Source organism: Papio anubis, chromosome 5 (genome assembly GCF_008728515.1).
Source record: "Papio anubis isolate 15944 chromosome 5, Panubis1.0, whole genome shotgun sequence".
NCBI classification, from domain to species: domain Eukaryota; kingdom Metazoa; phylum Chordata; class Mammalia; order Primates; family Cercopithecidae; genus Papio; species Papio anubis.
The window spans coordinates 2,192,246-2,264,334 of NC_044980.1; positions in this window are offsets into that span (position 1 = coordinate 2,192,246).

Sequence of the window (72,089 nt, forward strand, 5' to 3'; positions counted from 1 at the left end):
TTACGATGATAGCTCCCATTTATCCAATGCCTCCTCTGTGGCCGGAACATTAGACACCTGATAGCATCTCCTTCCCCACAGTTCTCTGTGATAGGTGCTTGCATCTCAGTTTTAGACATGGCAGAATGGAGACTATGAGAGGTAAAATCTGAGAAGTGATATGCCCAGAATATGTAACTGGGTACCTACTGTGTGCCAGGCACTGTGATAGACAACAGTATGGAGAATGGCATTGACAGAGGCACTGATGCCACAAATCTGACTTTCTAACATCAAAGTCTCCCTCTGATATGGATCTGTGTCCCCACCAAATCTCATGTTGAATTGTAATTCCCCATGCTTTAGGTGGGGCCTGGTGGGAGGTGATTGGATTATGGGAGCAGTTTCTCATGAATGGTTTAACACCATCCCCCTTGGTACGGTCATTGCAATGGTGAGTGAGCTCACACGAGCTGTGGTAATTTAAGGTGTGCAGCACCTCCTCTTGCTCTCTCTTGCTCCTGCTTCGGCCATATATCACATGCCTGCTTCCCCATCATTTTCCACCATGATTGTAAGTTTCCTGAGACCTCCCCAAAAAACTGAGCAGATGCCAGCACTGTGCTTCCTGTGGACTGCAGAACCGTGAGCCAGTTAAGCCTCTTTTCTTTATAAATTACTCAGTCTCAGGTATTCTTTTTTAGCAATGCAAGAATGAACTAATACACCCTCCCTCCACTCCACTGCGGCTCCCAGATCTTGTGGTCTGGAGTCAAATAGCAGGGGCCTCCCCAGTGGACAGTTGCCTGGGAGGAATGTGGGGCACAAGCTGGTGGCATTGAGGAGAGAGAAGAAAGTGAAATCTGGAAGTGTTTCAAGGTAGAACTGAAGGCAGATAAGACATGGCTTCTCCTTGAATGTAGATGTGAGAGACAGAAATCAAAGATGAGCATCCTTTTTGAACTTGAGAGAGAAGGCAAGTTGTCAAATTGGTTGACAAAAATATGGATATCAGGATAAGGTCCATTCATAGAAGATGTAGATAGTGTTGGTTTTGGAAAGTTGAGTATGTGGCTAAAGAATCCAGATTCTAAGATTCAGGAAGCAGAATGCAGGACCTCCAGAATGAATGCAGAGGAGACTGTCTAGGAATGCCCATGGGATGTGGCACGCACCTGCCCAGAAGAAGGATTTAAACCCTGTGAAGCGCAAGGTCGTCTGAAGGGAGTACAAAGTAGGAAAAGAGGGAGGCTGGGGCAGGCTTCTGGGAGAGACTCCAGGCGGGAAGAGACAGCTGAGGCAAGGAAGCGGCACGCAGAGGTGAGTGAGGGCTAGGGGAGCCAGGGAGCCGAGCGTGTCTCTGAAGTGGGAGGAGGAACGGACCCCCATGGCAAATCCCATCAACAGGAAGAGAGTGGAGGGAGCCAGGCCACCGGGTCTGATGAGCACAAGGCCACCAGCAATCTTTAAAGGGCAGTTTCAAGAGACTTGTGACCCTGACTTCAAGGAGTTCAAGACATCAGGGTTGGTGAGGACTTGCAAGGAGGGGGCAGGCCACCCTCCAGGAACCAGGGGAGGGAGTGGGATGCAGCCTGTGGGTCTCCCAGAAACTGTTAGGGTGACAGAGGCCTCTTTCAGGATGGGGACTGCTGGCTGAGATGAAGGCCTCAGTGGAGAGAAGGAGTAGGATGCAAGAAATCTACGGGAAAATGAACTAAGAAGGTTTTGATGGTAGAGAACAGGGTGGGCTTAGAGAGAAAGGAAAGAATGGGGTGTGAGGAGGTGGTAGGAAAAGAGAATCAGACTCACCAACGCAGAATAATAAGAATGTACATAAGGGGAATGAGAAGGAGGCTAGGATGAACATTCTGGACCTCAGCAGAGGTAAAGGGTGAAAGTTACAGTTACGCAGGATGAATGAACCTGGAGTCTAATGACGGATACACAGGGCGATCTGCTGTGTGCCACGAGGGATCCATCCACAGGCGACTCCACCATGTGCCAGGAGGGATCTGCAGGGGACTCCACCACGTGCCACGAGGGATCCATCCACAGGGGACTCCACCATGTGCCACGAGGGATCCATCCACAGGGGACTCCACCATGTGCCAGGAGGGATCTGCAGGGGACTCCACCGCCTGGAGGGATCCACAGGGGCATCTACTACGTGCCAGGAGGGACCCACGGGGTGATCTACCATGCGTCAGGAAGGACCTCTAGGAGGATCTACCACATGCCATGTGGTAGATCTAGATTTCATGTTACAGCATGAAAACTAGAGAAAATAATATTGCATTGTATACTGAACATTTGCCAAGAGAATCAATTTTAGCTTCTACAAACACACAAATAAAAACAGGGAACTATGGAAGGTGATGGATGGGTTAAGTTCTCAACTTCGTCATCATTTCACTGTGTACATACGTATATCAAAGCATCATGTTATACAACCTTAAATACATGAAATTAAAAATAAATCTCAGAAAAAACTCTGATGCCATTCTTATTCCTAAAACATGACATTTTGATGAGAAATGTTGAAGGAGAAACACAAATTCAACACGACTCTGAGTACAAAACCCCTCGGGCTGTCATGTTTTCAGGGGACCGCTGTCTGGAAGCCTCATCCAGGAGGTGAGGTTCGAGGTGGGCCAGGTTTCCTCCTCCTGTCCTGTTAGCCCTCCCTCCCCAGCCCACTCTGCCTGCAGCCTCCTGGGTCTTGCTCCAATAAGACCGTCAGCAGAAGAGGAGGCCGGCAAGGATAGGGAGGATGGGGAATTTGAAGAAAAGCCCCTGCATTGAGAGCCCATTGAGCTAGGAAAGAGGGAGATCCATGTGAACAAGTGCATGTGCTGGCAGCCGTGAGGCGCCCGCGCCATAGAACCTGCCAGGGGAATGGCCCCATCCATGTCACATGCATGTCCGAGAGACCATTGGAGGCACAGCCTGTGCTAGAAGCTGCACAAGGTCAGAGGCTGCACCCCAGCTAGGAAATCCTCAGGGCCATGTGTTTATTCCACATTTCCCCAATCAGAGTTAGAGACCATATTATTGGGGCCTTGCTGGCTACAGATGAGGACAGGCTTGAGGACATAGTCATGGGAGCATGTGGCTGCCATGAGAAAGAATTTTAAAAATATAATTTTCCCTTCTTCACAGAATATGCTAAAACTGCATCCACAGGCCCCCAAGGATAACTGTGGGATCACGTCTGTCTGTGTTTCAACGGTAGAGGTTTCCTTAGGCCAGGAATGCTAGAAGATAGGTGCTGAGCCTGCATTGACAGGTTGGCAACTTCAAGGAGTGTGAGGCAGGGCAAGGGCAGGTGGGAAACAAGCAGTGAGGAAGGGGAGGCACAGGTTCAAGGTGGAGCACTTCTGATCTGGCCCCGTCTCACCAGGGAAGTCAGGGCCTCAGCTCTGGGCAGGGCGTGTGAAACCACCAGCTGAGAACAGCCCCACGTTGTTGCAGAGGTGAGAAGGGAGGGGAATGGATCTGCTGGCTTCCCAGACTTGGCCCAGATGGCCCATCATTTGCCCCAGGGGCCCTCCTTCCAGCACCTCCAGCACCTGTGACACTTACCCCTGGTTGTCTGGTCCCAGGTCCATGGAGCCCTGGAGAGGCAGAGTGCCAGGGCCTATGTGGGTCCAGGTGCCTCCAGGGAGATCAGGGCTGGTGGCTGGAGTCCACGCTGAGTCCGGCCATCAGATCCCCAGAGAGCAGGCAGCAGGAGCGCTGCATGGGGATGTCTGTACTGGGGCCTGGGAGGAACTGGAGGCTGCCAGAACCTGGACTTGGAAACTGGGCCTAATAGAGAGGGGAAGTAAAACTCTGTCTTTCCTTCTACTTTCATTTATACCAGGTCACACATCCTCCAGTTTCAAGCTGACCTGAGTGCGTTTTCTGTCCCTGACAACGTGTGTGATCCTGTTGGGTGCTGAGTTGGAAGAAAAGACATATGACTGTGAATATTCCTCAGTGTGGCCCCCAGGAGCCTGGAGGCTGCAGGCGCAGTGGCCTTGCCACGGACCAGTCCTGTCGTGCAGTGCTGGTGCTTCTCAGCCCTGCTGGCACACTGAGGGCGAGGGTGTGGGCACTGTCCAGGCCCACTGTCCTGCAACAGGTGCTTGGGGACAAGACTCCATGGCACGGCTGAGACCAGTGCTGAGAGGAGGGTTTGGACTGCTGGAGGGGGAAGCAGGGGCAAGATCATGGTGGAGGCAGTGCTATGAGAGGGATTGAGAGAGGTCCCCCCAAAAATGCACCTGCTTGCGTGGAGGCTCTGCTGTCGGGGCAGTTAGATGGGTCAGATGGAGCCAGGCAGGGGAGAGCCATGTTAGGACATGTTAGCCCTGGGTCTCCAGAGAGCCAGAACCTACAGGGTGAGTGTGTGTGTGTGTGTGTGTGTGTGTCTGTGTGTGTGCACAAGTGTATAATTTATTTTTCTTTATTTTATTTTATTTTAGCTGTATTTTAAGGGATTGGCTCATACTGTTGTTGGGACTGGCAAGACTGAAGTCTGCAAGGCAGGTCAGCAGACAGGAAATTCAGGTAAGGGTTGATGCTGCGGTCCTGAGTCCACCGGCTGAAAACCCAGGCAGAATTCCTGTTTTGTCATCTGAAGGCCAAATTCCTTCCCTTTAGGGACCGTCAGGCTTTGCCCTCATGGCTTTCCACTGATTGGAAGAGACTCACCTGCATTATCATGAGTCTTATTTAGGACAGCTTCGGTGGCTCACGCCTGTCATCCCAGCACCTTGGGTGGGCGAGGCGGGAGGATCGCTTGAGCCCAGGAGTTCAGACCAGCCTGGGCAACACAGAGATGAGACACCAGCTCTAAAAAAGATCCAAGAAACAAAAAACAAAATACTATAATTTAAATGTTAATCATATTTAAAAAGTAACATCTAGACTAAGTGTTTGACCAACAACTGGGCCCCATAGCCAAGCCAAGTTGACAATTAAAATTCACTATCTCAGAGGATGTTTGACTTTAATATTCATGCTGAATGTGGGCTGCAAAGAGGTAGAAAGGGCAAGACGGGGGAAGAGGAGGAAGGAAGAGCAGATGGAACCAGCAGCTGCTGTGTTCTTCATCCACAGCTACACCACTGCCCATCCTCATCTGTCTAATACCTACCCACCCGTGCTGTTCAGACAAGAAAACTGCTACCTGGGTTGAGTAACTTAGCAAGATCCATTGCACAGAGAGAAGCACGGGGCTCAATGTAGGCAGATCTGTTTCCAGGCCCCATTCATGATATTCCACCTGCAGGGAGAGCAAGGATGGAGCTTGCTTAAATTTGTCATGAAATGGACAGTTTAAGGGAAACCGTTTGACTATTTTTGCTGCATAAGCCTTAGTGTTTCTCTTCAGTCTGCAAGATGGGCACCATTGGGGGAAAAAAACCACTTCCGGACATCAGCTACCCAGGTGAAGAACAAGGGCTCCTTTCTCTGCCTGGGTTTGGCAGGTGTCTGATTTTTATCACATGACATTAATGTATGACTGCACTCTGAGCCACCGTTATGAATTATCCTTTCCCATGTCTCCAGCACCTGGAAAGATGGTTTACTACATGGAATGAAATAATAATTCAGGTATGTATTGACAAGCAAAGCAGTATATACTTACTTCATGTGAAGGAAGATGAATATCGCTCAGCATTATTTAAATAATAGGTATCTCAATAGACATACAAATCTAAGTGGACTTAATCCATGTCTATTTGACTGACAAGCACGTAATCCATGCTGTGTGGCCTCAAATTGACCATAGAACAATTGATTTGGTGGTTTTGAATTGCTGATCAATGGCACAGCCATTGATGGAATCCACTGTGCCATGACTGTTGCGAGACTGGAACCTGGAGCCAGAGTACTTCCGTTTAAAGAAACCATAAGTTAGCAATTCGGCTTTCTAAAATATTTTTTTAAACTGTATCACAACCCTTAAAACTCTGTCTGTCCTCAGTCATAGAAATAAACATATCTTTCTTTGGTTTCTTTCTGTTTTAGAGATGACACAAAAACGGTGTAATTTTATCAAAAATGAGTCAATCGTATTTGAAATTCTGGACTTTTTTGGAAAAGAATGACATAGGATGAGAGTTTGGAAATAGAATTTTGAGGTATACGTGAGAGGGGGCAATAGAAGCCATCACTGTTCATTCTTTTGGGATTTTAAATTTCACCCCCTGAAATACTGTGCAGGAACTTTGTGGTAAATTTTTCACAACATTCCCTGCCTTAAAAACCACCTGGCAAGGCCTTTACTGCCAGGTCCTGCCCGGCTCTGAGACAGCGTATCACAGGGGAAGGTTATACACTGGCCTTGCTCACCAGCTGGCCAATCAGTGATGCCCTTTTGTTGAATATCTCACCAGCACACATCCTCCAGCTTCACAGATAGTCAAAAGAAGCCACAGGTAAGGTCAGGAAAGTGGGGTATCTGCAGAAGACAGGCCTGCAAGTTTAATAAACTTTCTTGCTATCATGACCAGAGTTAAGACTGTGTTTTCAAAAGGGATACAGTCGCACAGACTCAAGTTAAATATTCATTTTTTAAGAAACTTTAATATACAATCATATAAAATTGCAAAAAATACACAAATGGGATAGTAACATAATGCCAAGTTATCATGCAGTTTTTCTTTCTTTTTGCGTTCATCACTGCCACACACCCTGTTCCTTCCTCACCTACCTCCCAATCAGCCCCATGTCTTCCACCCCAGAGAATCAACTGTCATCCCCAGGTTTTAATGAGTTCAGATTTCCTATTGTTCATATAGTCTATATAAACATACATTTACACACATAGTAAGGGCCCTTTGCTTGCCTTATAGAAGTGAGACCACATACTACAGACCCTGGTCTGCCTTTTGCTTCGTATTTAGTGATATCTAGCAGATGTTGTCACCTGGCATAACTCTAATTTAGTTTCTTGCAAGCAACCTGCAATGTTTTTGATACGGAGGCGTTGTAACGTACTCATTTTGTTGCCAATGTTGGACACTCTGCAACACTGTAATCATCATTTTTGTACTAAAATATTTACATAACTATGCTTTTTATTTCTACCATAGCTTTTCAGGGGTGGGCTTGCTAACTTGAAGCACATGTTTGTGAAGTTGATGAATGTGGCCAGAGCTTCCCAAAGGCTGTAACAATGAACATTCCTCACCCCACATCCTGTGGGCACTAGGTATCTTCTGGTTTACGGCCTCCATTTGCCAAGCAAATAAGCATACAATGATATTTCACTGTTACTTTTATTCATGGGGATTTGAGCATCTTTTCACAGATGTGCTAGGTACATGAGTTGCTTGTTTGTGAATCACATTGTTTGGGGTTTTTTTTTTTTTTTTTTTTGGCCAGTTTTTCTATTTGATGTTTATCTTGTTTGGATTTCCAAGTTTTTTTCTTTCTTTAAAATTATGAATAACACTCTTTCTGCCCTCTCCTTTGTAGACGTTTTCCCATGACTGTTAGCTGACTTTTGTCAAAGTCTTTACGCTGTCTATATTCTTAGCTCCCCACTCTGGGCACGCAGTCAGTTTGTGCCCTCTCCATCTTGAAGGTGGCCACGTCTTTGTGACTGACTTTGACCAATGGAAAGTGATTAGAAGTGAAGAGTTTTACTTCCAGTCTGAGGCTTGAAGAATAAGGATGCTATTTGCCATGGTTGCTTCCCTGTACCAGGTCAGTAACTTTCTTTTCTTTTTTTTTTGAAACGGAGTCTCTCTCTGCCGCCCAGGCTGGAGTGCAGTGGCGCGATCTTGGCTCACCGAAAGCTCTGCCTCCTGAGTTCATGCCATTCTCCTGCCTCAGTCTCCCGAGTAGCTGGGACTACAGGCACCCGCCGCCAAGTGCAGCTAATTTTTTGTATTTTTAGTAGAGATGGGGTTTCACCGTGTTATCCAGGATAGTCTCAATCTCCTGACCTAGCGATTCGCCCACCTTGGCCTCCCAAAGTGCTGGGATTACAGGTGTGAGCCACCGCGCCCGGCCGGAGGTCAGTAACTTTCAACATGGTAATGCCACTGAAAGCCTCCATCCCTGGATGACAAGCTTATGAATGTGGGAGTCACCCACACCCAACACTAACCACAAAAAGATAAATACTGTATTATTCCACATATGTGAGGGACCTAGAACAGTCAAATTCACAGAGACAGAAAGTAGAACAGTGGTTATTAGGGGCTGAGGGAAGAGGGTACAGAATGGGGAGTTCTGATTTACTGGGTATAGAGTTTCAGTTTTGCTGAAGAAGTTCTGGAAATTGGTTGTATAACAATGTGAATGCTTTTAACACTATTGAACTACACACCTAAAAATGGTTTAAGATGAAGTCTCACTCCGGGCAGCTATAACGCAGTACTGCAGACTGGTTGGCTTATAAACAGAAATTTGTTGTTCATAGTTAGGAAATAAGTAAATTTCCTAACAGCATGGTTGGGTTCTGGCTTTCAAATTGCTGACTGGCTTTCATATTGCTGGCTTATTGTATCTTCACGTGCCAGAAAAAAGCAAGAGCTGTCTCTGGGATCCCTTTTACAAGGACACGAATCCACTTCATAACCTAATTACTTCAAAAGGCCCCACCTCCTAATGCCATCACACTGGGGGTTTGGATTTCAACATATGAATTTCAGGAGCAGGGCATAAACATTCAGACCATAATAAGATGATTAAAAATTGAATATATGCTGGGCATGGTGGCTCATGTCAGTAATCCCATCACTTTGGGAGGCCAAGACAGGTGTATCACCTGAGGTCAGGAGTTTGAAACCAGCCTGGTCGATGTGGTGAAATCCTGTCTCTACCAAAAATACAAAAAGTAGCTGGGTGTGGTGGCATGCAGCTGAAGTCCTAGCTATTCAGGAGGCTGAGACAGGAGAATTGCTTGAACCCAGGAGGTGGAAGTTGCAGTGAGCCAAGATTGTACCACTGCACTCCATCCTGGGTGACACAGTGAGATTCCGTGTCAAAAAAAAAAAAAAAAATTGAATGTAAAATTTTGAGGACTTTTAGTGTTGAAAGAAGGAATCACCTCTTATTCTCAAATGCTAGAGATAAAATTAAGAAAGTCTTGAAGCAACAAAGGGGAACTGGAACTTAGCTTTGTGGCAAAGATTACATTAAGAACATGGTCATTGGCCGGGTGCGGTGGCTCACACCTGTAATCCCAGCACTTTGGGAGGCCGAGGCGGGTGGATCACGAGGTCAGGAGATCGAGACCATCCTGGCTAACATGGTGAAACCCCGTCTCTACTAAAAATACAAAAGAATTAGCCGGGCCTGGTGGCGTGCGCCTGTAGTCCCAGCTACTCTGGAGGCTGGGGCAGGAGAATGGCGTGAACCTAGGAGGCAGAGCTTGCGGTGAGCCGAGATCGTGCCACTGCACTCTAGCCTGGGCAACAGAGCGAAACTCCATCTCAAAAACAAAACAAAAGAACATGGTCATTACACACATTCTGGAAAGTTCTGAATGAGGGGAGCTCAGAGTAGAGAAACAATAGAGAGTATAGTGGTTGGCAAATACTATAACTTTGAAAAAGCAGAGAGCAGGCTAAATGCATGGCCTGTCACCAAGGGTAATAAGCGCTAGGCACCCAAGATGTCCTTAGAGATGAAGCATGGAGGAGAGAGAACAAATGTAAAATGTTTGTCTGGATGGGAGCCATGAGTGTGGATCTCGGCACATGGAACAGACTGGAACACAAGACAGACGGATGAGAAACCAACCAAAGTGGCGAGATGCTTATGCTGTCAAGAGAACCACCAGGCTGGACTGAGATTTCAGATAACCCTTGGTCCCTAACTGTTTACAAACAAGAAGTGGGATTAGAAGATGCTCAGCTTCTAAGAAAATCAAGGTCTTAATGTGGTCAAGGATGAAAATGAAGAAGAAATAATCTTCTGAGAAACGAAGTCAATATTTACAGGAAAAAAAATGCATATAAAATCACTACCAAGGAGTAGAATTAGGGGCTAATCAAGAAAAATAAAATATATACTCCCAGGATAGGAAGCTCTCAAAATATTAGTCTGGAAGAGATTTCAGGCCAGGCACGGTGGCTCACACCTGTAATCCCCAGCACTTGGGAGGCCGAGGTGGGCAGATCCCCTGAGGTTAGGAGTTCAAGACCAGCCTGACTAACATGGTGAAACCCCATCTCTACTAAAAATGCAAAAATTAGCCAGGTGTGGGTGGTGGTGCACACCTGTAATCTCAGCTACTCAGGAGGCTGAGGCAGGAGAATCACTTCAACTAGGGAGGTGGAGCTTGCAGTGAGCCGAGATCATGCCATTGCACTCCAGCCTGTCGACAGAGCAAGACTCTATCTCAAAAAAAAAAAAAAAAAAAAAAAAGATTTCAAAATATCATAGGTCCACCATGAACTTTTGTGTCCTGTTCTTTTCCTTTCCAGGTAAGAGTGTTTGTTGCCATTATCCTCTTCCTGTGTCTCCATTGTATCCTGAGTGTGTCAGGGGTTGCGGGAGATTGATGGCAGGAGTTGGGGTGGGAGCCACTGTAGTTTCCTCCTTCAATCCTACAGCTCATGATTTGAGGTGGAGGCTACACTTCTCCAAATCAATCCTTAACTTTTGGTTTGATGTCATGACTAGATTTGAGAAGAAGCTGAGAGTATTTGGTGTGGAAGAAAACATCAGCCAAATATTTGGTGACCTGAAGGGTGGAGTATGTGGTCAGCAGTGCTATTTGTAAATATTTCGGGTTCTCCGCCTTTTGAGCTCATGGTAGGATTGCACTCTCCTCTCCTCTCTAAACCACCCACAGCAGTGAGTGACTTGGCCAGCAAAATTTGAGCAAGTCACCAGCGTCACTTCAACAGAGCCTTTTCAGGAGCCATGTAACCGAGTAAGCCATAGGACCAAGGAACGGCTTGCGATGTGTGCTCTCTGCTAACGTGGCCAGTGGCCTTCTCAGTTGGGACCCCTCCAGTCACTCGAGATGGACACGTGCCCTGAGCAAAAAAAACCTTTGCTGCTTTAGACAGCCGAGATCTGAGTGCTGTGTGTTCCAGAGTCATGACTTGGCTCATTTTGACTGAAACTGCTGCTGAATGCATCTCTGATGTCTTCCTAGGCAAAAACTTTTGACGCTTTTCTTGCGGTTTCTTATGTTTAGCTTTTCATTTCGAACCTCTGGGCTTCCGGTGTTCAACTTCTCATTTCAAACCTCCAGGCTTCCCGTGTTGTCTGTGAAGATCTCCCACATGCCAACTGGATCTGTTCTTAGTCTTCGTGGTTCCGTCATCCTCCCTGGGATCAAATCCAGATCAGCCACTTTTGGCATCTTCCAGCAGGACCCTCTGCCTCTACCCTGTCCCTTCTTCTACATCCTGTACAAGAAATCAAGGGAACTGGTTGTTTTAGTGGAAGACAGAGTTGCGTAGATGCAGCTGGCTTTTCACTTTCTAGAAGAGTCTGGAATAGTGCATCTAGGAGAACACAGGACCCTAGCGACTCCCTCAAAGTCGAACCTGTCTCTCTTCTCCTTCCTGGGACTGCCAGATAGCCACGAACTGGATTTTCTTATCTTCACCTCTGAAAGCTCATTATTTACTGTCCCTCAGAAACAGCTCTTTATCCACATAGCTTTATTCAAAAAGGTAATTCTTAGGAGGAAGGAGCCACTCTGAAAAAGCTTCATCACACTATCACCGTCAGAGGCACTGAGATGGCACCATGCTGCCCACCACGCCAACGTCTTTCTCCCTCCCTTCCTCCATGGACGAGATCATGGACACTTTTTTTTTTTTTTAATTGCAATTATATAGCAGATCTTTCAAAGCTAAAAATTCCCCCTAAGTCTGGAGGTTAATTTTTCCTACTTACTTTATTATCAATGGATACAAGAGTCTGATCTCTAAATTACTGAAAGACAAGAGAAAAAAAACTGACATGCGCTAAAAGAGTGAAAAGAATGGTTCCCGGTCTCGTAAGTCAAAAGCAACATTCCATTCACAGAACACGTGAGGGGGAAAACGTGCTGAAGTGTTTTTTGATGTGACCCAAGTGGTTCCTACTGTGAGAACTGTCACTGTCCTTGACACCCCAGTGTACAAAGGAGACTCTTTAAGGGGATGACAACTTCAGTTTGTCTGAGTTTCATTTGGAAGTTTGGGAATAAAGAAGATGACTGAAGGGCCTCCCTCAATGGCTTTTATTTATTTAATTTAATTAATTAATTAATTTATTTATTTATTTATTTTGAGACAGAGTCTTACTCTGTCACCCAGGCTGGAGTACAATGGGATGATCTCGGCTCGCCGCAACCTCCGCCTCCCTGGATGAAGCGATTCTCCTGCCTCAGCTTCCCAAGTAGCTGGGATTACAGGCACCTGCCATCCTGCCCGGCTAATTTTTTGTGTTTTTGTCGAGATGGGGTTTTGCCATGTTGACCAGGCTGGTCTCAAACTCCTGACCTCAGGTGATCCGCCCAACTCCACCTCCCAAAGTGCTGGGATTCCAGGTGTGAGCCACTTCCCCCAGCCCCTTAATGGCTTTTCAAAACAGCATTTGGTGTAAAAGGATTGTGTCTCTAATTCTTAACAATACACTTTCAGTACCGTGTCCTCGCTGGCCAGAGATGAGGAGACTCAGTGGCTCCTGTGGGGGAAGCAGACACTTTTAGGTGAGATCAGACGATGGAGTTTGCATGGCCCTCTGTGAGCCTTGTGAAAATCAGTTCTCTTTGCCCTGCAGACGAGCTGTGCCGCCCTCAGCACCAGGCTCCACAAAGTGCAGGACTCTTGAGGGAGAATCAACCTTCCAAAAAGCAGGCGTGGCCAAGACTGGCTTTGGTGTCCCCAAACACCGCCTGTCTTTGGTATAATAAGCCACCCACGGCCTCCCCAGCAGGTCATGTGTCTCTAAGGAAACGTTCAGAACCAGGCCTATGAGGAAAGCCAGGTAGACCAGCCCTCCAGCCCCAGAGCCGGCTTCCTGTGGACAGAACAGAGGTGCCAGCAGATTTCCCGAAATGAAAAAAACTCCAGGCAGCATTCTAGGCCTTGTTTTGCTAAGCTCAAACCTGAGTCCCTCCGTTTCCTGTTACCAGTATCTGACAATTGTTTCTTAGACAGTGTTGGCTGATGGGATTTCTGGGGCTTGCGGGTTCAGCGTGCTCAACCATCTCTGACGGGTGAGGTGGTTAGAGAGATTACCCACTTTTGCAGCGGATTTTGCCTAAGTGATGCTATGATTGAGGGCCCTGGAGGCTGCTCCTATTTTGGGAAGGCTCACAGTGTCCTGGGGTTATCAGCGCTCACAACATCACACTCAGGTTATCTGGAAGACGCCAGCATGGGCAGAGTGTGAAGTGAGGAAGTGCTGTTCGCTGGCGGTGTACAGCTGCCTCCCCTGGCAGTTTGCTACGTGTAGGGGCGGGTTTGCCTTCGGAGCAGGAAGAAGTAATTACGATAGCCCACAGTGGGGAGGAACCAAGTTTCCATCTGGTAGGAGCTGGCCAGGCCATGCAAACTTCCTAAAAAGACAAGTTTCACATAGCTTCGGGGAGTCTGATTGTCATTGCAGAGGCCAATGTTGACGGACTGATATATCGGGGGCACTTTACACCCTTAAAGATTAAATCATTCTGTTGAAATAAAATACTCTGTTTTAAATACAGACAGTGAAAGAGAACTTTTGCCCCAATTCGTAAAATTGTAGTTTGTTGCTAAAACAGCCTAAGGGCATAAGTACAAATGAAATCACACTAATTAAAACATAAAACGGCAGAAGGGGTGATTTTATCATGTAAGTTCAAAAGAACCGGAAAAAAAAGGAAAAATATGTGGTTCTACCATTGAGGGAAAACTTGCTGGAAAATGCTGGGTGCCCTGCCCCGCCGCTCAGGAGACTAGACCCTTATGTGAGGCCATCTGTTACCTAGGTGGATGTCATGATCTATACATAAGTCACTTGTGAGCTCATGAGGAATTCGGACGGCATCACTCAAAACAAGAAATGCCAGGGGATGGAGAGAAGGAGCACAAGGAATCCCACGGAGGCCAACACACCTCCGTGTAGTGCGAAGATGGTTTTCAGGGACTCTTGTTCCACCACCGTCTTTTCTGGTCCCTGTCTCTATTGTACTTACTGTTTAACATTATGCCCCGGCTGGGTGCGGTGGCTCATGCCTATAATCCCAGCAATTTGGGAGGCCGAGGCGGGAGAATCACCTGAGGTCAGGAGTTCAAGACTACCCTGGCCAACATGGCAAAAGCCCATCTCTACTAAAAATAAAAAATTAGCCGGGTGTAGTGGCAGGTGCCTGTAATCCCAGCTACTCGGGAGGCTGAGGCAGGAGAATCTCTGGAACCCAAGAGAGGGAGGTTGCAGTGAGCCGAGATCGTGCCACTGCACTATTACCTGGGCGACAGAGAAAGACTCCATCTCAAAAAAAAAAAAAAAAAAAAGATTATACCCTTATGTATGTCCACACATATCTACATGTTCATAACCATCTGTGTCTGTATTTATATTCATATTGATTACTCTATCTATATCAATTTTTCTCTATATATAAACATACATCTATACCCATTTCATGTATATCTGCATCATATCTGTATCTATATAAATTTCCATATCTGTAATTCTGAATTGCTATGGATGCATGTATCTCTATCTGATGTATATCCATATCTACATGTGTATCTATCTGTATATTCCTGTATATTCTTTTCCCAGAGCTGCCTTAAAGGATCTCCCACTGGGTGACCTAAGCAACAGAAATGCGTTCTGTCCTGTATTTAGAGCCTGAAGTCTGAGGGCTTAAGGGAAGCTCTGCTCTGTGACCCTGTCCCAGTTCCCAGCCCTTGCTGGCCATCGCCCCATCTTCCCCAATGTGTGCACATGGCCCTCCCACTCTATGCGTCCCTCCCCTTGTCCAAATGTCCCCTTTTGATAAGGATGCTGGTCATTTTGGATTACTCCCATATGACCTCATCTTAACTAATTCTTTTGCAGTGACTCCATCTCCAGGTAAGGTCATATTCTGAGGTAGTGGGGATTAGGACTTTGATGCAGGAAACTGGGGGAGCCGGGGGCGTGATTCAGCTTATAACCGTCTGCACCTGTTTCTGAGGCTGCATTCACTTGTATGTCTTCCTATCATTTTCATTGTCATTTGGAAAAAAGAGAGAAGTATAAGGTAAAAAATATACTTAATAACCCCACACTTAGAGATAAGCACTAATAGTTTAATGACTTTTCTTTTTTACATAATAGTTCCATGTTGACATAACGTTTTACACGGGTGGTATACGATTGCATTTGTATTTTCATGCCTTGCTTTTCAAGGTTATATCACACAAGCATTTTCCAACATCGTGAAACGTTTTTGTTGCTTGCCAAATGTTCATTCAGGTAACTTGGCCGGAACATAAAAAAGCATCCTTCAGTGATTTGACTTTTAAATCCTGATAATCCCACAGAGCATTTCAGGGACCATCTTTGTGCATAAAGTTTTCCTGGACTTAGTGTTACAGTCTGGGATTTTAGTCTTATACTCGGGTGTTAAGCTTAAGTGTATTCGCGTCATAAGGCTCTTGAGACCTCTTACTGGTGGCTTTGGGAGAGTTTCTGTCTATGCTTCCCCACCAGCCTGGCTCTCAGTGTCTCTGGGTGTGAAGGGCAATGGCTCAGGGCAGCAAATGCCAGCATTCTCAGGGGGTCCTTCTCCCATCCCATTGCATGCAGCTTTGGTGCCGACATCAGCGTCATCAGAGAAACAGAGCACTGTCCCGTAGAATGGACTTGGTGCATTATTTTACTCAAATTTGATGCCCCCAAGGAATTCACACAGGTCAGAAAAATTTTCACAGAAACCGTTGATTTCAGATGTGCCAAACCTTCCATGAACAGAAGAAAATCCCTACGGTAATGACCCACAGTATGGGGTTTCTCCCTGGGCTCATTGGAGGCCCAAGTTGACGGACACTTCCATAAACATTTTGTTTCTCATAAAGTAAATCTTGGATTACCAGTTTCCAATCTCAAAATGCATAATTTCTCATTTTCATTAATTTCTACTTTATTAAATACTTAAGATAATACATTCAGATTATGAGAACTGCCGGTTACATAAAATTGGTAAAACCCAGGTGTGAAGAGTTTTAAGTTACAGGCCCCAGTATTTAACTGGTTGCCACACACTGGCAATGATGACTGCATTAACAACTGTCCCCAAAGTCGGCCATGCTCATGGCTGGATCCTAAGCCCCAGAGGCTCAGGCCTGGCAGGAGTAAAGAGGGACCTCTGCACGGGGAGTCTCTGACAGACTTAGTGGAACTTGTCTTCCAAAGAAAACAAGCTCAGATTCGGCATTGCAGTGCACGTGCTGGGTCTTTGGGATGGATTCTTGCTGAGAAATCTGATTCTGAAAAGGTCACATGATTGATATAAAGATGTAAATATCCATCGCTCTCCTCTTTGGCGCTGACCAATTTATTAACATGATGAAGGCACGGGTTGATGTTCTGAGAGTCAGGTGCTTACAGCTATCTTGTACTTGGAGTGGTAAGAATATAGGATTCTTGGCCGGGCGCAGTGGCTCGTGCGCGTAATCCCAGCACTTTGGGAGGCTGAGGCAGGCAGATCACGAGGTCAGGAGTTTGAGACCAGCCTGACCAACGTGGTGAAACCCCGTCTCTACTAAAAATACAAAAATGAGCCGGGCGTGGTGGTGCGTGCCTGTAATCCCAGCTATTCGGGAGGCTGAGACAGGAGAATTGCTTGAACCCTGGAGGCAGAGGTTGCAGTGAGCCGAGATCTTACCACTGCACTCCAGCCTGGGTGACAGAGCAAGACTGTGTCAAAAAAAAAAAAAAAAAAAAACCAAAAACATATCCATGTAACAAAAAACCACCTGTGCCCCCAAAACTCCTGAAATAAAAGCACAAAAATTTAAAAAAAGAAGGCTCTGTTTTGTGCCCATCCCTCAAATGCATGGGACAGGGAGTCTCCAGGGTGACCCCCTTCTTACTGCCCCGAGGGTGGGGGTCGGCCCCACCAGACCCCGATCCTGTTCACAACAGCGAAGTCCTGAGAGGAGATGGATTTGATTAAGCAGCTCCGGGCTCCTGCACAAAAACAAAACGGCTAAAGGCAAGGGTTGCTCTCAGCCCTGCACTCCCATCTCCGCCCCTGTGAAAGCCCCGTTCCTCCACCCACCAGGCACCAAGACAGGCTCTTCCTGTGTTAATGCTCCGTCACTGCCAACTCCCACTGGCTCTATGCGAAACTTAGCTCTAAGAAGTTGTGTGTTGTAGCATTCTATTGCATTCTTTAAAAAAAAAAAAATCTTGGACTAATATTCAAGTATGTTTATTTGGAGAATACGTTAAAGCATCATGTTTCTGAAACTTCAAAAAACAAAGACATTTATTTAATATGCAAGTATTAAACATGTGTGGAGACATTTGTCAGAAACCTGAGAGAGCTGAATTTTGTGTTTAATAACAGAAAGGTGTTGTGATTTTATTTGTAATGATTTTTACGATAGCAGCAACCGTAATGACCGTGCTTGCCTTCTGATGAATGCTTTATAGGCGGGAGAGCCGCACGCCTTGGCTTCTTCCGATATCTGTGTGTCCTGAGCTCCTTGGTGCCCCTCTTACCCCAACCCTGATCTCCAGGGCTCTAGCCGCCTTGCTACTGCCCATGACCAGGGCTTCTGGAGTTCACTTCCCTGCTGCTTTCTCCCTCTCATTGGCCTCTGGGTTGAGAACCTTCCTTGGGGTTCCTATTTTCTTCTTGCATCTCTTTGTCCTTCACTGTGGGCATATAATTCCCCCAAAGCAGCCTGCACGGCCAGTAGCAGTGACCTCACTGCAACTCTGGGCAGGAGGCCTCACACCATCCAGGGCCCGGGACCCCTCCTCTTCTAGTCCCAAGAAAATAGACACCATTTGCTTACTGCAAGGTAAAATGCGATAAACCATAAAGGAAAATGTCATATATGTTTGTCAAATGAGACCATTATCATTGGCCATCTTAATTTGTTTTCCCTGGAATTACTCATTTTAATGCTGGCGATATTTATGTGTGTCCTTCAACTGTGTTCACATATCCTGATGTGACTTGTCTGGAATTTCTTTCAATCTCATGTAAATATTTCTGAAGCATAAACGTTAATATATTACATGTTGCCGACTTCTTTATGCCTTCCATACCTCACAGGTGAGGGCTCTGGTGCTGCTCTACTTTTCAGTTAAAACAAAGATTTCTTAGATACAGCATGGGTTCTGTTGGATTTATGTACAACGGATAGTCTCTCTTGGCAAATCAACTCTAACAGCATATGAAGAGGCGTGTGTTCAAACGTTCATTTCTAAAAATCCAGAATACACATGTTCAATAAACTAAATGAACATTGTAAAAGACATACAAGCAAAGTGCTGGTTAATTGCTATGTAGGTATCTAGTAGACAATTATCATTAATCTTTGTATTATATTAACAATAAATCAAAATAACTGAAAGACATAGTCATATATCTTATAGCAAATCAAATAAAAATGATTAGATAAAACACACAAAGTTAAGATGTGTAAGTTTTGTCGTGATTGATTCTAACAGCCACAGATGCGGAATTCCAAAGGTGTCCTTGGGGTGGAACACGCGATTAGCATTATCAGTGAGCAGTGCTTCGCGTTCTGGGAAAAACAGAAATAGCTACCGTAGATTTTGGTTTCAAAGGTGAAATGTCTTCCCAGATTAAAATGGATTGCAATCCTCTTTCTAAAGGCTTTTAGTGGTCATCATTGTAAAGCCGTAGCATCAGGTTCACATCCCCTGATCCCTCAGCAGACAGAACCTGCTTGTTTGTGGTGCCAAAAAGCGAACACCTGACTTGGAGAGCGCTCACCTGCTCCAGTGAAAGGAATAGAAAGGCCCTGCTCTTTCAGTCTGAAAAACAGTGACCGTGAAGTTCTCTGTGGGTGGTTAAAGGTAAGATGTAATTAGGATATCACCATTGATCACCGAAAAGGGAGAAAGACAAAATATATTTGAAACCAAGCCTTGACACTACAAACTTCTGTATTTTCCCAGTGCTGAAAATGCTGTTTTACAAACCTGAAGCTTGGTGATGTTGAGTGATGTGGTGAGAGGAGGTGGAGCGTCGCACTTCGTACATTAATGTCTTCAAAGAGTTTAGCTTGCCTAGCAAAACTCTCTGTCTCTTCCTCCGCTTCCCTCCCTCTTCTTTTTCTCGCTTTCTCTTTTCTTCTCTCTGTCTTTCTCTGTCTCTTTTCTTTCTCACTTTCTCTGTCTCTTTTCTTCTCTCTGTCTTTCTCTGTCTCCATATCTCTCCACAAATACATAGATAGAAAGATAGATACTACACAGTTGGATAGACAGACAGGTAGAAGATAGATAGCTAGATGGATAGATAGGTGGATAGAAAAATGATAGGTGGATGAATAGACAGCTATAGATGCATAAGCGGATGGATAGATAGATGGACAGATGATAGATAGATGGGTAATAGGTAGATGGATCATAGACAGATGGAGAGATGCTGGATGGATAATGGGTATACAGATAGATGATAGATGGATGGATGATAGACGGATGGATGATAGATGGATAGATGATAGATGGACAGTTGGGTATACAGATGATGGATAGGTGGATAATACATAGATGGAAGATGGATGGATGATAGATGGTAGATGAATAGATGATAGATGGATAATACATAGATGGATGATGGATGGATAATAGATGGATAGTTGGGTATATAGATGACAGATAGGTGGAGATACATAGATGGATGATAGATGGATAGATGATAGGTGGATAGTTGGGTATATAGATGATGGATAGGTGGATAATACATAGATGGAAGATGGATGGATGGATAATAGATGGATAGTTGGGTATATAGATGATAGATGGATAGATGATAGATGGATAGATGGACAGATGATAGATGATGGATAATACATGAATGGATGATAGATGGAGAGATGCTAGATGGATAGATGATAAATAGATGGATAATACATAGATGGATGATAGATGGACAGCTGATAGATGGATACATGGTAGATGGATAGATAGTAGATGGTAAAAGGTAGATGGATAGATGGATGGATGGTAGATGTATGGATGATAGATAGATGGATAATACATGGATGAATGATAGATGGATAGATGCTAGATGAATAGTTGGGTATATAGATAGATAATAGATGGATAGATGATAGATGCATAATGGGCATATAGACAGATGACAAATGGATAGATGGTAGATTGATAGATGGTAGAGAGATAGATAATACACGGATGGATGATAGATGGATAGATGCTAGATGGATAGTTGGGTATATAGATGATAGATAGATGGATAATACATAGATAGATGCTAGCTGAATAGATGCTAGATGGATAGATGATGGATGATACATAGATCGGTAACTGACTGATTCCCAGGAAACCTCAGTTCTCTCTCTCTATCTGTGGGTGCTGAAGTTTGCACAGTGGGAGGAGGCTGGCTTTGGATCTACTTTGCCTGGGTCAGATCTTGGCTTCAGAACTCTGGGAAACAGAATGATAAGATATTGTGAAGAGCATGATGCCGTAATTTGCATCCTCTGTAGCTAGTTCATAGTCATTGTTTCGAATTCAAACAAGTGTGTTTTCCTTCCCTTCCTGTGATTTGTCTGTGTGCTGGTCACTGGTCTGAGGGAGGCTGCGACCTTCTATTTGGTAAGGGACCACAGCCATGTGAGGCCAGGTCCCTGCGACTGTCTGCCAGGGTCCCTCAGAGCCAGCATTCATGCCTGTGGGTGCTCATGGTCCCCCATGATGGGAGGGGGACCCCATGCTGTGCCCAGAGCAGGGCCTACGTTTCAACACTGCTGTCTCCAGGTCCCCAGGGACAAGTGTGCCTACTGGTCCCCCAGGCAGTCCGTGAAGGCAGGGAGGCTGCAGCTGTGCGTGACATGGGCCTGCTTCAAAAACCTTCAGGCATTCACAACCCAGGACGTGGAGGAGAAGGGGACACCAGGGCACGGCCAGACCTGGCAAACAAGGAGAGCTTCCCGGCAGAGGCCATCAGCACCCACCCCGTCCTGACGCTGTCGAGGATGAGCCCCTCACGACTCTACAGAAAGCACCACCCAGAGCTCTTGGAAGGTGGCTCATGTTAGCTTAATATCCACACAGCCACTGTGAAGACATGATGTGCTCCTAAACAGGGGGCATTTTAATGTCCAAATTACGCCCCCCAACAGTTGAATCTTCTTCAATGTAACACATTTTTAAATGCCTAGCTCCTGCTCTTAGGTAGTTATAGACACGATGTTCATCACTCCACACAGCCATGACAGACGGTGCAGGTAACAAGTGTGCCTGGGAGGCTGGGGCCACGCGGCCCTCTCCCCTACCCTGGGCTGAGTCTGTAAACCTTCCCCACTGCCCGGACTCAGATTCCCAGTCAGGCTCCTCCGGTGCCTTAGCTCCCTGGACAGGGCTTTGACTCACTTGGTCTTTCAGATAGGGGTTTTGGGGTTCCCTGGTCACGAGGCCACTGCCCCTGGGTGCCTGCAGCTTGGCACCAAGAGCAAGACACATCCACCCTGGGGAGCAGGCAGGCAGGGGACCTCGGAGGGCTCCATCAGCCTAACAGTATCAGGCCTGCATGCAAGTGGTCCTGGACCACTGGAGAGGAGGGGAGGCCAAGGGGACAGAGGGGCTGAGGCTGACCGGGTGTACGGGAGGCAGAGAAAGTGCTCGGTGGAGTCTTCCCTGGGGTGGGACCAAGCCCCATCCTCATCAGGACCCCAGGAGATGTTGAGCTTGAGCTCACCTTTGCCCTCCTCTCACCCACCCTCCTTTGGACTGTTTTGTTTGTTTGTTTGTTTGTTTTGAAACAGGGTCTTGCTCTGTCACCCAGGCTGGAGTATAGTGGCACCATCTCACTCACTGCAGCCTCTGTTCCCCACGACCTGAGCTCAAGTGATCCTCCACCTCAGCCTCTAGAGTAGCTGGGACTCCGTGTGTGCACCACCACATCCGGTCAATGTTTTGTATTTTTGTAGAGATGGGGTCTCATCATGTTGCCCAGGCTTGTCTCGAACTCTTCAGCCCAAGTGATCTGCCCGTTTCAGCCTCTTAAAGTGCAGGGATTCCAGGCGTGAGCCACGGCACCCAGGCTGGACTGGTTTTTTGAAGGGTCATCACCATCCACATGCGGAAGAGATGTCTGTACCCCCCATGTTTATTGCCGCAGTACCCGCAGTATACATGATGTGGAACCTACCCAAGGGCCCAGCCAGGGACGGATGGATGAAGAAACCGTGATGCATATACACAATGGAACACTATTCAACAAAGGATGGAATCCTGGCATTTGCAGCAACACAGATGGAACTGGAAGTCGCTACATTAAATGAAATAAGCCAAGCACAAAAGGAGAAATATCGCTTGTTCTCACTCCCACCTGGGAGCTAAAGAAGTGGATATCAGGGAGGTAGATTGCAGAGGGACGGTTATCCAAGGTGGAAGAGGCAGGGCAGACAAAGAGAAGTTTGTTAACAGGTAGGAACATACAGTCTGATAGAAGAAATATTGCCTAGTCATGGAAAGTACAGTAGGTTTACTACAGTTAGTAATTTATTACATCATTCAAAATAGCTAGAATAAAAATTTGGAATATTCCCAACAGGAGGAATGATAAATGTTTGAAGCGACGAATATGCTAATTACCGTGATTTGATCCCTACACATCGTATGTGTGCATCCAAAAATAACGTGTACCCCACAAATGTGTACAGTCATCATGTATCAATATAAAATATTAACAACAACAAAACAAGTTAGAACTTGGGACAGAATACAAAACTGGGAAGGCAGTGTAGGCCACAGGCAGCCAGAGCTCTCAGAGTCCAAACTTGCACATGCAGGGCACAGCTTTCTGGGCCCCAGCACTTGTCCAGGGGCCTACCCAGGGGTGTCCAATAAACAGCAAAGCAATGAATGAATGGCTGCCGCTAGCTCCTCCTCTACTCTGAATGTGGTTTCTGTGAATCCACCTGCCATGATATGTGACACGCTTACTCCCTGTCTCCATTTATTCAGGCTGCTTTAGCAGCACACCATAGTCTGGATGGCAGAGAAAAACCAGAAACTCGTTTCCCATGGTTCTGGAGGCTGGAAGTCCAGGACTGAGGCATCTGCAGATCTGGCGTCTGGCAATGCCTCCAGTCCTGGTTCATGGAAAGTGCCTTCTCTCTGTGTCCCCATGGGGTGGAGAGGGCCAGGGGACTACTTGGGGTCCCTCTTTTAAGGGCACTAACTCCATTTATGATGGCTCTACCCCCACGACCAAATCATCTCCCAAAGGACCCAGCTCCTAATAGCATCACCTTGAGGGTGATGGTTTTGACACAGGAATTTTGGGAAACCCAGCCGTTCAGACCACAGCAATGCTGAAACTATTTCTGAAAAGCACAAAAGGAGAAATATCACTTGTCCTCACTCCCACTGTGCGTGGCCCTGTTTCAACACAGTCCTGGAGGGCGAGCCAAGCCCATCCTGTCCGGGGGATGCTTCGCACCCTCATCAGCTCAGAGGTGCCTGTCTCCCTGCTCACTTCGGATGGTTCAAGTTCAAAATGAATGCAAGCTGCTTTCATGGTCCCTCTCCAGCCCCAGCTCACACTTGAGGGCCCCACTTGAGGGCCGGGGGGAATAACGAGTGTGCCTGGGCAGCCAGGCGTGTGCCCTCTCACCTAAGGAACCACGTGTAGAGTTAGGTGCTCTGCCATCTGGGGAGGACAGCAGGTCTGGAGTCTTGGCCCAGACAACAGACTCCCCCTAAATGAGGTTAAAATAAGGGGTGCCGGGACCAGGCGTTGGGGTACTACATGACCGCTGCCACCCCCAGGATCTCATCAGGAGACACCCGCCCCATTCAGGCCTCCAGGGCCAGCCGCGCGGCAGCACCACCCCTCCATCAGCCCTGGAGCCAGGCATAGACCCCAGTCTCTCGCCTTCCTCCCACTGCTGGAGAGAATCCAGGCTAGAGAACCCCACCTCCCACACGTGGTGGCTCTGGTCCATTCCAGGTCCTGCCGGTGGAGGCCAGGAAGGGCCCACCTCACTCTTGGGGGCCCAAAGAGCCCCGTCACCGTATCCTGGGCACTGCTGGGGACATGGGTATTGCTGCTGCTTCTTGCCCCTCAAATGCGATGGCTCCATCTTCACAGAAAAGCGCAAGCACAAACAGGAGATGGATCGGGAAGTTCAGACATTGGGAATCATAGGCTTGGACAGGAGGCTCACCAGACAGGGAGTGTCAGTGAATGCGCTGTCCTCCTGGTGTCACAGCCATCCCACGCCACCCGCCACCCGCCACCTGCCAGGGAGGGGGAGGGCTGCGGCCACCTGCCTCCTTTCTCTCCCTTGAGCCCCAGTGCAGAAGCATAGCCTGGACAGTTACAGGGGTGGGTGGAGGAGGGGAGAACCGGGGACCCTGCCCGTGGGCAGAGCCACAGGCTGTCCCCTCTGCTGGATCTCCGGAAAGACAGAGGCCACTGCTGGGGGAGAGGCCTCTGCAAGGACCAGCACGGCACTGAGGCTTGGAGACACACCTGGGAGGAGACTGCCAACCGGCACATGCCAAGGACATGTCACAACAGGAGTGGCTTGTCCCCAGGCCCCAGCCTCGGCTCAGTCCCCCACCTCCCAACTCCCCCAGGCCCCTTGTCCATGTGACCTTCCCCTGGTCCCCCATTCCTCTCTGATTCTGCAGGGGTCTTCCAGTGAGAGGCCACCTCCAGCTGCGTGGGGCTGAGGGCCTGAATCTGCTCACTCAGATGTAGAATGGGGACAGAGGCCCCCCTGGGACGAAGGAAGCTGCAGGGCCTCCCCAAGGGTGAGGAATGCGCCCCCAGCCCCCCCAGGAGCCCGGGCCTCTCCAGATCCCTAACAATGTCATTTACACTTCTTTGGCTTCTTTTCTCCTAGAACACATTTTCATTTCCATGCTTCCTAAGTCCTCCCTGCCTGCTTCCCTCTCCCAGCCCAGCCTGACCCCCAGGCCACGGTTGTGCAGGTACCCAGGAGAGGAGGAACTAATGATTGACAGGTGGATTTTCTTGATTTTCAGTGCTGGCCCAAACTTAGAAAATCTTTGGTGGGCAAAGGAAGCCCATTCATCCGCTAGGCTCTAGGTGGAGTGCTTTAGGCCACAGAGCAAAATCCAAACAGCTTATCTCCATTTAGGGAAATTTGTTCCTGACAAACTGTGACTGTCCCATCGCACCTCCTCTCCCCCCATAAAGTCCATTCCCCTCCCCCAGGCCCTGGAGCCTCTGGATGGAGCTCTCTTTGTGTTTAATTCTGTGTCCCTCCCCTTTAAATTCCTGTCAACACCAGGCCGTCACCGACTGCTGGGCACTGCTGGGGACATGGGTGTTGTTGCTGCTTCCTGTCCCTCGAATGCGATGCCTCCATCTTCACAGAGAATGCAGAGCAAACCAGGAGACAGGGCAGACAAGAAAGGGCAAGCACCGGGAAATAAAAGTCGGGCACAGAGTTTTCAGAGTAAGGATCGGGCGCTGGGCGCGGTGGCTCATGCCTATAATTCCAGCACTTTGGGAGGGCTGAGGTGGGCAGATCACCTAAGGTCAGGAGTTCGAGACCAGCCAGGCCAACATGATGAAATCCCGTCTACACTAAAAGTACAAAATTAGACAGTTGTGGTGGTGGGCGCCTGTAATCCCAGCTACTTGAGATGCTGAGGCAGAAGAATCGTTTGAACCCGAAAGGCGGAAGTTGCAGCGCCAAGATTGGGCCATTGCACTCCAGCCTGGGTGACAGAGCGAGACTCCATCTGAAAAAAACAGAAAGAATAGGGATGGGGAAGAGGAGACAGGAGGAAGAGGCGGACACACCTGGGGAAACAAGGTCTTCCGAGAAAATACAGTGCGACAATAAGAGTCGTTGCTTACAAAGACTTACAACCAGAAGACATGGCAGGGGAGGGCTGGAAGCAGGCTTCCATCAGGGCACTGCTCTGCAGCTTAAAATGTCACCAAACTCTCCCCAGAGGGGCTGCTGATGAGAACCGCCCTCCGGGAAGACATCCCCTCTGGGCAAGGCAGCCTGAGTTCCCCCGGCCTCTTAGGCCTTTGATCACAGGATCCTATTTTAGACTGAACGTTTGTGTCTGCCATTGCTCAAGGCCCATCCTGTCATCCGGCCACATCCTAAATTCAACCCAAGCCCTGCTTTCCGCAGAGGAGGTGGGGCTGGGCCTAGGAGTGTCGTTGGCCTCAGGACAGCTACCTGCTCTCATCCACCCTGAGAAGCAACTGCTGGCCAGAGGAAAACAATTCAGCCGGAAGATAAAGTCAGAGGAGAGAGGCCAGCGTGGAAGAACTGAAGCCCTGTTGTGAACTAATTTTTGCTCAGTTGAACCCAGCCATGAGCTCCTGAGTGGGAGTAGGAAGAGTTTCAGCCTCAAGCAGGGACCCCAGGCAGCAGGGCTGCTGCCGGGTGCGGAGGCTGCATCTGTGTTGGCATCAAGTGCCTCTGTCTTCTGGGTAGAGCCAAATAAAAGCAATTCTAGGTGAAGGCAATTAACATGGAATTAGGGTGCAAACTCTAGAATGCGTTTCCTTCATCTCCCCGCTCCATCTGCAGGGCGGGAAGTGGGGTGAACCCGCCCCTCGGCTGACACACTGATGAGCAACGGCAATTTGCCTTAAAAACTCCTAACGCGTGGATCATTGCTGCAGAGGAACGGGGGACCCCTCCAGTCCCCCGGCGGCCGCACGCCACGGTCTGCTGTGCAGTAACCAGGCAGAGCACAATGACGTCCCAGCCCCGCTCCCCAGATAAAAATTTCTCTCCCTCCGCTTTTGCAAAGGTAATGAGGAAGTAATGAGGCTTGACTTGAATTTTTTCAGCCCTGGCTTTCCCTCCTTCCCCAGCAGGTCCCCCAGGATGGAATAAGACGCTGGGTTTCTATAAAAGCTGTGCTGTGGCAGGGTGGAGGAGCGGAGCCGGGCTCTGTGGTCTCAGAGGCTGCTTGCTAGAGTTCAGATAAACCCAGGCCCCTTTCAGCGCGGCCGTCTGCTCTGATGGGCTCCACTGAATAAGACGATTTGAGGATGTGCAGGCCCGGCCATGCCGCTCCCTGTTTATTTTACCACTTGATGGATAGAAAGCCCTGACCTTTCCCGGCTACCTTTTCCCCCACCTCCTCCCCCGACCCCAGCCCTGTTCCTCCCCTGCTTTGTGTCTCTTTTGCAGCTTTGCCACATTCAACTGTGCAAATAGTAAAATCCCAAAAAGGTAGGCGGAAGGGCTGTTTGAGATCATTAGCTTAATTTGAGCTGAAAGGTCTTTGTTGTAAGTTGGGGAGGGGAAGGACCCGGGGACCTTAGCTGAGTGTTCTGCTGGCAAGCTTGTTGAGATATGATTGCCTTTGTTGTGATAATCTGAAATTAATTTGCACTTGAACCCATCTTTCTTCTGGGCTCAATTTAAACACTGTTATAATTATGCGCCCTGCATGAAATTGAGAACAGACCCTGATATGACAAAGCTGAATATTTTAATTCCCCAGGTACAGGCGGCTTTTTTCCTCACTTATCTCACAAGGTAATAAAACAAAATGTTGCAGTGCTCATGCTTAAGAGAGAGGTATTTGCCTGAGGGGAAACAGAGATAATCACTGTATTGCTCCACATTTCACTCTGTACTTTCGCAGTGGGTCAATCGCTTTCTTTTAAAGTGATGTTAAACTTCTGCTAATATTAGTTGATTTGTACCTGGAACGTTATTTTAAAAAAAAAGTGAAAATGGTATGTTTTATTCTATTTCAGCCGCTCCTCATCTAAGAGGCTTTGTCTCTAACATCCATTTCCTCAGATTTTTTTAAACACTATTAAAGGCTGCCTCCTAATATGCACGGTTGATCTTAGCAGAGCACCTTTCTTGTTCTCAGTGTGAGCTGTAATATCCTTATCAGCATTCTTTTAGTTTTAACCCAGATTAGTGTTTTTGGTGAGGAATCTCATTAACTCCAGCAAGCCTATCTTCTTTTGTGATTGCCTTTGGAATTGTAATGCACTAAAAGGCCAACGGGGCCTTTCCCCCGGGCACAAATTCTTCTTTAAACCAGCCTTCAGCTGAGAGAAACTACACACTCCTCAGAAAGAGACGTTCTGAAGGGTCGGGATGAGCTGTGCGGGTTCTGCTCTCTGGAAGGCCTGGCTAAGACCAGCTGGCAGTTTGGGAATCTGGGGGAGGAGACCTAGGAGTCCCGTGGGCTCCCCGGCTCCCCGCTCCTGGCCCCTTCCTGTTTCCCTTACTATCTTGCACAAACACTTCAGCTGCCCCCTCTGAAAAACAGCCTTAAACGATCATGGTCATGTTGTATTGTGTTAAAAGCACCTGTCATTTCACAGTCGCATAAGCAAGGAAACCATCTCCCCAAACAGAACCCTGGGTAGAAGACGGACAGAGAAGGTGGGGTTAAAAGGAGACACCTGCCAGCTAAGGAAGGCAGTCCAGTGCCCTCTGACCATCCTGGTTCATTTTATAAATAATCACAACACCCAGTACTTGGGTTGGTTCACTAATAAAATGTCCAAGATTCGAATTCGGAGTAATTTGAAAAATAAAATGTATCTCCCCCCCACCCCCAAATGCCAGTTTAATTCTGTTGGTCATGCAATCAAATGTCAATGGCAAATGTTTATGACTGAGCTCCTTTGTTAGAAATTCTGTGCTGGAAAAGTACAGATGAGTGATTGGGTACAATAGTGTTTTAACAAAAACTGTGTATTGGTAGAACAGCTTTGTCTTTGATGACTCGTTGTTCCATGCACTCTCTGATGATTTCAGTGAAAACAAAGAGCGTTCCACTTATAAGATGGTGGTAGTCACAGGACTATTTTATTTATTGGTTTGCAAAGCCTATTGAAATATACACACAACTGGTATCTATGTTCTTTAATCACTCTTCTTACTAACATATTTTTGAGACAGAATGGAGGCAACAGTTCAGAATCTCATGTAATCACCTCCTGAGAAAGCCTGTAGCTGCGTGGATAAGCACCTGGTGTACATAGGAGGCCTGAGCCTGCCTGTAAGTGCATAGCAGAGAAGAGTGTCCATTGTCACATGTGAGCGCCATGTGGGTGCACCCAGGATCCTAGATGGGAAGTGTGTTCACCACCACCATACAGAGGTGAAGCGGTGGGAGGTGTGTGCTGCACCGCCATACAGAGGTGAAGCGGTGGGAGGTGTGTGCTGCACCGCCGTACAGAGGTGAAGCGGTGGGAGGTGTGTTCACCACCACCGTACAGAGGTGAAGCGGTGGGAGGTGTGTTCACCACCGCCGTACAGAGGTGAAGCGGTGGGAGGTGTGTTTACCACCGCCATACAGAGGTGAAGCAGTGGGAGGTGTGTGTACCACTGCCATACAGAGGCAGAGCAGGAAACCCACATCACGTGGCAGAGGCACATGCTCGATGACACACAGGCCACGTGGTGTGCTTATGGCATGACGGTTTTGCCCCCTGCCGTATGGAGGAGGAGAGGACAAACTGAGGAGGCTGGGTCCCTTCCCTACCAGAGTCCTAAGTCAGACTTACCACAGCCTCTGAAACTCTCAATAACCTGTCCGAGAAAGTACACCAAAGAAATGAAGCCACTCAGAGAAGTGGCTTGAGGTGCCACTGGGATGGGAGGGGAAGGTTAGGGGTCCACAGGGCTGCACTTTCCCCTTGACTCTGTGTGCCTGGCTCGTCAGCCCCTCCCCTCTCCCTCTGCTCTCCCTCCCTTCCCCTCCCCTTCCCTCTCTTGCTTTTCCCTGCTTCTCTTCCCCTCCTCTCCCCTCATGTCCTCTCCCATCCTCTGCTCCCCTCCCCTCCTCTTCTCTCCTCCCCTCCTCTCCCCTCTCCTCCCCTCCTTTCCCCTCTCCTCCCCTCCTTTCCCCTGCTCTGGTCCCCTCTCCCCTCCACCCTCCTCCTCTCCCCTTCCCTCACTCCCCTCCCAATGTCATCTCTGTCCACTCCATCATGCTGTGCGCACCCCACTCACTCACTGACAAGCAGCCCGGGCCAAACAACCTCCAACAAACAAAGCAGGGGGCCCTGTTTTTCTTCCGATAACATCTCCTGATCTCATTATTGATTATCTTCTTTATTGGGCCTTGTTTCCGGAAAGTTTGACAGGGGACAACAGAGGTGACAGAAGATTGGCCCTGGGCCCTGGAAATGAATCAGCCAGCCGCGGTCCACACCTCAGCAGAGTGCAGCAAAGGCAGTCAGGCTGTCGTGACTTCATCTCTCCCTCCTTTATCTCGAATTTGTCTTGAACCCTCCCAGGCAATTCACTATCCTTGTCACTGATTTTTATCACCTCCCTATGCCCCTATGAGGAAATGCTTTTTGACTGATGAACCAGCTCCTCATTTAAACAACTGCGTGCTTCACCTCCATGTGAAAACAGCTCTCTCAACAACAAGAAGAAGAATGCCCTAACTATTTACATCAATCCTGGGCCAGGACTCTTGTCCTGAAAGTTTGTGCCAGCTCTTACCGCTGGTGCTCTGTGAGCCCAGGGCACCTGCAACCGGACTCCCTGCCTGGGACATTCCCCTACCCACAGTTCCACCCAGAGGCAGGGGGCCTAAGGAACGCAGACTCAAAAAGCCGACTTGGAACAACAGATTCATACATGGCCCCTCCTGTCTCAGAGTCTCTGCGGCAGGTTCCCGGGTCTTCCGGCATCTGAGGCCAGCTCCGCCACGGCATCTGTGGTCCCCTGAGCACAGATCTCCTGCAACGAGCACAGTGTTCAACATGCAGTTTCTTTTCTCCAACTGCGGACAGCCCCACTCCCCCAGCGCGCTGCCTCTGGACCAGTGCTGGGTCCTCTTCCCTCTGACTCGGCCTCATCCCTCGGCTGCTGGCCCTGCAGGATGGAAACGGTGCCTGTGGCCAGAGCAGCAGAGAGAGGATGCTTGGTGCTTCGAGCGGAACATTCTCAGTGGTGTGTCACCAGATTCGATGTTGCTGAACAGCCTTCTCACACGCCTGCCCTCCCGAGGGTTTCAGCCACCTGGGCCATCTTCTTGCTGCATTCTCAGGGGAGGTGAAAAGTTCTGTGAATCTGAGGTTGAGTTTGGAAGGTAGGGTGACGCTTTGACACTGGATTTCTCACCGGTTCTGATAACACCATACTCTTGAGGGCTTCTCTTGGCTTCCTATACCCCAGGCATTTGCTTCCCCTCTCACAGCCTTTGGAGGGGCCTGAGACTTTAAAACCAGACACAGCTGATATACAAGAATCACACGGGACTTGATCCACAGAGCAGGTGCAAAGAAACAGTTCCCAACCATGTTCCTCTTTCCATTGCTGATACAGATTCTCCAAAATGTAACTGCAGGCCAAAGACCCCACCTGTCCTCACTGCAGCCAGGAGACACACAGGGTGCATGCATGGTTTGGGGATGGCTGGAAGCTGAGCTTGTGGTCCTGGTCCCGTTTTATTCTAGCTTTGCAGAAGTCACAGTTCTCACGCCACCTCTCAGCACGCATGCATTTTCCTCCCCTGTAACTGAAAGTAAGAAGGATTCTCTCCCTCTGAGGTTACCTCCATCCCATCTACTGATTATCAATATGATTCATTTACAGAATTCACCCTTCAGGAGAACCAGGACCCAAACAGTCTGCTTCGGTCCAAAATTTAGGTGTCAGCCTCCACTCACTTTTCTTCACAACCTGCCTGGCCCCATCCAATCCACCTTGGGGAGCCCCTGGAACCTCCTTCCAGAAGGTCTAGACTCTAAGTCCTCCTGCGGTCTTTGTTGATGTCTCTCCCTGAATCCACCTCCACCTCTGTGCTGAATGTTTGCAGCTCTCTGCTCCTCCTCCCAGGCCCATAAGCCATCCCACAAGGTGGTCTGAGGGGTCTTCTAAAAATATAAATCACAGCATGTCCCCCATAAGCACCAAAATGCTTGCTAGCAGTTCCCCATGGGACTTAGAACCCAAAGTCACTGCAGTCTGAAAGGCTCTTCACGTCTGACCCTCCCCGCTCCCACCCGCCTCTGCCCCACCCGCACTGCTCTCCATGCAGCTCTGATGAGCTCATTCCCACCCCAGGACCTTTGCACTAGTTGCAAAACTCTTCTCCCAAACTCAGACATCGCCTCCATGGCCTCCTGACAGAGAGGAGGGCCTTTTTCCCCTCCTCTGAGGGTCTCCCAGAGAGACACTCTTCCTGTTCCTCCCCAAGCCACACTGTATTAGATTAGCTTATTTAATCAAACAGAATTATCTTATTTCATATCTATTCCAGGCCTTTTTTTTTTTTTTTTTTCTTGAAGCTGTCTTCCTCTACTGCAGGAGCTCCCAGAGCTCAGGGCTCAGGCATCTTTTGTGTCTTTCCCAGGTCAGGCCTGGTTCAGGGTTGCCTCCCCAGGGCCGGGCACGTAGCCATCCTCGATGTGTGTATTCTGAATAATGAGCAAATGGCAGGGATGCTGAAGAACACAAGGAACAGTGAGGTTATCTAAGCTTGGGCTGAGTTTCCTGATGACCCTTGGTGGCTCTCATCTCTTCTACATCTCAGTTTTCCAATCTTTAAATCATGAGTGATGGAACTTGGAACTCAAAGAAGCCATATGTTTTGGTGAAATTTTGCTACTAATGATGTTGAGGGGTAACGGGAAAATTCTGCAAGGCAAAATCCTCATGGGAATACACCATGTCTGCAAGAGGGCTTTCCACGATGGCCTCAGAACAGCAGCCTGAAGAACTGGCTCTCTTCGGGGCAGCTTTCGCTCATCGGTATCGCATCTACCTACGGCCACGTGTTATCCACATGTGTTTCATGGTGGCTCTGCCTGGGAGGTACTTATAGGCATTTTCTATCAAAGGTGATGTTCACAGCTCAGTTGCAAGGGCCACCTGCAGTGTTTAGAACTTCAGTTCACCGAGGGCATCGCTGATTTACAGGATCCCATGTCTTGTGCTCAGGTGGGAACAAAATCCAGGAGCCACATGGAAGCGCCTAGCGTGATGGCCGATGTCAGGAAGGGGTTACCATTCTTCCAGACCTCCATGGTGAATCTGGGGGTCACATGCAGGGAAAGGCTCCAACAGCAGAGAGAGCCCGTCTGGGAAAAGCTGGACATTAGCCACACCCATACACAGAGGAGACGCTTCCAACAACGGACTCAGGCGTCATCACCCAAACACCGGAATAAAACGGTTTGGTTTCTAATAGAGTTTCCTTTCTCCATCATTGGAAAAACATGCAAGTCACAGCATACAGACGCTACAAGCACCATGGGGACAGCTCTCACCCAACCATGTTCGTTTAGAGAGAGAATACCTAGGCCGGCAAAGCCCAGAGTGTTTTTCAAGATCAGCAGGCAGAGGCAAAAGTGGAACCCAGCTTGGGGCCAGCATGCAGCGCTTCCTCCCGCACTGGTCCAAGGGAGCACCCTCCTTCGGGGCCTGCCGTGGTACTGATGGGATTGATGGGATGACTTCACAGAGGGATTCCACCTTTTCTCGCTCTGTCGAACTTTCTCCATATTCCTCCAAGCACTCCCAGGAGGTCTGTCAGACGTGGGACCTCCACACTTTGGACAGCAAAACCAGGTCTTTCAGGAAAGCACATTAATGAGAATTGTATGAGTAGGTAAAACGATGACAGCTCCTCATCCCGGCTCCTGCTCCCAATGTGTGTCATGGACTCGGATGTCCTCCTCATGGGTCTCCTCACCTGGGGAACAGCTGTGATCCTGGCAGAACCCTGGCTTCGGTCTAGAAGGGCTTTCAGTGCCATCCTGGTGTCCAGCGCAGGCTTTCTGTGTTGGGACATCCCGCCTGAGAGGAGGTGGCAGTGCCTGCGCCACCCTGCCTGGCGCTCCTCCATACCAGACCATGCTCTCAACATTTGTTTCCCCCCTACCTTTTTTGCTCTCCTTTTTGCCTGATCAAAATTGTGCCAGCCTGTTCCTACAGGAAGCTGGCACGTGCCAGAAGGGTCCTGCAGTGCCTAGCACTGGGTGATTCCTCCTTGACTGTTGGTTAAGAGAAATCATCAAGGGCTGAGTCCTTGCAGATTCTCCCTGCCTGCAAGGGGAATCTTAAAAGACCCAATGCATATAAAATGCAGAGCACAAGGCCTGCTGCTCTAGGGGTGTTTGATAAATGGCAGTGCAGGCTATTACTTGCACTTTTTTTTTTTTTTCCACAGAATCTCATTCTTGTTGCCCAGGCTGGAGTGCCATGGCATGATCTCGGCTCACTGCAGCCTCCGCCTCCCAGGTTCAAGTGATTCTCCTGCCTCAGCCTCCTGAGTAGCTAGGACCACAGATGCATGCCACCATGTCTGGCTGATTTTTATATTTTTAGTAGAGACAGGGTATCACCGTGTTGGCCAGGCTAGTCTCGAACTTCTCACCTTAAGTGATCTACAGGCCTTGGCCTCCCTAAGTGCTGGGATTACAGGCATGAGCCACTGTACCCTGCCCTTGCACTGTTAACATTATTATTACTCTTATTTCTTTTTTTTTTTTTTTCTTTGAGACAGGGTCTTGCTCTGTTGCCTAGGCTGGGGTGCAGTGGCCCAATCATAGCTCACAGCAGCCTGGACCTCCTGGGCTCAGGTTATCCTCCTGCCTCAGCCACCTGACTAGCTGTGACCACAGGTGTGCACCACCACACCAGGCTAATTTTTTAAATTTTTTAGAGACCAGCTCTCACTATGTTGCCCAGGCTGGTCTCAAACTCCTGTGCTCAAGTGACCCTCCTGCCTTGGCCTCCCAAAGTGTTGGAATTACAAGTGTGAGCCTGGCCTGTGGTTGATTCTTCAGTCTATCAGTGACAGAGATCTCCCTTACTCCTTCCATCCCTCAGAGTTGGACACTCTCCCCGCCCACCCCCATCCCCTGAGGAAGGCCATTTTCAGCCTGGAAGTCCCGGGCAGGCCTTGTTGGAAGTGGGGCCTCTCAGCAGTGCTCAGGGGCCTTTAAACCAGGTCTGGGGTGGGCGGTGGGCGAGGTGGGCACAGGGTTTCCTCAGGCCTGTGGTCTGTAGAAAAACTTCCAGTTCCTTTTTCTTAAATAAACTTTTCAACAATAACCCTGCTGTCCCTGGAAGTCTTACCTTGGGCCTGTCCATTTCATTCCAAGTGATTAATGAATTTTCAGGATGTACTGTCTTGTCGGCGTTTCCCCCTCCGACACTGACTGTAACTAACCTGCTCCTGTAGGGGGACACCAGGTGGACTTTGTGTCACCGAGTCCTAGCTCTGCTCCGGCCAGCCTGTCCTGTACTCACGGCACGGTGGCCTGGCCTCCCCTTGTGGACCAGGGCACAGATCCAGCTCTGGAACTGCTTGGCGGTAATGTCAACCCTAGGTAATGATGGCTCTGCATTTCTGTTGAATGGGCAACTCAAGAAACATGAACTTTAGTTTCTCACCTGAGGCCTCAAGCCTAAATCAAGGCTGTTTCTTCTGGCTGGAATCTGATTCAAGCACCTGGTGCTTGAGAGGCTTCCCTCAGGGGCACGTCAACTGAGCATAGCTCAAGGTTCCGCCAGGCATATTTCTATAAAGGAGAATGTTTTTTAATCATCCTTTATCCAAGCTTTTAACCATGGCCGAAAGTATTTTGTTCTCTTTTGCCTTTTTAATAATAACTTTGTACTGTGTTTCCAAGGTTGTATTGGAGGTAGTTGTATAAACTTTAAGGAACTGACATGAAAAAACACTGCAAACCATAGAAAATAATTAATTTGTACATTTTTACTTCTTTTTTTTTTTTTTTTTTTTGAGACAGGATCTCACTCTATCACCCGGGCTGGAGGGCAGTGGTGCAATCTCCGCTCCCAGAGTAAAGTGATTCTTATGCCTCAGCCTCCTGAGTGGCTGGGACTACAAGCACGTGCCACCATGCCTGGCTAATTTTTGCATTTTTTGTAGAGATGGGATTTTGCCATGTTGCCCAGGCTGGTCTCAAACTCCTGAGCTCAGGTGATCTGCCCACCTCAACCTCCCAAAGTACTGGGATTACAGATGTGAGTCACTGTACCCAGCCTGAAAATGTTTATTTATTTACTTCTTTATTTTTTATTTTTTTGAGACGGAGTCACCCTCTGTCGCCTGGGCCAGAGTGCAGTGCCACAGTCTCGGCTCACTGCAATCTCCATCTCCTGGGTTCAAGCGGTTCTCAAGCCTCAGTCTCCCGAGTAGCTGGAATTACAGGCGCCCACCTCCATGCCCAGCTAATTTTTGTATTTTTAGTAGAGACCGGGTTTCACCATGTTGCCCAGGCTGGTTTTGAACTCCGGGCTTCAAGTGATCCACTTACCTCAGCCTCCCAAAGTTCTGGAATTACAGACGTGAGCCACCGCACCTAGCCTGAAAATAATTAATTTTTTTAAAAAAAATTGGAAAATAACCACAATATTACTTAATGCCAATTACTCACATTTTTTAGAAGTATTTATTTTTTGTCAAGTTTGATGTACTTTTTCTTCTTGCCAATTATGACATTTTAAATATTTTTTCCTAGAATTATAGTTTCAAACATTTTGGAATTTATTAAAACTATTAAACTTAAAAACAAGAAAAGTAAGTAGTGACTTTGGATGGCAGGAGAATGCCGGTCAGGATGCAGAGCAGGCGGAAAGCTCCTGGAACAGTATCTCGAGGGTGTCGAGCAAGACGTGTTGACAGAGACACGGAGACACGGAGACCAACCAGGAGACACGGAGACCAACCGGGTCCCGGTGCAACTCCCTGAGGCATCAAGACTCAATGTTGAGACCTTAGATCACAACCGCAGGACTGATGATGCGATTGGGTATCAATATACAACCTTTACCTGAAAGAACGTGAAACTATTCCCAATACCATATGATAGCAGAACATTTAAAACAAACAGAGGGCGAGCACGGTGGCTCACGCCTGTAATCCCAGCACTTTGGGAGGCTGAGGTGGGCAGATCACCTGAGGTCAGGAGTTTGAGACCAGCCTGGCCAACATGGTGAAACCCCGTCTCTACTAAAAATACAAAAATTAGCCAGGCATGGTGGCGGGTGCCTATAATCCCAGGTACTCGGGAGGCTGAGGCGGGAGAATTGCTTGAACCTGGGAGGCAGAGGTTTCAGTGAGCCGAAATTGCGCCATTGCGCTCCAGCCTGGGCAACAAGAGTGAAACTCAGTCTCAAAATAAATACATACATACATACATACATACATACATACATAAATTTAAAAAAATAATAAAAAATAGGATTCTTCCTTTAGGTTTGTCTAACAGCACTCAGTACTGAAGCAGAGGAGGAGCTGCACCCACACAAGGCCCCAGGTGCTGCCATGTGCGTGGGGCAGACCGGATCCCAGGAGCACTTTGTGAGTGTCCCCCTCCCTAAACACAATGTTAAAGGAAAACCTCAGACAAATTAAAATTGACAGAGTTTAATTGAGCAAAGCATGATTCACTGATCCGGCAGCCTCCGAGCCTGAGGAGTCTCTGAGTCCAGCGCAGCCACGTGCTGGAAGATGTATAGACAGAACACGCAAGTGAGGTACCGAAACAGCCAGAGCGGTTCTAGCCCGGCTTGTGCCTATTGGAACACAGGTTGACCAGTCGGCACCCTTTGATTGGTCAAAACTCTGTGATCGGCACAAGAGCAGGTTAGTCTGTTTCCACCTCCACATAAGGTGCCATTCACTATGTACAGAGAACCCCTTTAGGCTGAACTTAAAATACATAAGGAGGCAGCTTTAGGCTAAACTTGATTGAACTCCAAGCATCCAGGCACACAATTCATGTTTCCTGGCTGGTCTCTGTCATATTGGATACCATCGTGCAGAGGTGTCTTCAGAGCTTTAGAGTAAGCTTCCGCGCTGCTGTGAGATACCCACGCAAATAATTCCTCAGCCTAGTCCTGTACCAAACAAGCCCACCACAAACCACATGGCAGCCACCAACATGTCTCCAGCAATCCCACTGCACAGCCCAGCGACTCAAGGCCTGGAGCTTTCTAACTATCACTCAGCCTCAATTTTTCTATTTGGAGGAAACCTTTTCCTGATAAAGATTTAGCCATCCTCCTGCCATCCTGACCTGTCTAGGACTGTGTGTGTGGAAAAATCATGCATCAGGCCACCTGCCCCTAGAATCAGAGCTGTTTCCTAGGGATGTCTAACTTTGTGTGACTGTAGTTCTTGGTATTCTTAACCAGTCACTAGCAATTCATTAGTATTTAAATTTATGCTAATTTCATCAAGGTGTGAAAAGATCTTTTTCTTGCATATACATGAAAGAACCATATTACTATTCAATGGCTTTTTTCTTCTCTTTTTAACCCAAGAAAAGCTTGTTGTGACTTAACAAAAGAGAAGGCAGAAATAACACAAAAACACAATCTAGAAAAAGCTTTAGGTTAAACTTTTACATTCTTTTTTTTTTAACTTTTAAATTTCACGTTGTAAATATAACAGTCCTCCTAGAAATATGAGTGCGCAATGGCGGGAGAAACGCCACACTTTGTGTGTGTGTGCACCGAAATCACCATCAGGCACTTGTCATCTTAGGAGTTCAAGATTGCATCCTAAAATGCCATTTACCATATTATCATCACTTCCATTTACATAATTTAGGTTTTTCTCCAGGACAGGCAAACCATGCTACATAGCATCCAATAGCGTTTCCCAACCCTAGTGCATCTCACCCATTTGTCTACTAAGGAGCTACGAAGACATCTACAAAATTGGCCCGCCTGTATATATGTTCACAGGAATATCAAAGTGAACCTGCGGTATAGGGGCAAACATAATGTGTCCTGAGTGCAGACAGCCCGAAAGCCATCGCCCTGGAAGTCACTTGCTGGTTTAGGAAAGGAGAGGCTTCTGGTGCGGGGGTCGCTGCCCCGGAGAAGTCCTCTGGCCCGGTCCACGGTGTTCCCTGCTTTCCTCTGCACTGCCCGCACCTACGGCAGCCACAGTCTCCCCCAAGCCCTGGTGATGGCTCCACAAGGCATGCCCTGCTCTCATGATCCCATTTAATCGTGTTATAAGGCGGCCTGGCGCGCGCTTGTCGCGAGGGCGGATTGCGAGGCCCGTATAGATTTGCTGTCATCCTGCAGGCTCCCCGCACAAGACAGAGGCCTGGGGACGCGCAGCGGGAACCCGGGGCTTGCAGGGTTAAGCGCTCCCTGCCTCCTGGCTGGGGGCTCCGCTAGCATCCGCAGGCGGGCGGGGCTGGGCCTCATCCCTCACAGTGCCGATGACACGATGGATCTCGCCTGTCACTGTCATTACAGTCAGCTTCACTCCACCGCCGATAAGAAGGCCACTCCCCTAAGCACGGAGCAGGCAGATATTTTTCTACCTAATTTTAGGGAAAGAGCTCTTACAGGTGTCCTTTCAGCAGGATTTGAGATGTCTCACTCTGATCGCATATCCGGGAGGGAGAAGGCTCCTACGACTCCATAAATTAACTAATTTCAGTCCTTTGCATTGGAAATACACTGTCTGTGCGTTTTCATGGAAAACACCAAGATTTCTAAAAGACAGCTTTCAAATTTTGAGGTAAAACGTTTAAAGTGTAGCCTTTTGAAGGTATTTGTGAAACCTTGAATATGCTCACACACTCATTCTGGACGGTGTCTTGAAAATTGCTTCGTTTGTTTTGTTTGGTGATCAAAACAGCCAGGCATTCTTTTAGAATCAGCAGCAGGGGAAAGCACTGAAGTTATCTCAGCAGGATTGAAACTAGCTTTTGTGGTGTCGAGACTCACGTGCAAACTACAGTGCTTGTCTCACCTATGAGACTCGGAGTCCTGGAGAGGGCAGGGTAATTTTTCCCCCCAAATGTGGAGTGCAATAAGGATTTCTTATTCCCGACATACAAAAGGGAACTTCTTGTGATGGCTGTGTTAACAGGAGCCTGTGCCCTGGCTGAGTGTAGGGATAGTGTGGAAAATGCAGTGGAGAGCCGTCTCCTAGGGCTGGAGATGCCAACATCACACTAGAAGTCCCTGGCATTCTGCATCATCAATGCTGTCTAAGGGAAGGAAGAATGTTTATTTTCTGCACGTCGCTGCACTTCCAAAAGATATATTTTTCAGCATGTGCTTCTGAATGCGTTCTTTAAAAATTCAAATAGCAAGTCAGCTGGGAGTAAGGGTTCGAGATCTGGGCTGTTAGAGCTATCAGAGAGAGGGAGAGAGAAAGAGAGAGAGACTCATTAAACTTCCCCAGAGTTTACTGATTACCCCCTCACTTAAAGACAACAACAAAAATTGTTCTACCAATGTTTCCAACAAGCTTTGTTTTGAAGTTTTAATCAGGTCTAAATGGAAAGTGATTGAGGAGAATGGTGTGGTTTGCATTTTAATCCCTGGAAACGATCCCCACCCCCAAGTCTTTGGCTGTGTGGCGTGTGGTGTGGCCTTGGGTTTCTGAGTGTTTCTAACATACATAATGAGCTCAATGTCAAGCTGTTGGGTCTTTTGTCTTTAACAATAAGCATTTAGCTCAACTAAATGAATAGAAATTGCTTTAGTGAATTACAAAAGCCAAGGTCTTTTTAATGCACCAATGACGACATTAATTATTTTTGACATTGTCTTATTTTTGCAAATGTATTAACTTAAAATTTGACTTAAAAGTGTAATAAATTCATTTACTGTTCCAATTTAAAATGTGAAACATTCTTAGTAAATCAAAATGTCTGCTGATGGCGATGACAATCCTCCTCTGATAAAAATAACAGTCTAAGTGTATTACCGAATTCATCTGATTACGAATCTAACATAGCGTCAGCACTGTCTACTCTTCCCTGTTTGAAAAGCAATGAGGTGGCCAAGTTATAATGGGCCCCCAGCACCACTGTGCTTACAAAGGGAGCTTGCCCACGATGGGACGAGTTTTCCAACACTGCCAAACAAGGGGGCCAATTTCCCTGCAAAGAAAGTGAGACCAGCATTCAAAAAGCTGCAGTGATCTGTCCCCCAGAACCCCCTCCACCCTCCTTCTGCAGTTGCCGAGAGAGATCTGAATGCCTTTTCCTAAATCTCTGTAATCCAATAAGCTTTTGTGTTTAGCAGCTTGTTTTGAAGCCTGTGCAGCACCCCAGCCCGGGTCTCCGAGCGGCCCTCTGCAGGCAGGTGAGCGCCCCAGGGCCTGAGCGAGAGGCCGGTGCAGCCCCAACCAGAATGTAATTTGTAATTAACTGTCATTTACTTCTGTCTGCATTGACTTGCTATTCAAAAGACAATGTTACTGGGCTGGTCACTCATTTCCTTTTGTTGTGGATATAATGTCTCTGAGATCTGGTTGTTTTCATAACGTTTACAAACCCAGGGCTTACTCTCTTGAAACCAGAAGGAGAAGGGGAATTCACTGAAATAAATCCAACACCAATAATTTGTTATGCCGAGGTACATCAAACATTCTATTTGATGAAATGGGATAAACCGTCTTACAGAAGAACCACATACAGTTTAAGCCAGATAATTTAAATGACTGGAGTGTTCTCCCGAAGCACATCTTTTAAAATGCAGTCTTCAAAAGGCGATCTGTCCTGTAGCTGTAGACTCTAATGTATGCTCGCTTTTCAGTTTAATTATTTGCTTGTCACACTTTTCATTAGGAGAAAAATAAACAGAACGTGTGATAGGCCTTGGATTGGGGGTCTGTGTTTCCAAGATTGGCAAGTAATTCCAAGTTTAACTACTTGGAAATTAACAAAGCTTAGCGTCCGTTTGAACAGAAAAGACTAGGAAAGTATTAAGAGGTTTTAAAAGCAAAAACATCAGACATTTTTGCAATTCGATCCCTAACAAATGTCCTGCTCATTCCTCCATATTTTGAGGGATTATAATAGTCTTGAGGGAGAGTAAATAGCTCATCTTAAATGTTTAAAATTTCTACTTAAACATCTCAAATCTTACTGCAAACAGGAATGTCTGGAGGTTTAGAGTGCTCTGTAATATTTTTTCTTTCGCTCTCACGTTGCTATATAGTGGTGTCCAGTGTCAGGCAAGTAATCCTTTGCAAGTCACTGGGGTGCCAAGCAGGAGATAATGGCATAGGGAATCACCCTGAGTCCGCTTCCCCTGAAAGCTGCATCAAACAAATGAAGTCCCCTGCACAAAAAGAAGCTTAGACCAGAGCGATTGGCAGAGGGTTCCATTAACCTGAGCCTCAAGCCTGGAAAGGTGGGTTGGCTGCCACTCAACTTTTCCCATCATTTTGAACCATTGAGATCTCCACTGGCCCCACTTCTCTCTCTATTAATGTGAAATATCTCCACACATAAAGAGATCTCTGCAGAATATCTATCGTGTGTCTGGGTGGAGAGAGAGTGTGGGCAGGGGGGGTTTGTTCAGACCACAAGCAATGCAGGCACCAACTCCAAGAAGACCATCTGGGGAGGGTGCCAGGCTCTGCTGGCCCTAGGCAGGGTCCCGCCTGCCTTCCAACTTCCAGGGACAGCAGTGGTGGCATCACCATTGAGCAGCAGCCACTCAAGAGTGTGAGAATGCATTTTATGCTCGGCTTCCTCAAGACTGCAGAGTTGAAATTTACACCTCAGCTGCTGTGCTTCTCCCTGCTGTTAATTGGTAAAGGGAACACTGACCCTTTTGATCCGGGCGTCAAACTGCTAAATGCTCAAGTCTACTAAACTGTTCAGCAGGGCGGTGGCCTTCCATGATGAAGGTTCACTCAATCTCTCTCTCTCTCTCTCTCTCTGGCTTTCTTGGTTTATATCCAAGTTGCACAGAAATAAGAGATGACAGTTGTTATAGATATGCCGGTTTAATTGCTTGTCAGCTTATGGCTGGTATCTCGGTCAGTTGATGCAGAAGCTTAACTTTCTTCTAGTAGCTTAAATCCTGACCAACTGCTACAGCTTGTGTGTGTAGCCATACAACTCTGGATATGTTTAAGATAAAAAATAAAATTGACGAGCCATCTTCCTGATTTGTTAGCTGAAGTCATCAGCCTCTGGTGCCCCCGATTCCACGTAGACCTCAAGTAATAGGAAATGATGCAGCCATGCTGATATTTAGGGGCTGGAGGTATGTTTTAATTTCATTTTATAATTTCCTCGAGACTACACTAATATGCCCCTTATGCTGGTGCAGTGCAAATGGCAAAGCACACATTGTATTCATGATAAGGTGGAATTATAGCCAGGAGAATACAAATAGTGTAAATAATATAAAGAGATTTCTACTGCTCTAATCCCAACCCTTCCTGGGCCTGAAGAGAGACGGGAATGCACTTGTGATTAAATGTTTTTGTCTGTCTCTGCACTCAACCAGTCCCTCGTATTCAATTTCAGCCCTTCCATTTAATCTTGGGTTCATTTCTCAGCATCTCCGTTTGAAACTCTGCGCCACACAGCAGCCTCCCTTGACCCTGGCCTTGCGTGCAGGCCCCTTGCGCTCCACAGGTTGGGGGCAGGACTCAGTGGTGAGGCTGGTTTGACCACAGGCCAGCTCTTGGCTGTGCTGTGCCTCCCTGTGGTCCTGCAGCAGGCTGTAGGGTGGTGTGTGTGTGTGTGTGTGTATGTATATGTGTGTGTGTGTGTGTTTATCCCTGGCTTTGTCATCCTCCAAGATACATAGTTTCCATTGAACTGAAGCAGATTATTGGTTACTATAGTTTCCCTATTGCTCAATTCAGGGCTGTGAAAAGCCGAGCACAGTGGGTTGCAAAGTCCGGCTAGAAGGAAAGAAGAGGAATAAACCCCCATCTACCTGGTCTTCCCTCTCTGAGATAATCTCAGGCTTGTGAGACCCACAATGAAGGGCTGGGTCATTGTTTACCACTAAAAAGGGTCTTCTATGAAGTTTACTTTCGAAGTTAAGTGAAGCTCCCAGACGCACCGGGCTTCCCCTGCATGGCCGTTTTCGGTGAGTTCGGGGCTGCCGCTAGGCTGGTTGATGCCCTTGTTTGCTGCCCAGGCCTAGGGCTTGAGTGTGCTCTCCAATCTCTGGCACCAAAGGGCATTTTCCACTTTCAGGCTTTGTAAAGACATATTCCAGGCTCTCATTCCCTGACAAAATTGCAGCACCCAGGATTTTGAGGTGAAGACATGGGAAATGTACGTTAAGGGAGCTGAAAATGGCCTCTTTCTGTAGGCCACATCCACCCAAAGCATCTTCTGAGGTGCTAATGTCTTCCGGGAAGTGACAGACACAAGTGACTCGACCCGGCCATGCCCTGGGGATTCGCGAGGGGGCTTCATGCCTCTGGTGGCAATGTTCACTTTCAACCGAGAATGGCCAGGAAACAGTTAATTTGATTTGTGAGGTGAAAAGGTCGCATGTTTTGTCCAGCCCTTTCTCAGCCCCTTCCTCCCTGGCTAGGTCCCAGATCCACAGCAGCGCGGTTTCTCTTTGCCATGATCTTGGCTGTGTCATGGCTGCGTCCCACGTGGGTAACACACAGCGCCCCAGTGCCGGGCAGCAGGGACAATGGTCCCCAGCTCCGGGGGTTCCTTTGCCCGCTTCCCTTCCCCTTGGAATTCGCTTTCTTGCACCTCCTGTTTACAAACAAAATAAAATGACCCCAAGCTAAAGAGCCAAAAAGCTCCCCAACCAGCAAAATAAAGCTAGAGTCAAAACTCCAGGAAAGGTTAAATGTTCCCAGTCCCCAGTAAAAGCACAACCTTGTTCTCAGACTGGTATTTGACATTGCTGAAGGTTTTGTCTTGATTACTTTCAATAAAATTCAAAGTAAGGATGACTGTCTTGGCTCACTAAGCAACAAGGTTTTATCACTAATTACAATCCTTTATTACCAGTAGTTTAATAGGTTTATGATAGGTCATAAAACAATCCAGCATGGGAGTACATAAAAAGAAAGGGTTATACAGCTGTGACATCTTAATATCTATTCATTGTAATCATTTTATGATCTTTAATGGCAGTATTTTTTATTAAAATATGTACATATGCCTTTACATGGGCTGTGGTGCCACCAAAACCGGGAGGCAGGGTGAAAATCACATAAATATATACTAAAATACTTAATGAGGCATTTCAAAAACTTCTATTGTCAAAAGCATGTCGGCTATATCACATGTGTGGAGTCTCATTATGGGTAATTAAAATAAAATTATAAGTGCTATAATAATTCTAACCTTGAAGGCACAATAAAGGATGGTTATATTTGCCTTCCTAGCCCACACATCTGAGGCATTTTCTTCATTAATTATATTTCACATAAGAATAATGATGTTGGGTAAGACTGAAATTCCAAGGCGTTTGCTAAATTCTGTGAATTCCAGTCTTTTTCTTGTGAGCATTCGTATGCTTAATTATGTTAGTACCTAAAGTTGTATTCTGAGAGGGACAATATGAAATTTACATGGTTTGAAGGAGGATGTTTGTTGCTGATGTTAATTTTATTTTGTAAACCAATTACTAAAGTAAATAAATTAGAAGAAGCTGAGCTTATCAGTTGAGAGTGCATCAGGGCTGTGCTACACAGCCAAGCCAGGGATCAAATGGATTCCATTGCTTTTCCCACCTTCCCACTCCAAAATGTTTTTGTTTTCAGGACACGGGGCTTTTCAGCACTCTCTTTGGGGGCAGGGCGGCTGGAGATGGAGTGCAGAGCTGCATTCCTATTGTTTTGTGGATACTTGGAAAACCTATTTGTTTTTGCAGCTATGACCTCAATATTGGATTCCATTTTTTCCGGCACAGGGAGCATGATGGTCCTGGATTGGGGGGGTATCTTTAATTTGTATGTGGATTGTGACCTCTGATAGTAAATGATTTGGAAATTTAAAACGAACACCAGGATTACAAGTTTGTTGTGTTTTTTATACATGTGTATGTGCATATCTACATATACACCCACAGGCACAGACACACATACAGACACACACACACACACACACACATACACACCCCTAAACTCAAAAAATTATCATAAAATCTAATTTCAGCTCCAGGCTATGACTGGAGTCTGTGGTCCCTGCCTCCACCCTGAAGCTGGTTTCCTCACCTCTGTTAGGACCTCTGATTTAGAGAAGAACAAATTTCTGTGCATTGTAGGATCACATTAGAAAGCAAGAGAAAAAAAAGTAAAGTGACCCTTAGAAGCTACAGTGAAATTTTTACTGTTTAAAATTAATTAAACAAAATCATTTAAATAAAACTTGTTGGCAGACACACATTTTGTAACTTTCAAGTACAATAGTAACCTAACACAGGCGGAAAAAAAAAAAAAAAACAAAGCAAAAATACCCAAAAAGCCCAGTTGAGGTTCTCAAGGGAATTACTCTAGTGAATAGACCAGAGTGATTTGTAATTAGCATATAAATTGTATGCATGTAAATGATGCTTCTAAAAGGTATTTGAAAAGTTTATTTTCTTAAGTATTTTAAATAAGACCCCCTGCAACCTTGTTTACAGTACTGATTTGCACTTTCATGAAAAAGATTTGCAGGGTAAAAAAAAAAAAAAAAAGAAAGAAAGAAAGAAAGAAAAAAAAACCCTTTAGTCAGGTCACCCCTTTCTTTCCAATTCTCCTGCCTTTGCTTTATCACAAATTACAAATTAATGGCATACAAATTAATGAGGTTTTTACAGTATTCAGTCAAATCATGCAATAAAAAGCTTTAATTCAAACACTGGCGCTTGATTATTATAATTTATTGAAATGTAATGCACTGTTTGCTAAATTTCATAGGGCCGGAATCAATATGTAATTTAAAGTTAATTTTGAAATAGAGGAGCAGAAGTGGCCTGCTTCTCAAAGAGGGTGGCAGGCTGCTGTAGTCTTATGAAAATCACAAACTGGTGCTTCATGGAAGCAAAATGTTTAAAATGATGGAGAAACAGCCAGATCCGAGTGCAGAAAGCACAGCTGTAGGGTCAGACTTGCAAGATCCCCACTCGTGGACTAGACCACTTGGGAGCTTTGGCTCTTGCAGAGGCGTTTGTTTCCGTATAGTCACCAGGCCGGTTCTCCCGCATTGAGGTTGGATGGACAGTGCTCTCTGTTCATGACTTCACCTGCTGCATTTTGTGGATGAATATCTTCCTGCATGTCCTTGGGGCCAGTCTGCCTTGTGGCACCTGCTGGGAACAATCCTCAGAGGGAATGCAACACTTCTTCCTTCAACAAAAGAGGCAGCAGCCTTCCAGTGTGCAGTAGTGGATCCTTTGCCTTAGGTTGTAGAGAGGCAAATCATTTCTTTCCTGCAAGACCCTGGTCTTGGGGGTAGATGCACAACACACTTCAAATCCTGAACTTTCCTTGCCTGAACAATGAGTGTTCCGGGTGGAACCCACTTTGGGAAACACTGGGGTAAGGCTTTCTTCATCCATCAACGAGCCTGTCTTTCCCTTTGGCTATTTAGTTGGTTTGATTTGCATTTTTACTTTAATTTATTTCAAAAATTAAAGAAAGAAATTTGCACAATCATTAAAATAGATCATGAAAGTCTTCGTTGCCAACTCCCTCTTCACTCAGAGACAATCGCTCTTTAACAATTTCTTTTCAGGTAAACAATGTATCCATATCCTTCCTGCAGACCCCTGAGTCATCTAGGAAGGCAATGGAGTCATGGAGAAACTTCTCTAAGTGGTAATGTTTAATCACCTATAATTGGGAGATTGTTCCTCTGCCTCCTACAGGGTCCTTGTCTTTCCTGTGGCTCCCCAGCATCCAGGTCCACATCTGAATTTATTCAACTTCCCTCAATGGCCATTTTAGTCAGTTCTAATTTTTTTTTTTTTTTTTTTTTTGGAGACGGAGTCTCGCTCTGTCTCCCAGGCTGGGGTGCAGTGGCCAGATCTCAGCTCACTGCAAGTTCTGCCTCCCGGGTTCAAGCCATTCTCCTGCCTCAGCCTTCCGAGTAGCTGGGACTACAGGCGCCCTCCACCTTGCCCGGCTCAGTTCTGATTTTTAAAAAATTCATTGTGTATTTCCTCATTCGTACTGCTTTTGGATGACTTTAGGGAACATTTCTAATAGTAGAATTATACCATCAGCAAAGCAAGCTGGTAGAATTTAAGTTTTGTTAGCTGTTAACCCAATTCTCCCCAGGTAGCATATGAAATTTATATGCCTCCAATCATGTAGGACGAGGCCTGGATTTCTAGACTTTGGTTGGCAATAGGGTTTTAAAAGTTTTTTGGGGTTGTTGTTTGTTTCTTTCTTTTTGTTGTTGCTGTTGCTGTTTTCAAATAGAAAAGTGTGTACCTGTGTGTTATTTTGATCTGCAATATTTAATTATGAACTAAGTTATATAGCACAGCCTCTTAGTTATATTCTTACTGATATTTTTATGCTTCTTTTCTGTGAACTCTGAGTTCATATCTTTTGTTATTTACTTTTCTAGTACATTCTATATTTTCTTATTAATTTATAAAATTTTTTTAAGTTCCACAAAACATCTCTTTGTCCATGGTACTGATAAATTGGTAAAATACCATAATAGTGTGGATTTGGGGGTGTAAATTAAGTGAGCCAGTGTATAGAATGTTGCCCAGCCCAGAGCTCAGCTTAGCACTGGTGAGTTTTGACAATGGGAGTGGTTAGACAATGGGAGTTCTGATTTTTTTTTTTTTTTTTTTTTTTTGGAGATGGAATCTAGTTCTGTTGCCCAGGCTAGAATGCAGTAGTATGATCTTGGCTCACTGGAAGCTTTGCCTTCTGGATTCAAGCGATTCTCCTGCCTCAGCCTCCTGAGTAGCTGGGATTACAGGTGCCTGCCACCATGCCCAGCTAATTTTTGTATTTTTGGTAGAGATGGGATTTCCTCACATTGACCAGGCTGGTCTCGAACACCTGACCTTGTGATCTGTCTGCCTTGGCCTCCCAAAGTGCTGGGATTACAAGCGTGAGCCACAGCTCCTGGCCTGACTATGGGAGTTCTTTTGGTCACGGATTCCTCTCCATCTTCACCAAATGGCATCTGGATTGGGTGTTACTTTTTGGATATCTTACCCTCTATGACACAACACACAGATTCAGTTGTGGACACTTTGAATCTGCTCAGAGATGTACATGGGCTACATTCTTTTTCTGAGACTGATGATTGCCTTGAAATGTGCCACTGAAATGCTCCTATTCTGCAATAATCAGTGCAAAGATGGATTGAGTGAGTGAGTTTAATATTTCCTGGTAGAAAGATGTAAGAAAGGCAAAATTAGACAAATGTTTTCTGTCCTTTAGTTTAACAAAATGGGCAAAGGGCACCTGTTCTACTTTCAACACAGAGCTCAGCAATGGTGCAGGGCTTCACTGCATTAGCTTCGGGCTGTCAGGGGGCCCCTCAGGAGAGCTTGGCTGTCTCCAAAGTCCTCCAGAAAGGCCCGTCTCTCCCCAGCCAGCTGGACAGATGAGTGACAAAGCCAGAGTACGGGACCCACGTCCTCCTACATTAGTGGCCTTCAGCTGGGAATGACTCTGCTGCCTGTGACATTTGGCAATGCCCGGACACGGTGTTGGTCCTTACACCCGGGGAGGGGAGTGTGCCAGCTAGTGGGGAGAGGCCAGGGGTGCTGCTAAATGTCCCACAAAGCACAGGGCAACCCCCAACAAGGAAGGTTCCTGGCCCCAGATGTCAGTAGGGCTGAAGTTGATAAATGGTGTCCTGGAGGAGACCTTGCCTTGGGACAAAGAGAAGGTGAGACTCCACCTTCAACCAGGAAACGCCCCTGCTGCTTCTGCTGCCATCAGAGTTGAGGCCTCGTCTCAGTCAGGTCCTGCTGGCCACAGACTCTCCTGCCCCTGTCCCCAGCTCTAGGGCTGAACACACCAGAGGGCACAGTGTGCCACCCCACCTCCTTCCGGCGTTTCTCAGATCACCCCATTTGATCTTCCTAGAACCCAATGAGGCACATCAGGATGGCTCCTCAATATTAATGAATTATGCCGACTAACAATTCTCCTAAGGATGTGAACGCCTCAGACAGGCTTCGTGTTTGTCTCCCTTAGGTATTAAAATGGGTTTAAATCTTTTAATTACATTTTAAATATTAATATTTTAAATATATGTGTAAATATGCATTAAGACTCTCAAATAGAAAACATTCAGAACCACAGGGACTGGAGTTGGGTTGTGGGAATGTCAACAGTGCAGGGAGCATCCTGCCTGCCTTCTTTGCAGTGCTGGGTGGGGCAGGGCATACGCTCTGCAGGGCTGGGAGAGACCGACCTCATCAGCCCAACATGAACCTTACCTTCTTGCTGACTTGCAAGACACACAACCAGCCTGGCCTCAGACTTGGCGGCTCTGAGAGCTGGATCTGCTGCTGAATTTAGAGCGGAGCTGGAAAGGGGCTGCAACCCTGGTTTTATCCGGCAAGAGCCCCAGGGAGGTCTCCTTGGCCTTCTGACTCCAAGACTTTCTTAAATGTGGCTCCCAAGGTCCAGGCGGTCTGAACTCAAGACGGCAAGTTTGTCTTGGCAAGATGAGGGGCAGAGCCACATCCCACCTTGTGCTTCTCCGTTCTTTGGGTGCCATTCTATAGAGGAGGGCCTGTGACTGAGGGGAGAAAATAGTTCCTACCACTCAACAACAAGGACCCAGCCGTTGGTAGCAGATGGGGCAACAATCACCGAGGCTTTCTCCCTGAGGTTTTGCTAATAAATCACCTCATGCTCCCGAGTTTGAAGAAAAGTGTGTCCTGATTCTTCACATACCGTTTTTGTCTTTGAAATTTTGAAGTGTCACGATGGACAGAGGGTGCCGCTTATCCACACATCAGCCTCTGGGTGTCACGACCACCTGGGACCACCCGTGCACCATGGCTTGGCTTCTGAGCCACGGGGAAAGAGCTCCCAGCACCACCGCAGGCATTTTTGGTGGAGACGTTCGGTCATTTTCCGTAAATCTACCACTGTAAGAGCAAGGCCAGTGATTCGGCAAGTTGGTGTCCTGTTTATTTCGGAGACTCTGGATTATCTACATGTAGAGCAAGAACAGACTAAACACAGCAGCAGAAGAGGACGCAACAAAAGGATGCGTGATTCAGAGAAACAACGTAAGACTGAGAAACGTGGACAAAGGACGCCAGTGAAACAAATAAACGGTACTCCTTTAATTCAGGTGTCAACTCTGCAGGGCCAAGTCCAGGAGACAGTGTCTCAGCCATACCCAGGTCCCTGGGAAAGTGGCAAATCACGCTTAGCTTATGACACTGACAAAGGCAGTATGTATGACAAAACCTTTAGAAATAGTTCTATCAAAATAGACAAACATTTAAAAATGGTAGTTTCGGAGAACACATTGTGGGTAGGTAGAACACGCACTCATTCAGGAGACTGTATTTATCAGGCAGAGTGAAGGGGTGAGGGGAGGCAGCCGGAGTTGGTAGGAAACCATGTGAACGGGTGCCGGTGATGGAGGCCCCACCTGTGCGTGGGGGCTGCCCCTAGGAGGGAGGATGGACCTTGTCGACAGGTGGGGCAGAAAGCCATTGAGTAAAACTTCAGCTGTGGAAAAGACAATTTCTGTTTAAAGAGACACCTGCCAACCTTCCTTCGGACACCCAATGGGTGCCAGGAAGATGGAGGGAACACCTGTATGCATCTTCCTTTTCTAAGATTCCCCACGGGCTTTCTTGTTCTTACGTGAGCAGCTGCACTATGTTGAGTAAGTTATTCTGGAAGAGTAAAGAAGTGAAAACCTGACATGGCAGAATATGCGTTCGTGGAGACAGAGAGGCAGAAGTGAAGTTTCTGTGGTGCCTTGAAGAATGGTCTTGGTGACACGCTCACGAATGCAGGTGCCAGTCACACGACTCAGTGTTTCAAACAGTCCCATGCGTAACTATTCTTGTGCTGCCGTTATCTTTCTCGCAAATACTTATTTAGACGGATGTCTCATAAATTAGAGCAAATCAGCCATTGATACACCTTTATGAAATTTGGTAATAAGTTAATATAGAGGCAACAAAAACTTATTTTAAAAAATATGTCTATTTGAAATAAATTATAAAGCAATAGATTAGCCCTTGGATTAGAACTCAATACATTCTTTCTTTCCATCTTTTTTTTTTTTTTTTTTTCTGAAACAGAGTCTTGCTGTCACCCAGGCTGAAAGTGCAGTGCTGTGATCTCAGATCACGGAAACCTCGGCCTCCCAGGCTGAAGCAATTATCTCACCTCAGCCTCCTGAGTTGCTCAGACTACAGGCGCACACCACCATGCCCGGTTAATTTTTTGTATTTTTTTGTAGAGTAGGGGTTTTGCCATGTTGCCCAGGCTGGTCTCAAACTCCTGAGCTCAAGTGATCCTCCTGTCTAGAACTCCCAAAGTGCTGGGATTACAGGCATGAGCACTGCACCTGGCCAGACACTTCCTTTTAAAAATACGTGTCAGAATGAGAGATTTTTGTTGTTGTTATCCTCAGTAGAGAAAACTATGAATTGAGCTAGCTCTTGTGGATAATATAAGACATAAAACGCAACACAAAATAATTACCAGACATCTTGATTTTGGAGGGGCCCAAGCAAAGTCTCTTTGTATAACTATATGTGTTGGTTATTGCGGTACATTGATAGACATAATTAGTTTTATTTGTTCATATGTTTGTTTTTTGTTACAATCTTCCACATTCATCCATCGTACGACCTTGTTTGAGATATTTCCAGAGGTTGGTAAGGACATTAAACCTTGCGCTGTGAGGCGATTCACGCTTTCTGAAGGAGCACGAACACTTCCATCTGGATGCGACGTTGGAGCTGCACTGTGGCCATCGATTTCCTGAGATGAATGTGGACAGCAGCCTAAACAGGAGCTTTAAATCACGGCCAAAGAGCAGCCTGGTTTGCTGACAGCTGCTTTGGGGGCCCGTGGTCCCTGCCCTCATATTTGCCATTGATACAGTCTACGGTTTCCCCAAATCACTTAATTGCCTTTAGTTGCACTTTGTCTCTCTCCAAATAGTGACATTGTGCACAGCTTCATGACTTCAGAGACTTAGAGGAAGGGGACTCGGAAACATTTGCGGTGGGTCACGGTGGAATATAAGATCCCAATGCTCAGAAGTTCCAAAAGGGCTTTGGGAAACTCATAATTAGGTACACACAAGCACACAACCCACACGCACACACGCACACACACGTGCATACACGCATGCACACACGCACACATGCACGCACACACACACGCACAACACACGCACACACGCACACATGCATGCACACACACATGCGCGCACACACGCGCACACACACCCACGCACACGCACACACATGCACACTCACACACACATGCACACACACGCATGCACACACGCACACATGCACACACACGCGCTAACAAACTGGGAAAACTCTTTTTTTTTTTTTTTTTTTTTTTTTGAGACGGAGTCTCGCTCTGTCGCCCAGGCTGGAGTGCAGTGGCCGGATCTCAGCTCACTGCAAGCTCCGCCTCCTGGGTTCACGCCATTCTCCGGCCTCAGCCTCCCGAGTAGCTGGGACTACAGGCGCCCGCCATCTCGCCCGGCTATTTTTTGTATTTCTTAGTAGAGACGGGGTTTCACTGTGTTCGCCAGGATGGTCTCGATCTCCTGACCTCGTGATCCGCCCATCTCGGCCTCCCAAAGTGCTGGGATTACAGGCTTGAGCCACCTTTCAATAACTCACACAACAGACACTGACTGTGCGCTGGGAAGCATGTTACGTGTTATGGAGGCACAGGGCTCAGTGCCTACTCGCTGCATCGTGGAGCTCTTGGTCTTCATGGGGAAGGACAGTGTGATGGCTAGTTTTGTGTGTCGACTTGGCTTGGCTGTGGTTCTCAGCTGCTCGGTCAAACGCCAGACAGGAGGCTGCTGTGGGAGGTCTTTGTAGATGTGATTCGCATTTACAATCAATTGACTTGAGGTAAAGCAAATTGTCTCCCCAGTGTAGGTGGGTCTCATCCAACAAGTTGAAGGTCTTAAGAGGGAAGACTGAGGTTGCCTTGAGAAGAAGAAATTCCACCTCAAGGCTGCAACATGGGACGCCCGCCTGGCTCCCCTGCCTGCCAGTGAGTGGGTGGAGTTGAGACTCAATACTGCAGCATCAGCTCTTTCCGGGCTTCCAGCCTGATGACGGCCCCTTCGGGTCTGTAATCTGTGAGCCAGTTCCCAGCTCTCTGTTCGTGTGTGTGCGTGCACGTGTGTGTATGTGTGTATGTATGTGCGTGCGCGTGTGTGTATGTGTGTGTATGTGTGTGTATGTGTGTGTGTGTGCACGTGTGTGTATGTGTGTGCGTGTGTGTGTATGTGTGTGTATGTGTGTGCGTGCACATGTGTGTATGTGTGTGCGTGCACATGTGTGTGTATGTGTGTGTATGTGTGTGCGTGCACGTGTGTGTGTCTGTGTGTGTGTGCGTGTGTGTGTGTCTGTGTGTGCGTGTGCATGCGTGCATGCGTGTGTGTGTATGTGTGTGTATGTGTGTGCATGTGTGTGTGTGTGTGCATGCACGTGTGTGTATGTGTGTGTATGTGTGTGCATGCGCGTGTGTGTATGTGTGCATGCGTGTGTGTAGAGGGAGTGTATCTATGTGCTTCTCTGGAACACCCAGACTAACAATGAGTATAATCGAGACATAGCCGTATAATTGATGGTAAAATAAAATTGGCAGTTAGAGAGTACGCAAGCCCTGAGGAAGAAGGGAAGACTCACGGTGAGCTTCCCTGTCAGGTGAGCCTTTGGTTGAGAGTGGGACTTACCATACTGGCCAGTCAGCAGAGACAATTCAGGTGAAGAACAGAGCCTGTGCAATGGTGCAGAGAGAAAAACGCCAGCTGTCCTCAGGCAGTGGGAGCACTTGGGAAGTGGCAGATGCAAGGCTGGTAGATGTCTTGGGGGAGAACCAAGGGTCTGGGAAGTCTTTCAGTCAGTGGGAGGGAGTGTCATCATCAGATCTACACAAAAACAGACAACAAACCTTGACTGCAGGACAGAGAAGCCCTGAGCCAGGCTGAACTTTTTGCGGGTGTGGACAACTTTGAATTCTGATGAAAGTGAGGGTCTTCACTCATAAGAATCTGTTCATGCACATGTGTGTTATAAGTCTTTGGTTCCAAGGAGTTCCAGTGCCCCGGAGCCCATGCAGAAGATGCAGCCTGGCCTCTGGCTTGCCGTGCTGCACAGCTGGGGTTGCAGACAGCAGGGACTGAAAAGCCACTGTGGCCTGGTTACCTGTTAGGCACTGAAACCATTGCACTGTTAGGTTAGGCAAGTGGCCCGGAAATTGGGATTCCAGAACCAAGATGTTAGGTGCTGTGGATGCATTTAATTAGGCCCAATATAGATGCGCAATTTGCTGCGGCCCCCATCAAAGTCAACAGCAGCAGAGAGCCTGTGGTCCTGGGCCCTCAAACCTGGCAGAGTCCTCACCACAATGGTGCCCAGACCAACAAGCTTGGGTTTGCTTATATGACTCCTGGCACTACAATAGGTTCTGTATCTGATGCATTGTCCTCATGGCTGACCAAGGGAGGCCAATTCTTTCTAGCTGTTGCACCAAGATCTCCTCACCACCTGAGAAAGACGTCAGTCCCAAAGTAGAGAGGTCAGTTAAAAGGTTGCACTAAATGACCTTTTTGGACCTGGAAGCAGTGACAGTGACCTGCAGGTGCTGTGCATGCTCCAAAGTGCATGTGGCTTTTGCCAGGGGGGACTTTCTCTTCAGGGCGTTTCTCTTCAACAGAATGCATGTTCACGGGGGTTCTACAAAGGGCAAGAAGGTGTTCTGGGAGCATCATGACGTTGCAAAGATGCAAAGTCTCATTTCTGCCCTGGCAAAGGTGCGATGGAAAACAACTTTCTTCCCTAATGGCTTCAGTTTCCCTTTACTCTCTCCTTCAGCCAACCTGCAAGGCATCATCAGAAGAATCTTTCCTATTTCCTAACCCCGTATCACTCATAACTCCATTCTGAGAAGTTTTTTGAAACTGTTCTCCATCTCAATGAAGCTGGAATCCCAGGTCCAGGATTACCTAGTGGTTCTTAGGGGTCAACGGAGAAGGTTCAGGGTTTACAGGGGAGTCGTAACCTGGGGCAGGTAAAGAGTTTGCATTTGGGCTGACTGTGGAGTGAGCTGAGAGCCCCAGGTGCACCTGTGCCTCATCCTGATGGCACCGTTGCTCATGGTAATCTAGCTAGCAATGAACTTGGAATACTTACTGAATCACATTGTACCAAAACAGGACGCTTCTGTGCTTTCCGATTGCATACTGGATGTGGGAGCCCCCATCCTATGGCAACCCTTGCAAGCAGAAGATGTTAGTGCTAAGGAAATACTAAAATTTCAGTGACACAGCTGTCAGATGCTGGAGATCCTGATGTTACTACTGGACATTGGATGTTGTTACTGTAAAACGGCCACATACGGAATCACTCTGTTAGCAGCCTACTCCCAACGCTGAACACGTCCCCTCATCCCGTGGGATATGAAAACCAGTCTTGAGAAAGAAACACAAGGTGTGGTGCGCTCTGCACAAGCTTCCAGTTCCCACTGTTGAGGCTTTCTTGGCTCTCGTGTCACGAGATTTCGGATGATTCTTAAGCCCATGGAAGTCGGTAATCATGAGACAAAACTGGGTTTTGTATTGTTTGATGAGTGGCAGAGTCTGGCTTGCATTTGGGCTGACTATGATTGAAGCTCTCTGCGTGTTGACTTTGGGGCAGTTCCCGTAGGCGTAGTGGAAAGGCCGCGTGGCCGCTTGGCTGGCCTGGGGTGCACCAAGCAATAGCTCCCAGGGTTGGCCAGAAGGAGTTCGTGCTGCCTTCTTATTGGACGGTGTCCTCTTCTCTCTACCGTTAGCAGAGGCACTGGGTCAGGAAGAGGCAGCACCGGTGGCACGAGCTTATTCACAAGAGGGTTGGTGAACAGCACAGCACCCAGCTCTGCGAAGGTAAGCTCACATTTGGGGCCTCCGCTCCCTGCTCCTGTGCTTCTTGTCCTCAAAGCATCCTTCACAACCGGCTTGACTCCCCTTCTGCCCTCTGCAGCAAGCCCGGCCCTGGGTTCTTGGCTCTCCCAAACACTTCTCTGTTTTGTTTTGTTTTTCCCCTTGGGTGAGATAGAATGGCTCCTTCCCCTGGGGTGGGGGAGGTGGTGCTTAGGCTCTGATAAAATCCCAGCAGGCCCGGCGCCGATCAAATAGTTTTGTTTGAGATCTGGACTTTTCATGACAAACAGAATATTTTGGACATATTTTAAGATGGTTCCTTTTTTCGTCCCCCTGTTGGGAGTCCCAGGAGTTTTTCTCTACTCTTATTTTTCTCTCATGAGTTTGGGGACCCCTAGGAATAAGGCCCCCAAGACTGATCTCTAAGGCTTGTCCACACTGAACCTCTGGCAGCTCATCAAGTAGGATTAAGTCTTCCTACCCTGCACTGGTTCCAGTCTCCACTCTGCTCATGAGTTCGCCCTCCCGCAGGCTGTGACGCTGTGTGTCTGCCTGTCTGTCTCTCCTGCTCACGGGTTCTCACTCCAGCAGGCTGTGACGCTGTGTGTCTGCCTGTCTGTCTCTCCTGCTCACGGGTTCTCACTCCAGCAGGCTGTGACGCTGTGTAGCCCGCCTGTCTGTCTCTCCCACACGGGAGTTCTCACTCCAGCAGGCTGTGACGCTGTGTGTCTGCCTGTCTGTCTCTCCTGCTCACGGGTTCTCACTCCAGCAGGCTGTGACGCTGTGTGTCTGCCTGTCTGTCTCTCCACTTTTGGGAGCAGTAATTTGCCTGTGACTTTACTTCTCTGAGGGATCCAGGAATTGCTAATTTCCAGTTTAGAGGTTTTTATTTGAGTGCATGGGAGTGAGGATGTCCAACATCTTTACCTGCTGGACCAGAGGCTGGAAGTGTCCTGCCTTTCTTCAATGTCTCTAAAATCTTATTCTCAGGGGAGGATGCAAAAGTTGTTCATTCACTCCTTTTGCCTGTGTGTGTACATTTTTCTGGGCTCACACTGTTTCGTAGGCCTTAGAGCACACAGGAGGGTGCCGTGTGGTCTTGCTCTTGTCCTGGTTGAGAAGACCAGGACAGGCATAGAACCAAGTCCCGTGCCGTGTCGTGTGAAGATTTAGAAGGAAGGCTCTGTGTGGAAGGGAAGACAATGACCTGTATTAATAACCAAGCAAACCCCGGCTGAGCAACAGAAGACAGATGCATAAGTGTGTGTTTACGGGGGGTGCAGTTCTCTTCTGGGCTGGATTTTCAAGTGAAATGAGTTAACAGGGACGATGGTTTGCGGATGGGATAGGAGGAGATTCTTTTCTAAGACTGGTAAAGTGCCTTCAGATATGTGCCCGCCTCCTGGGGACGTGTTTCAGGAGTCCTTTTAGGAAGTGAGTGACCTCCATGTGCAAAGAGCAGAGGTAGAAAACGTTTTGTTGGCAGGATAGCCTGATTTTTGGGTATTTGTGGCCTCTTTACACAGAAATCAAAATACATCCATGTTTCTTGCCTTTTCTACTAAAAATTGAGAAGGTTGTATTTTCAAAACGAGGGTAGGTCAGAATGGGCATCCTCGCTGGGTGCAGCCTTCTTTGAATGGTAAGACCAGAGTCCCTAAGTGCACGGCTGGTCCCTTCACTGCTGGTTTAATTTACTGTCGGCCTCTTAAGTTTCCAAATCTCCATTTAATTGACATTTTCGGGTTACCAAGATTGTGCTTTGTGTTCCTGTCAACTGTTCTTAAATTTTTTGCCATCATGGCTATGTAGCCACTTTAAAGAGTCTTTTTGGTTATTTTGAGTCACTCATAAGCAGATATAATGGGAACTACAATACATGCCATTAGGCCACTATTTAGTGCTTCTTATATGTTTGCACTTTCTTAACTACATTAAATAATTCTAGCAGTACACAATTTAGTTTAATTAAAACGAGACTGTTTCCTTACATCTAACTTTCACTTCGTGGTACAAGAAGGAAGCTGAAAGACCAGTTGACATTAATGGTACCATCGTGCGTCCACACAGCCAAGCTTGCATGCAAAACCCAATAATGGCTGATCACAGGGACTTCCCTGCTGGCTGTTGGTCCAGAATGGACCACAGTTGTGTGTTGGGGTGTTGGGAACCTGCTTTCACAGCTCCTCTGACTCACAGGAGGTGAGTTTGTGAGAGTGTGAACACAACAACTCAAGTGGGACCGGTGGCTTGGCCTCACCATTTTGCTATGATGGCGTTTCCCTTCAATTATGCTGCGAATTGTGTGCGTATCGTACATATCTTCTGTATTATGTATAGTGCACATTATGTCTATTACATATAATAGACATATAATTTTGCCTCGAAGGGCCATCTTCTTTGTATATCATTGGATAAGTTGGTAATATATTTACATAAACCTTCAACTTATCCAATGATGTGCAAGGAAGATGGCCCTTCAAAGAAAAATTATATGTCCATTATACATGGACGACTTCAGAAATAATATGAAAAATTGCCAACAGGATCTACTATGAGATGATCAATTTTTTATTTCTCAAGTCTAATTTTTTAAATATATTTTAGCTTTTCTTATTGACCTTTTAGTCAAAATATGCCATTGGCCCATCAGACATTAACCTATTTACTTTCCTTGAGGTATTTTAAAAAAGCATTCGTGTAACATTTAGAAAAAGTTAATTTTTAAGATTACAAAGTACATCCCATCAGAATATTAATAACCCGCAGTGCCACCATACCAGCCTCATTGAGTTAGCTAGTGCTCAATGAAACTAATTGTCTACGCATTCCAGGATACTAGTACAGTCACATGTCACTCAAACACTCAATAGGCTATGTAGCATAGCCTATTGATCCTGGGCTACAAACCCATACAGGATGCGACTGTGCTAGATATTGCAGGCAAGTGTAACACAGTGGCTAGTATTTGTCTCTAAATAGGTCTAAACAGGGCCGGATGCGGTGGCTCATCCCTGTAATCCCAGCACTTTGGGAGGCCAAGGCGGGTGGATCACCCAAGGCCAGGAGTTCAAGACCAGCCTGACTAACATGGTGAAACCCCATCTCTACTAAACAAACAAGCAAATAAATTATCTCGGCATGGTGGCAGGTGCCTGTAATTTCATAATCTCAGCTATTCAGGAGACTGAGGCCGGAGAATTGCTTGAATCCGAGAGGCGGAGGTTGCAGTGAGCCGAGATCGCGCCATTGCACTCCAGCCCGGGCAACAAGAGTGAAACTCCACCTCAAAAAAATAAAAATAAAAAAAAATAGGTCTAAACGTAGAAAAGTTTTAGTAACAACAGACAAAGATTAAAAAATTGTGCCCCTGTATAGGGCACTTGCCATGAATGGAGCTTTCAGGACGAGAACTGGCTCTGAGTGAGTCAATGAGTATGGAGAGAATGTGAAGGTCTAGGATATTCCTGTACATTACACTGGACACTTAGGCTACCCTACATTTATGAAAAGAAATAAAGTGACTGCATTACAACCTTACGATGGCTACATGACCACGTCTTAGAAGTTTTTCAGCCCTTCTCTAATCTTATGGGACCATCGTGGCATATATGGTAGGTATTATGGGGTACATGACTATGACAGCAAGATGGCAAGCTGGGGACACCAGGTGCCCTGTGAGCATCCCCTCAGTGGTGCTAGTTCCAGCTGTCATTACTTGGGCCAGGCACCATGGCTCATGCCTGTAATCCAAGGCAGAAGCAGGAGGATCACTTGAGCCCAGGAGTTCGAAACCAGCCTGGGCAACACAGAGAGACTCTTTCTCTCTCTCTATATATATAAAAAATTAAATTAGCTGGGCATGGTATTGCATGCCTGTAGTCCCAGCTACTCTAGAGGCTGAGGTGGGAGGATCACTTGATCCCAGGAGTTCGAGGCTGCAGGGAGCTATGATCACACCAGTGCTCTCAAGCCTAGATGACACAGTGAGTCTCTGTCTGAATGAATAAACAAACAAACAAACATATAATAAAATTGCAACCAAACTTCTAAAGTGCAACTTACATTGTGTTAAAAAAGGTACAAAACAGAGCCTACAAGCTATAGCCATGAGACTTTCAATAACACGTTTATATTTGTGTTTTGAAAGTCTATTTAATGCAGCAGAAATCCAGTCAGTGGTCACAGGGTGCGGGCAGGGGCTGGCTGAAATGGGGCACAAAGAACTTTTTAGGGGATGGGAATGTTCCATATTTTAGTTGCGGTGCTGATTTCTGTGGTGTATAAATTTGTCCCAGGTGTGTTCTTAACAATTTTTGTTAACATAATTTGCATATAACAAAATATAACATTTTGTTTTGCTATATGAAAATTATGTCTCAATGATGTTGACTTTTTAAGAATCTCAATATATAATTGACTTTCAAGGTTTGCTGAAAGTTTTTTTAGAAAAGATTTCCAAGGCCGGGCGCAATGGCTCAGGCCTGTAATCCCAGCACTTTGGGAGGCCGAGACGGGCGGATCACGAGGTCAGGAGATCGAGACCATCCTGGCTAACCTGGTGAAACCCCGTCTCTACTAAAAAATACAAAAAAAAAAAAAAAAAAAAAAAAAAAAAAAAACTAGCCGGGTGAGGTGGCGGCGCCTGTAGTCCCAGCTACTCGGGAGGCTGAGGCAGGAGAATGGCGTAAACCCGGGAGGCGGAGCTTGCAGCGAGCTGAGATCCGGCCACTGCACTCCAGCCTGGGCGACAAAGCGAGACTTCGTCTCAAAAAAAAAAAAGACTTCCAAAACTCTCCAAAACTGAGCATAATCGAAACCCAAGTAAGGGAAAGCTTTCTTTAGAATTGAGGAGACTGTCAATGAGGTCTGGCAGTTATACAAATGACATTCAGCATTTTCTGCACTGGCTGCATGCCCCAAAACAAGACAAGCCCCAGCCCCAGCCCCAGCCCCAAGGAAGAGAAGAATTGCAGAAAGTGAACTATGATGAGACCATCTTCTGCCAAGCCTGCAAAGACCTACAATGTAGGGACCCCACAGATGTTAGAAAAAATGTATCTCTCTCCTCAGATGCAGAAAATCAGCTCGTAAGGAGATGAGTCCTAGGAGAGGGGTCTGTGGTGAGGCTAAGGCCAGCAGCCGTGGGACACTCGGTGGGGAGGGCAGAGGAGGATGTGAGGCTCTGGGAAGTGGAGTTCCTGAATTCAGCGCAGCAGAAGAGCTCTTTGGGGATCCCACAGGTACTGCCTCTATTCAAGTCCTCCCTACACTGTAGGCCAAGAGAAGCCCGGCCCCTCCACCTTGGGCCTCGCCTTCTGTTTCAAAGCTGCTTTTCTGACATTGACACCCAGCACCAGCTCAGTCCCTCCCTGGCTCCAGTCCTGCTTGACCTTGATTGATCCCTAAACCAACCACGTTCCTCAATCCACACCTCACTTAACTCAGCTCTGTCTATTCCTAATGTCTACTCATCACACGCTGGCTAACAGCTCAAGGCCCTGAAAGATCTTTAGGTGTTTGTGGTGATCCACACACTGGAAGGAGCAGTGCATCGAGACAGTGAAAGCAGCATCCATCAGGTGTATCCGGAAGGATGGGGAAGGCGCTGCCTCCTCCCACCCATGCTTCCAAGGAAGCGGAATGAACCCTGGACCACACCACCCTCTTCCTCCACGGACTTCCTTGTGGCCAGGGCAAATCCTTGGAGCAACATCAGGTTTTAGAAGCTTTCCTGTGTAGACCCATATTTTGTTTGAAACTAACATCAAAGAGCTTTCTGACCGAACATATTGAGTTCATTTCTAAGTCTTTCCTGTCATCCTGTTGGCTGTTAGCTCCATGCAGACAGGATCCTATGATTTTGCTCACTGCAAAACCCTATAATTTTGCTCACTACAAAACCTCATGATTTTGTCCCTAAAACATTGTGCACACATAGTAGGTACTCAATAATTATCTGTTACATGAATAAATTGCACACACACACACACACACACACATCTCTCTGTTAATTAAACTGCAGTCTGCAGATAGTATCTTTGTAACAGGTTCAATCCTCAGGGCATCATTTTTACATACCTTGATTATTGACTCATATAACTCAATTCTGCTGTTATGACATCCAGATGGAATTTCTCTGCTGAAGGCTTATGTCGAAGTCGCCCTGAGAGGCCAGGAGCCTACCTGGAAGGCCAGCGTCAGTGGATAATGCGCATGGGCTGCCAGCTCTTCCCGTGTGATACTAGTAGGGCAGGCTTCCAAGCCACATATGGGTAAGTGTTTTCCTGTGTCTTCCTCTCTGTGGTCTTCCTCCGGATTCCCAGCCTGTGCACCTCCCTGTTGACTGAGGTCCTCGTCCTCACTGTCACAGGCTTGCTCTCTGTGACTCTGTTGACCAGAGGGAGGTGCTGTGGTTTCCATTGACCCACCCTGTGATGGGAATTCTCAGAGCCCAGACAACCAGTTCTGCGTGGGTCTGTCTGTGCCTGAGTCAGTGCGCTGAGATCCACACTTAAGTAGTAGGCCGGGCGCAGTGACTCACATCTGCAATTCCAGCACTGTGGGAGGCTGAGGCAGGAAGATTGCTTGAGGCCAGGATTTTGAGATCAGCCTGGAAAACACAATGAGAGCTCATCTCTACTCAAAACAGAAAATTAGCCAGGCATGGTGGTGCACATTTGTGGTTCCAGCTGCTCAGGAGGTTGAGGCAGGAGGATCACTTGAGGCCTGGAGTTTGAGGCTGTAGTGAGCTGTGATTGAGCCACTGCACTCCAGCCTGGCCAATAGAGTGAGACCACGTCTCAAAAAAAAAAAAAAAAAGTAAAAGTAAAATGCACACTGTCTGGGTGACAACCACTGTGTTGAATGAAGTTTGGCAAGTCCTCTGTAGACTGCAGGAATATCTTTTATTACAGAAACCTGTGGGTGAACACCTGAGAGGGGGCACTGCGAGCACGTGTGGTTCACGATTTCAGAAGCAGGGACTTCTGAGAGCTCACAGTCCCAGGACTCAGGAGCCCGCATGTGTCTGCATGTGTGACTCACACCTCCTGCCCTCTCCGTGGCCTGAGTGACCATCTTCTCAGGCTTGAACTAAACCGGTTTCTAACTGGACTAAACAGGTTTTTTTCTCCAGGTCCAGACCAGGGGCAGAGGGGAATTCCAGAATGGGACTCTGAGCATTTCTTTCCTTTGCCTAAAACCCTCTCATGGGTCTCTACTGCCCTTGGAGAAAATCCAGAATTCTGGCTTGATCTTTAAGTGGTGCTGCATGATCCAGCCTTTCTCAGCTCTCTTGCCTCATTTCCCATCCCTCCCCACTTAACTGATGGTTTAGTGTGGGAGTCTCTGCTCTGGGATGCACCTAGGCCAAGGTCCCTCCTGCCTTGGGGCCTTGCACATGCTCCCCTCTCTCCCTGGAGGGGCCACCACTTCCCCACCTCACCCAGGGCTGCTTTCTCATTCTTCAGGTCTCAGTTTGGATATCAGTTGTCCCAGAAGCCTTCTTGTCTTCCACACCAGGGGAAATCCCCTCTTCCTACGGCCTTCCCTGAGGTGCTTTGCACCATTGCACTTTATTCGCTGTTTCTGTGCTTGCTTCACTTCTGTCTTTCCTGTGTAGATTCCACAGCAAGTGTCCCTTGTCTCAAGCCCAGGGATGAGAATGAGCTCGCTTAGAATCTATTGAATTTTAAGTCTATGACACCTCATTTGCAAGACTTAAAATCTGGCTAGTCTATTAGAAGATTTTCAGAAGTTCTAATGAGTGCTTTGCAACTGTTTAAGAATGTTGTCATGTTTCTGGAAAGGAAATATTTAAAGCTTTGCTCTAATGGGTGGTTGAATGCAAAGAAAAAGACATCATAGTCAGTCTCCTTGTGCTTAAAACTAAAATATCTCTCTGTTTCTTTGGAGCAGATCTCTCCACCTCAGCCGCTGTTGACACGGGGGCTGCGTTGTCTTCGTCCTGGGATCGTCCTGTTGGGTTGTAGGCTGTTTGGTGCCATCACTGGCCTCTCCCATGAGAGGCCAGCAGCACTGGTATGCAGTATGGCAATAAAAAATGTCTGGAGGCACATGGCAGTGGTCCCTGGAGGGCAAAATGGCCCTAGGATGAGAATCCCCGACATGGAATTTTAACTGTAGGCAACCAGCTTCATGCTGTAAGCATCAGACTCCTCTCACCTGCGTGACATTTGCTCATCCTAGAGTGTACACACAGGCTTCATACATACTTTAAAGGGCCATCCGTTTGGGCTATTTTTTGCTATAGACTCCAATTAAATATTAGGGCTTTAGGCTTCCTTTTTCCTTTGCACTGGCCTGTTCGAATGCTGCTAAATCTATCCCGTGTGGAAGCTCACCTCCTGAGTGAGCTGTAAATTTTCCCTGATGCAGTTGGTATTGTTTTACCTAGAATGACACAGTATCTCCGTGTTAGAGATGCTACAGGACCCTGGAACTCTTCTGTCATTCCTGTTTTCACTCCAATTTCTCAAAATGACTTTTTGAACATTGGGGAATACTTCACGTGCTTGGAAAGGAAGGCATTTGAGGAGATACTTTAAAATAATAAAAGGGAGGAGTTGGAAAGGAGACACAGTGACCGTCTGGGTAGGCCCTAGGTGGGGGCCGTGTCAGGACTGCTTGATGAATGGAGGCTCCAGGGGCCCCCTGTTTGTTCAGTGCTCTTGTTCTGATACAACTGCGCACAAAACCGGCATTGAAGTGTCTGCCATTAAAACATAACATCACCTGACAACGGTCAGCCCCCAGGGCATTGCCCTGAGAAGGCCATATTGTTCTGCAGGGGCCGGGCCCTGGCCCATGGGGTCCTGAGACGTGAAGTCGAGCAAGGCCTGCGGAAGACTTTCCAGTACATTAGAAAGGACCTGGCCGCCTCCCATCAATACTGCCCCAGCCCGAGCCTGACAGATGAGAAAACACGGAGAACGCTCTCCTCTGACTTCCAAGTCCTCCTTTCTCTCCTTAAAACCCAGAGAAATGTGGCCCAGAGCTTAGTGGACTTAAAGCAATGGGTCTGAAAATACTTGAGGCAGACGGCTGTGGCTTCCTCATTTTAATTTCTGCCTGTGGCTGGGCATTTTAGATTTCCACCTTTCCCCGGTTTGAGACTAATCACGACCTCCCGGAATGTTTACCTTTGCAAACCGCAAGGCCGTGAAGCATTCAGGGCCACACCCAGGCCACCAAAGCCTCAACCACGTTCTGCTAATGGTTTTAAAGTGCTCCTTCCGACCTGCATACAGCCTACGGACACATGAAAAAACGCTCGTCATCACTGGCCATCAGAGAAATGCAAATCAAAACCACAATGAGATACCATCTCACACCAGTTAGAATGGCAATCATTAAAAAGTCAGGAAACAACAGGTGCTGGAGAGGATGTGGAGAAATAGGAACACTTTTACACTGTTGGTGGGATTGTAAACTGGTTCAACCATTATGGAAAACAGTATGGCGATTCCTCAAGGATTGAGAACTAGAAGTACCATATGACCCAGCCATCCCATTACTGGGTATATACCCAAAGGATTATAAATCATGCTGCTGTAAAGACACATGCACACGTATGTTTATTGCGGCACTATTCACAATAGCAAAGACTTGGAATCAACCCAAATGTCCATCAGTGACAGACTGGATTAAGAAAATGTGGCACATATACACCATGGAATACTATGCAGCCATCAAAAAGGATGAGTTTGTGTCCTTTGTAGGGACATGGATGCAGCTGGAATCCATCATTCTTAGCAAACTATCACAAGAACAGAAAACCAAACACTGCATGTTCTCACTTATAGGTGGGAACTGAACAATGAGATCACTTGGACTCGGGAAGGGGAACATCACACACCGGGGCCTATCATGGGGAGGGGGGAGGAGGGAGGGATTGCATTGGGAGTTATACCTGATGCAAGTGACGAGTTGATGGGTGCTGATGAGTTGATGGGTGCAGCACACCAACATGGCACAGGTATACATATGTAACAAACCTGCACATTATGCATATGTACCCTAGAATTTAAAGTATAATAATAAAAAAATAAAGTGCTTCTTCCACTCCTAAAGAGAAAGAATATTTCATGTCAATGCTCATACTTAATTAATTTACATTTTATTTTAAATACAGACAAATAGGAAAATCAACATTAAGTTATCACATAAAACACTCATGAAAGGTTTTTTTTTTGTGGATAAATAATGCATAAAGACTTTCGTGGATTTTTGGCACATTTTACTCTACAAACATCTTGTGTTTGGGATTATAGTTGGATTGTTTGAATATACCATGAGTTCATTTTCCCCTACTTTTAACACCAATTCCACCCCTCAATATTCTTGTCAATGACCCTTTTGCTTTTATTATTACTTATTTTAAATTTTACATTATTGTGCAACCATCACCATCGTTCCTCTGCACATTTTTTTTTCTTGCAAAATTGAAACCTTTGCCCAATAAACAATGTTTTTCTATTCCGTTTCTCCTCACTGGCTGGAAACCACCATTCTGCTTTCTGTCACTATGAATTTGACCATTCTTGGCACCTTAAATAAGTGGACTCTTACAACATGTGTCCTTCCGTGACCAGCTGATTTTACTTGGCATCATGTCCTCAAGGTACATCCATGTTGTAGCATGTGTCAGAACTGTCTTCATTTCTGTGACGGAATCATATTCCCTATGGAGACACCCCGTATTACTTATCTGTTTGTCCACTGATAGACAGCGGGTTGCTTTCCTGTCTTGGCTACGGTGAATCTTGCTGCTATGAACATGGGTGTACAAACACCTCTTTGAGACCTTGCTTTCAGTTTCTTTAGATATTTACCAAGAAGTGAAATTGCTGGGGTATGTGGAATTCTGTGTTGTTTCTCTTTTTTTTCAGATAGTTTCCCACTCTGTCGACCAGGCTGGAGTGCAGTGGCACAACCATAGCTCACTGCAGCCTCAATCTCTCAGGCTCAAGCGATCCTCCTACCTCAGCCTCTTGAGTAGCTGGAACTACAGCCATGTGCCACCATGTTTGGCTAATTATTATTATTATTATTTTAGACAGAGTCTCACACTGTTGTCTAGGCTGGAGTGCAGTGGCACGATCTCAGCTCACTGCAACCTCCGCCTCCTAGGCTCAAGCGATTCTCCTGCTTCAGCCTCCAGAGTAGCTGGGATTACAGGCACCCACCACTGCACCCAGCTAACTTTTGTATTTTTAGTAGAGATGGGATTTCACAATGTTGGCTAGGCTGCTCTCGAACTCCTGACCTCAGTTGATCTGCCCCCCTCTGCCTCCAAAGTGCTGGGATTACAGGCATGAACCACCATGCCCGGACTAATTTTTTATTATGTGTAGAGACAGGATCTCACTGTTGCCTTGGCTTGTCTTGAACTCCTGGGCTCAACTGATCCTCTCGTAATTCTGTTTTTAATTTTTGGGAATCACCATATTGTTTTCCACCGTGGCTGCGTTATTTTACGTTCTCACCACAGTGTGCGAGGGTTCCAGATGTTCCACATCCTTGCCAACCAATTGTTTTTGTTTTTGTTTTTGTTTTTTTGATAGTAGCCATCCTAATGGATGTAAGGTGTGATGGTTCTTTTTACACAATTTGAAGTTGCAGAGTGAAAATTACAGTATCAATAGTGTTTTGATGTTTTCTCAGAAAATGCATATTTATTTTGTTTTATTTTAGCCTTCAAATGTTCTAAAATACATTTGTAATTTATAAAATTTGTAAAACAAAGGCCCCAAGAAACACACAGTTATCGAACACATTTGACCACAGGAGGCTCTTCGCTTTCTGGCTCTAGGAGGAGCCCAGGTGCTGATGGCAAACCTGTGCTTAGCACGGAACAGATACCGCGGGCCCCTGTCATGTCAGCCTGAGCTGACCAGTGCAGCTTTGGTACTGAGAACTGGAAGGCTACTGTCACAAATGTTTAACAATGTGGAAGTGGCTTTGGAATTGGGCATTGGGTAGCGTGTGGAGGAGAATTGATGTGCATGTTAGATAGATCTCAGGTCACTCTGAAGAGATCGTTGGTAGAAATATAGATTTTTTGTTTGTTTGTTTGTTTTGTTTTTTTGAGACGGAGTCTGGCTGTATGGCCCAGGCTGGAGTGCAGTGGCGCAATCTCTGCTCACTGCCTCCCGGGTTCATGCCATTCTCCTGCCTCAGCCTCCTGAGTACCTGGGACCACAGGCACCTGCCACCACTCCCGGCTAATGTTTCTTTTATATGTTTAGTAGAGATGGGGTTTCACCATGTTCGCCAGAGTGGTCTCGATCTCCTGACCTCGTGATCCACCCGCCTCGGCCTCCCAGAGCGCTGGGATTACAAGCGTGAGCCACCGCGCCCAGCAGAGATATAGATGTTTAAGGCCATTTTGGTGAATGCTCAGAAAGAAAGGAACTGTAGAGAAAGCTTCCATCACCTTAGAGAGCACAAATATCATCACGAACGTAATATGGGTAGAAATACGAACATAAAAGGCTCTTATGGTGAGATGTCCAATGAAAATAAACAGCATATTATTGGAAAATGGAAAAACGGCAATCTTTGTCATAAAGTGGCAAAGACTTTGGCTGAATTTTGCTCAAGTGTTTTCTAGAAATTAATCTTTGAAAATGATGGCCTTAGATACTCCGCTGAGGAGATTTCTAGGAAAAGTGTTGAAGGCTCAGCCTGTTTCTCTTTAATTGCTCATAGTAAAATGTTGGGGAGGAGAGAAATGGAAGAAGAAATGACGTATGGCCACTGAGCGTTGGGTTCATGGAAGTTGTGATGGCCGGAAGGCAAGGATGTGGAGTCAGAAAGGCCTGTACTCATCTCTCCTCCTCTTTATTTTTTCGTGTGGTTGACACACTCTTGTGCAGATTGTCCCTGATGCCAAAATGCAACTTCTGTTTTGCCCAAGGATGACTTTGAGTCTCCCTGAGACAAGGTCTCCACCACAGGCTGTGTACTTGGGAGGTGGTCCCAGGAAGGGGAAGTAAAGGAGTGGAACGGTTGGTAGGGAAGGGAAACCTCATGAAGTGGGTGTAAATAAGCTGGTTTACTGCCCTGGGCCACTGGGGTCATGTGGCAGGGGGACTCCCCTGAGGACTTGATTGCTCACATCTTAAAATAGTCCCACTGGAGTCAGTGGCTCTGCTCTGGCCCCATCCCACTGATTGAGCGTTGCTCCTTTAATAAAAATAAAACACATTTATTTATTTATTTTTTTAACAGAGATGGGGTCTCACTGTGTTACCCAGCCCAGTCCCAAACTCCTGGCCTCAATCCTTCTACCGGGCCTCCCAAAGGGCTGAGATTACGGGCATGAGCCACCGCGCCTGGCCAAGGTCACTCTTGACCATCAATTTCACTTCTCGGATGTTCTCTGAGGAGAATCATACAGGATGCAACCTTTGGGATTGGGTTTTCTTCATTTGGTACTCTTCTTTGCTGATTGTTTCAGGCTGAGGTGTGTATTAATAGTTCATTCTTATTATTGTTGAGTAGTATTTCGTGATATAAATGAGTCTTTTTTTTTTTTTTTCCTGTAGAGATAGGGTCTCACTTTGTTGCCCAGGCTGGTCTCAAACTCCTGGCCTCAAGAGATCCTTTCACCTCAGCCCCTCAAAATGCTGAGATTACATGCATGAGCCACCATGCCTGGCCACACATTTTGAAATTATTACTTATTGAAAAACATATGGATTATTTCTAGTTTTTTACTATAACAATTAAAGCTGCTATGAACATTTCGTAACAGGTTTTTGTGTGAACACAAGTTTTCATTTCTCTGGAATAAGTAACCAGGAGTGCTGGTTTACATGATATTTACACACACAGTTCTTAAAGAAACTGCCAAGCTATTTTTCCCTCTTTTCTAATATAAACATTCAGTGCTATAAATTTCTCTGTTACCACTATTTTACCAGTGTCCTGCAAACTTTGATATATTGTATTTTGCTTTTCATTCAGTTCAATGTACATTTTATTTTCTGTGAGGCTTCTTTTTTGACTCATAGATTATCTAGACTTACTTGGTTTAGTTTCCAAGTTTGAGAGAATTTCTTCTTATGTTTCTGTAATTGATTATAGTTTGACTCCGTTGTAATTAAAGAATGTACGCTGCACGACTAAAATTGTTTTAAATGTGTTCAGGTTTGTTTTATGACTAGGATATCATTCATGTTGGTTTGTGTTTTGTGGGTGCTTAAAAATAATGTGTGTTCTGCTGTTGCTGGGTAGAGTATTCAATAAATGTTGACTAAATCTTGTTGATTCAGTTGTTGTGCTTCTCTACATCCTTGTTGATTTTCTGTATCAGTTGTTTATTCATTTGGTTTTTTAAGTTATTTTATTAATACTTCCTTTACTTCCCCTTCCTGGGACCACCTCCCACGTAAACTACCTGTAGTTGAGACCTTGTCTCAGGGAAACCCAAATAATAAAGACAAATAATTGTAAATTTGTCTACGGGTCCTTTCAGTTCTATAAATTTTGGTTCACATATTTTTCTGCTATGTTGTTTCATGCATACACATTTAGAATTGCTATGTCTTCTTGACAGATTTACTCTCTATCATTGTGTAAGTTACCATTCTGTCCCTGTTAACTTTTTTGCTCTGAAGTCTACTTTATCTGATATTAATATTGCCATTCATACTTGTTTTTCTTTGATTGTTGTTTGCATGATACATCTGGGTTTTTTTTCTTTTTTTTTTTTTTAACCTATTTATATTGTTAGGATTGAAGTGAGTTTCATTTTTTTTTTCTTTTTCTTTTTTTTTAAGACAGTCTCATTCTGTTGCCTAGTGTGGTGTGCAGTGGTGTGATCTCAGCTCACCACAACCTCTACTTCCTTGGTTAAAGTGATTCTTCTGCCTTAGCCTCCTGAGTAGCTAGGATTACTGGCGCCCGCCACCATGCCTGGCTAATTTTTGAAAAAATTTTTTTTTTTTTTTTGGTAGGGACGGGGTTTCATCATATTGGCCAGGCTGGTCTAGAACTCCTGAGCTCAAGCGATCCACCTACCTCACGCCTCCCAAAGGTGTGATCTACTATGCCTAGCCGATAGTGAGTTTCTTACAGATCATATACTATACAATTTGATCATGTGTGTGATGTTTTGGTTTGTTCGTTTGTTTTGTTTTGTTTTGTT